Source organism: Mytilus californianus, unplaced genomic scaffold (assembly GCF_021869535.1).
Source record: "Mytilus californianus isolate M0D057914Y unplaced genomic scaffold, xbMytCali1.0.p SCAF_1, whole genome shotgun sequence".
NCBI classification, from domain to species: Eukaryota; Metazoa; Mollusca; class Bivalvia; order Mytilida; family Mytilidae; genus Mytilus; species Mytilus californianus.
Window position 1 is genome coordinate 29,541,089 of NW_026262581.1, and position 72,089 is coordinate 29,613,177.

At 33.3% G+C, this 72,089-nt stretch overlaps 1 long non-coding RNA gene across 1 annotated transcript; it reads right to left on the bottom strand.

Annotated features, from left to right (window-relative positions):
* Nucleotides 1-22,707: 22,707 nt before the first annotated feature.
* Nucleotides 22,708-33,068, bottom strand: LOC127701467 (uncharacterized). Its single transcript, XR_007982049.1, has 3 exons — nt 32,962-33,068; nt 27,109-27,225; nt 22,708-22,729 (listed from the first exon to the last, which is right to left on the bottom strand). It is a non-coding gene; the product is annotated as an uncharacterized LOC127701467 (long non-coding RNA).
* Between the last annotated feature and the right edge of the window lie 39,021 nt (nt 33,069-72,089).

Genomic DNA, 72,089 nt, shown 5'->3' on the forward strand with positions numbered 1-72,089 from the left:
TAAACACCAAAGACACAAAGAACCGATCTATGAGTACTCGCATTTAATGGAAGTTCCAAGCCAATAACAACTAATAATAAAATGCTCCGCTGGGGCGCAGCTTGATACGACCGCAGAGGTCGAACCCTGAACAGTTGGGGCAAGTATGGACACAACATTCAAGCTTGATACAGCACTGAATTTGGATTGTAATTAAATATTTGACACAGCATAGGTTTCTGACACAGAATGAAAGTAGTCTAAGAACTTAAAATTTTTTAATTTACCTATTCAAACCATATCATTATTATTTGCTTTTATATATAAATCAGAAATAACCAATTTAAAATGGAAAATTTTAAAGAAAAAAAAGGAAAAAAAAATCCCCCCCCCAAATTTTTTGAAACCCCCTTATGATTCATCACCCCCAAACTCAATCCCAGCCTTCCCTTTGTGGTATGGTACCTTGCAGTACAATTTCAGAGAGATCCATACACTTGAACACAAATTATTGTCTGGAAACTAGAAAAATGCTTGGGTTTTTTGCACCTTTTTGGCCCCAAATTCCTAAAAGTTTAGGGCATATGTAACAGTAAATTTGGTCCGGTAGTAAAATTTGTCCGCCAGACTTTTTTTTCTAGTTAATCAAGTCCATGACCATTATTTTACTAGGAATTTAAGTCCCAGGACAAATTTTCCTAGGAAAATAAGTCCATACCTAGTAAAATATGTCTGGCACTTATTTTCCTAGGAAAAATTGTCCTAAGACTTGTTTTTCTAGTAATTTTTATTACATTTTAAAAATTATTGAAAATAAAAAAAACATTTTCTTAGGTAAGATTGGAAAGTTTCATTAATTTGTTCCTATTAAAATAAAAGGACATGGCCGGACGTTATAACCTAGGCATGTTAATTGGACATAATGTCCTAGGAAAATTAGTCTGGGGACATAAATTTTATTAAAATATTAATACACAACTCTAAAACAATATTAAAACATAACATTTAAATTTAATTTCAAAATAAAGGGAATGGACGTTTTTACCTAGGAATATTAATGACATGGACATGATTTCCTAGGAAAATTAGTCTGGGGACATAAATTTTATTAAAGTATTAATGCACAACTCTTAAACAATATTAAAACATAAAAATTGAATTTCCATTGTTAACATGTAAATAATTTGTTTCATTAAAATTTTCCTTTTAAAATAAATGGCATGGACGTATTTACCTAGGAATATTAATGACATGGACATGATTTCCTAGGAAAATTAGTCTGGGGACAGACATTATATTAAAAAAAAATTGATACACAACTCTTAAACAATATTAAAACATAACATTTATATTTACCTTTTAAAACAAAGGGCATGTGGACGTTTTTACCTAGAAATATTAATGACATGGACATGATTTCCTAGGAAAATTAGTCTGGGGACATGAATTTTATTAAAAATATAAATACACAACTCTTAAATAATATTAAAACGTAATATTTAAATTTCCAATATAGTTTAAATGTAAATGATTTGATTCATTAATATTTTTCCTATAAAAAAAAGGACATGGACGTTTTTACCTAGGAAATTTAATGACATGGACTTGAATTCCTAGGAAAATTAGTCTGGGGACATAAATTACTAACATCGGACTAAATATACTAGTAAATTATGTAACCATGGACTTTTTATACTAGTTATATGTGTCCGCCCGGACATATTTTACCAGGACAAATTTATCTCTTACACAATTACCCCCAAACTCAAACCAAGCTTTCCCTTTGTGATATGGAACCTTGTAGTACAATTTCATAAAGATCCATACACTTACACACAAGTTATTGTCATGAAACTAGAAAAATGCTTATTTTTTTGCCCCTTTATGGCCCCTAATTCCTAACATTTTGAGACAATTACCCCCAAAAACAATCCCAGCCTTCCCTTTGTGGTATGGTACCTTGCAGTACAATTTCAGAGAGATCCATACACTTGAACACAAGTTATTGTCTGGAAACTAGAAAAATGCTTATTTTTGGCCCCTTATTCCTAAACGTTTTGGGCAAGTACCCCCAAACTCAATTCCAGCTTTCCCTTTGTGATATGGAACCTTGTAGTACAATTTCATAAATATCCATACACTTACACACAAGTTATTGTCATGAAACTAGAAAAATGCTTGTTTTTTGCCCCCTAATTCCTAAAATTTGGAGGCAATTACCCCCAAAATCAATCCCAGCATTCAAACCCTCAATCAGCATCATTTAACAGTAATATCTAAAAATGGAAATTACATAATAAAGGTATTAAAATAGAAAATGACATCATAGTCATGGCTAAAAATAAACAAAATCCTTAATCAGCAACATTTTACAGTAATATCTAAAAATAAAATTCCTTTGTAAACATAAAAGCCCATTTAAATACATCATGACTGATATTAAAATAGAAAATGACATCATAGTCATGGCTAAACATAGCAAAAACCTTAATCAGCATCATTTAACAGTAATATCTAAAAATAAAAATTTCTTTGCAACCATAAAAGTAAAATAGAAAATGACATCATAATCATAGCTAAAAATAAACAAAAATTTTTTTTATTACCAAATTTTAAATGGAGTTTATTAAACTAAAACAATAAATTTGCAACCATAAAACCCCATTTAAACACATCATAAAAGTATTAAATAATTCAACTACATCATAAGGCTATAAAAATAGAAAATGACTTCATAGTCAAGGCTAAAGGTAAACAAAAAACCTTCATCAGCAAAATTTTATATTGGCAAATTTCCAATGAAGTTTATTATACTAAAATTGTTGGCAAATTTCCAATGCATTTATTAACAATAAAGTTATTGGCAAATTTCCAATTTACATAATTTAAAAGCAGTGTAAGTGAGATATTTAAATGAGTTTGAAATACCAACCTTACACTGCTTTTAAATAATGTTTTGTACTTATTTGTCTATTAACCTGGAAACCCTTGTTTTTTCACCTTTTTTTCCCTTATTATTTCAAGGTTTGAGCCATAACCCTACCCCAAAGCCAATTCTTAAATTCCAATGTAACCTAAATTTACAATATACATAACTTCAATTTAAGTTTTTGATAAAATCAAACCACATCATTAGTATTTGCTTTTATATCTAAATCAGAAATAATTAACCAACTTTAAGTGGAAAATTTTCACACATCACGCCCCCCCCCCCAAACTCAATCCCAGCCTTCAGTTTGTGGTATGGTACCTTGCAGTACAATTTCACAGAGATCCAATTACTTAAACACAATTAATTGTTGGAAACTAAAAAAAAATGCTTATTTTTAACCCCTTTTTTAGCCCCTTATTCCTAAACATTTGAGCAATTATCCCCCAAACTCAATTCCAACTTTCTCTTTGTGATCAGAATTAACCAACTTAAAATGGAAAATTTTAAAGAAAAAAAAAAGGAAAAAAAATCCCCCCCCCCCCCAAATTTTTTGACCCACTTCCCTTTGTGGTATGGTACCTTTAAGTACAATTTCAGAGAAATCCATACACTTGAACACAAGTTAATGTCTGGAAACTAAAAAAATGCTTATTTTTGCCCCCTTTTTTGGCCACTTATTAATAAATGTTTTGGGCAAACATTTTACAATAATATTTAAAACTGAAATTAATTTGTAACCTTAAAATTAAATAGAAAATGACATCATAGTCATAGCTAAAAATAAACAAACTATTGGTAAATTTCCAATGGAGTTTATTATATTAAAACAATAAATTTGCAACCATAAAAGCGCATTAAAATACATCATAAAAGTATTAAAAAAAATTTAACTACATCATAAGGCTATTAAAATAGAAAATGATATCATAGTCAGACTAAAGGTAAACAAAAAACCTTCATCAGCAAAATTTTATATTGGCAAATTTCCAATGAAGTTTATTATACTAAAATAATTGGCAAATTTCCAATTTACATAATTCAAACATAGTGCAGGTGAGATATTTAAATGAGTTTGAATTACCAACCTTACACTGCTTTTAAATAATGTTCTTTACTCAATTATTTGTCTATTAAAATGGAAACCCTAGTTTTTTAACCTTTTTTCCCCTTATTCCTTAAACGAAAAAAAATAATTACCCCTTTTTTGACCCCCCCCCTATGATTCATCACCCCCCCTTCCCCCCCAAACCAAGCTCAATAACAGCCTTGCCTTTGTGGTATGGTACCTTGTAATACAATTTTAGAGAGATCCATACACTTGAACACAAGTTCTTGTCTAGAAACTAAAAAATGCTTATTTTTCACCCCTTTTTAGGCCCCTTATTACTAAACGTTTTGGGCAATTACCACAAAACTCAATTCCAGCTTTCCCTTTGCGAAATGGAACCTTGTAGTAAAATTTCAGAAAGATCCATACACTTACACACAAGTTATTGTCATGAAACTAGAAAAATGCTTGTTTTTTGCCCCCTTTTGGCCCCTTATTCCTAAAATTTCGAGGAAATTAACCCCAAAATCAATCCCATCATCGACCCTTTGTGATATGGAATCTTGTAGTACAATGTCAAAGAGATCCATACAATAACACACAAGTTATGTCTGGAAGTTACAAAAATGCTTATTTTCGGCCCCTTTTTGGCCCCTAATTATTTAACTGTTGGTACCATAACCCCCAAAATCAATCCCCACCTTCCTATTGTGGTATTGAACCTTATGGTAAAATTTCATAGAGATCCATTCACTTAAACTAAAGTTAGAGTGCGAAAACCATTGTGTATTCGGACGACGACGCCGGACGACGACGACGCCGACGACGACGACGACGCCAACGTCATACCAATATACGACCACAAAATTTTTTTGCGGTCGTATAAAAAATCATGAACCCAAGACAAAACGTTCTTTTTTTGAATTTCAGAGTGGCATTCTGCTGCCAATATTCATCTTCATCCATTTTATTCTTTGCTATTAAGAAAGATGATTTCTTGTTTAGTCGGGTCAAAAAAAGGTCGTACACAGATTAAGTATTAGATACATCTTGAGGGCGTTAGTCCGAATGGGTGTATCTAATTCAAACCAAGATATTATTATCAATGCAGAATGATGGTTTTCAATAATTTAGGAAGAGGGTTGGGTCTCTGCGATTTGGTCATATGTTATTGAAAAGCATGATAAATGCAGGGTACCCGATTTCATTTAACGACATCTTGGTGAAAATGTACTTGTACCAAACAAAATAACAAGTGTATCTTGGAATTTAAATAATTTTTTCAATCACATTAAAGGATAATGTGACTTTTTGTTGTTTCAATGCTAAACATGTGGAAATTTTATAGAAAAAAATCCAAAGGCTTTCTCCTTTTACTTCTGTATTTGTCAATTCGGTGTTTAAAAGATAGAGGATTATTGCATGCAGTGCTATCAATGATTTCCTTAAAATAAGTATTTAAATAAATGTATTGGTTCAAACAAGTATAAAAATGGACTTAGTTCGCTCAACTTTTTTTTGGATTGTAAAGGTTGTTTAGGACTTTTTGTAGACAATAAAACCTAGCACATCATGGACAATCAAGTGAGTAATGTTTACAATTTTATGACGAAAATCTCTGTAAAGAAGTCTGTGGATTTTGTTGCAAAAATCTTGGCTTTATTTGCCACCAAATCCACATTTTCTATAAAATGCAATGAAATATTTAACAGCATTGCTTTGAACAACGTTTTCCTTTGGTATGTGTACAAAATGGCCCGTCACTTTTTTGTTCTGTTTTTTTACTGTTTTGATATTGAAGCATTTTGAAAATTTCGTAATACACAGGCCTACAGAAGGGGTCTTAATAATGTACAATTTCTCGTACTAAATACTAGACCGAGAGAGCTTTTTCTGATATAGAAACTTTATCGCATAAAAGAAAAAAAAAAATATTAAACGGGTTAAGTGGAGATTCACTTGTTGTCGAGTATCGAGTTGCGAGTTACAAAAGTCGAGTTGCGAGTTACAAAAGTCGAGTTGCGAGTTACAAAAGTCGAGTTGCGAGTTACGAAAGCCCAGTTGCGAGTTACGAAAGTCCAGTTGCGAGTTACAAAAGTCGAGTTGCGAGTTACGAAAGTCGAGTTGCGAGTTACGAACGTCGAGTTGCGAGTTACGAACGTCGAGTTGCGAGTTACGAAAGTCGAGTTGCGAGTTACAAAATTAGATTTGCGTGAAAATGGGGGAAAACTATTTAAATTTTTTGGTGTACGTCTTTAACATTTTTGAATGATGATTGCTCATAGAATTGTAAACAGTATTGTTGATTTTTTTTGTTGTTTGGACTTCATCTTATCTGAGTCTCGTGTTTGCTTACATAAACACTACGCAAAGAATGGTTATTTTCTGAAGAAACAGATAGCATTTTAAAATACAGCGGATGACTTGTAGTTTAATTATTATTAAATTTCATAGCTAGCACCGTCATATTAAACGTAAAGTGAGATAGCAACTAAACTATAGTACATATATGTAAAAGACCCTTTCTGCAGATTTCGTTAAGAGTGGGCTCTTTCGGGCAGCTGCAGAGGCAATATTTGTTAGTGATCCCAAAATTTATTCTTTGGCAGTGACACTCAAAATTGTGGACGTTTAGGTTATATATGTCTACATTGGCTAGAGGTGAAGGGGGAAGGTTGAGCGCTCATATAACCTGTTTAATCCCGCCGCATTTTTGCGTCTGTCCTAAGTCAGGAACCTCTAGCCTTTGTTGGTCTTGTATATTTTTTAATTTTGGTTCATCTATATGTTTCGGAGCATAGAATGGTGTCCATTTTCTTGATCTAGTGTACATTGTGTTTCGGGGACTGAGACAATCGTTCTGGGAAGTAACATAACTAAACCATGACTAACTTAAACCAAACTATGACAAGATCACTGTACTAAACGCTCCTCGATATTATACAGAATTTAGAGTTTGTGTTACATTTGTATTTTAACATATACTGATATAAACTAGTACTAGTCATCAATAAAATAATTTGCTTCGAATGAATTTACTATTATGTTAATAAAATAATGTCTAATATCATAAGAGTTATCGTGTACCAAACTGTGACAATTCTTTAGTGCATTGAACATATATTTGACACTCTCTTTACCCTATTTACAAAACCACTAAAATTGAAGGAGCCTCTGTTTTTAAATTATCTCAATACACAACCGTCTTGTATGTATTATTTTGTTATTTTGTTGCTGTTCTTGTGAAAGAATATCTTAAACATGTGTTTATTCGTTACGTACTCGGACTTTTCCTTAAAAATCAATGGAAGATTAAATCTATGTTATATCAATTTTCATTGGTCAAAAAATATGTATTCCGCAATTGCAAAAATAAATATGCGGTTGCATAAATGTAAAGATATTTATGAGATTGCATAAATGGGATTAATGTAATCGCATAAATAATAATGCCATTCCATAATTATTTATGCCATCGCATAAATGAATTATGCGATTGCATAAATGAATTATGCGATTGCATAAATTGAATTATGTGATGGCGTAAATGAATTATGCGATGGCATTAAAACGCCATTGTGACACTATTCCCGCGCCATAGGAAGATACCAAGAACTTGTTGATAAATATTTCGTATCATCTTCACAAATAATACATGATGGCCTTGAAATATAGATTATAGGTACTGACTTTGTTTATCATCTTAATTACGTGTTATAGTGTTCTTTTATCTGTCTTTGTAAATTATTAACCCTAAATGTTTAGTCCATTTTTGGTAATTTCCTTTTGGCGCGTCTGGGAACTTGTGCATTCCACCAATATGATGATGTTTGTGTACTTTTTTTGTATACTAAGTCTTGTCTTTCATTTTTGCGGATGTGCTTTGTCTATATGCCATTTTGTTTTTCTTCGTGATTAAGAATATAACACAATTTTGACTGCTGTACCTGTATTTTTGACATTTTAACTTCTAGTCTTATGTCTTTTTTGTTTTGTTCACACATTGCTGTAAAGATAAGTTAATTTAATGCGACTGTCATACAAGTGAGAGGTTTTAGATAGCTATAAAATCCACCATTTTCTACAGAAGGAAATGTCTGTACAGAGTATGACAGTTGATTTCCATTCGTTTGATGTGTTTGAGCTTTCTTCGTTAGTTTTGACAGTTTATTCTAATTAATTATGTAATAGAAAAATCAGTTTCACAGAAGACATTATTTGCATTTCTTCTCTTAAAATAAGTGCACACATATTTTTGTAATACAAGACTTTATATTTATCTATAAAAGTATAAAACGTAATTTTCGCAAGAGCACGCGGTTCTCTATAATGATGATTTATTATTTGAAAACTTCAGGTCAATCTAAAAATAAATGGGGAATGTGTCCATGGGACACAGATGATGCCCCAGCTTGCATGTAACATTATAATGGAACATATAACTTGAGTTAGAAAACGGAAAAATTATTCCGTTTTTCCATTTGTAAAGGAACATAACTCTAGAAAGGTTAAAGTGACGCTAACTCAATTTAAACATGAACTGTGTTTTGTTGTAGTAAGCATCGTGTATAAGTTTCATAACATTTGGTTCGGGCAAACTTGAGTTAGAGAACGGAAACGAAAAATTCAGCCGTTTTTCCCTCTGTAAATTTTAGGGACTTAACTCAAGATGTAAATGTGATGCTAATCAAATCGGAGTGGCTATTAGTCCGGCTAGCCGGACGAATAATGCTAGGGCTATTTGTCCGGTCATTTCAATGCGCATATCATTTTTGTGCGTACGGAAGTGCGTGTAATATCATCTTGAGCAGCACATGGGGGTTGCGTGTAATCCGATCACTGATTTTCGATTTTGAGATCATGGCTGAAAACGGGGATATCAATATTTGTGATAAATTTAAAGAAAAATCTCCCACCTCTCACTCAAATATGGACAACTTTATGTTAAAGCTAGGGGTCCATAACTCTGTCAAGTTAACATCTTCAGACGTTATAATTTTGTACCTTTTTCAACTAGACCAAATCCTTATTTTAAATTAAAATGCACGAGTCAATTTGCAATCACAACCCACGTTTGTTTTACAAGTAATGTCTTCACTCTTCTTACAATTTGATGCCATAAACAACTGATAAATAAAGAAATAAATATGGAACATGTATGACTTCCCTACTTGACATCAAGAAATGGCATCGGGGAAAAAAATAGTAAGTTTAACCTGACGGATAATTTTTTGCAATGGTAGTATAGATAACATTTTATATTTAATTTATAAGGTACGATTAAGCAATTGCATTAGAAAAAGAATCATATGATGCATTTCAATTTTTGCAAAGGTAAAAAATATAGGTATTTTACACTCGCAAATATTTTGGACGCTTCGCTAAAAACTAAATTTGCGACATAAAAATCAGGAATTACCACCGGAAGGTTAATTAATATGACACGGCCATCCTTAAAACATTTACTCGTAGTAGCAACTTTTAGCAGGCGGTTGTAAATAACCTGCTAAATAAAAGGTAAAATAAAGGGGTGTAAAGGTAAAGGTAAAAAAAGTATTTTCCAACGTAGATATATATATAGGAATATACCGGAAAAACTTTGTGAATGGTGAAAAAGATATGATCAAAGGGTAGACGCCAATAGGAAAACACAGATACTTTTAAAGGTTCATGATATAATGTCGCACACTTTTAGTCAAAACATCGTATCTTAACAAATAAACATTCAGTGTAAGCGGGATAACTCTAGCTCTTATTTCAGCAGTTGCTTAACGTCCATTGGCAACTATTTCATCCATATTCACATATTCAGGACGAGAACACATGCAAATACAATAATAATTATTCCGTAATGCAGGTCGACCAGGCTGAGGATTGCAACCGGATAAATGGACCCCTTTCAGAACTGATGCAAAGTTTCTATGATGTGCAGATCTTGGCACTCATCCTGCACTGGAGATAAGAACTAAGGGGTATACCCTATACTACGACTAAAATAGATTTTACTCGTTTAATTTTTATAAAGTTTTGACAGAATTTACTTTGACCTGTGTACAAAAATATGAAAATTTCTAGAAATTTGAACCACACAATTTACAGATATAATTTGGTTGGATATATAGCAGTTTGACAAACACTACTTTTGATCGTTGAAAAGCTTGATTTCTCTTTAATAATAGTATGTGATTAAAACGCTTAGCTGAATTTTAGGAGTAAACTCCCTTAGGTGTTCTGTACTCCCTTAACCTTTCCGATAAGAAACAGAACTGTGTATTTATACAACCTATACAACATTATTGCCAACACCTTTTACCAACAGTTTTACTTCCGGCTGAGAGAAGTCAAATTATGACTATATCCCCAGTTAAACTTTTCGGTATAAGAAATTCAAGGGTAAATACTAATTGGTTATTTTGATGAAGTTGAATGAGAAATGCAAGATGTAGTAAACACTGTCGAATTAAGGAAACATATTTCGGCCATGCAAATGTTTACCGTCAGTGTCAACCAGTTTCCAAATGTGCTAATAAGTATATAAGTAAATACGAATATATATTTATAAACAAAAAGATTATTAAAAGTCTGTTTATTTGATATCAGTGAACATCACGAATTCTTTTATGAATGATATGAGTTACAAGTATGACTATATTGAGCATGATGTGATTGTCTTTATGTCATTTGCAGGAGCACCCAGATTCACATTTGCAGTTTGTCGGACCAGTGCAATCACATCCACATGCACATGTACCTAAAACATAAGAAAAACTAGTTTAAATAGACATTCCTATCACATTAAAATACCGTTGTTTTATTGAATGAATATAAAATTTTATGAATTAAGTGTATTCGAAGCGCCCTTTTGGGTTGGCCTCTAGCAGACATGCTGAATCCCAAAATGTTTAAATCTAGTGATGTATTAAAACGTAGAAGCGTTGAAAGCTATATGGCCAAAAGGGAGTTAGAAGATACTAGAAGCTTAATTCAGCTATGGTCAACAATGCAGAAGGAACTTAAGTATAATAAGTTTCCTAATCGAAACAAGGATTTTTAGTATTTTACAAGAGACTCAGTATTATTTATAAAGACAATAAAAGTATCCTTATTTTTACAAACTGTGCAGTCATCACCAAATGTTTCAAAAAAAATTTCAAAGGAATAATTTTAATTGTGCAATATGCACATTAAACTCTTAGGAAAAAATTTAGTTTGTCACCTTACAATACACCTAAGTGAAAAATCACATTTTAGCCAAACTTAATCATACCTCAGTGAATCATGCTAGGTAGGCCAACACATGCTATATTTTTAAGACGGGACATGTATGCACAAACAATAGCCAACAAAAGGAACACGCAAACTTCAACGGGGTTGGTACTTTATTCTAAGGGAGCTACCATTTGATTTTTATGGGGGGACTAGGATGAAACATTTTGTCCTGCATTTTTTTAGTTGTAATCTGTGTCCTGCCTTTTTATTTTTCACTCTATTCGGTCCTGCTTTTTTTATTAGTTTATCCTGACTTTTTTTACATAAATTGTCATCCTGCCTTTTTTTTTGGCAAAGTGTCTCATCCTGCCTTTTTATTACTCAAAACTCCTGTCCTGACTTTTTTTTCAAATTTCACGCTAGCCACTCCCCCCCCCCCCCCCCCCATAAAAATCAAATGGTAGCTCCCTAAAATATATGACCTTGACGTGGCCAACAATCCGTTGGATGTTTACTTATTGATACTTAAATCTAAGACAGTTGGAAAGCAGATCACAGTTTGACCGCAAGTCTATCAGCAACAATATAGGTCACGTGACCGTGAAAATTCAGTAAAACTACGGATGAGACAAACCTCAGTTTTACTCACTAAAATACCTATGAGAGAACAAGTCACATGACATCTACTTGTATGTAATTAAAATTATCAAAATAAAATTAATTTTAAAAAAAATACTGTCAATATGAACAAACCTGAACATCTGCAAACAACTTTACATCCGGAACATCTACAGCCACTTGCACATATGCAGGCGTCTCCACATTGACAACATTTCCCGCTGCATCCTGTACCACAGACACACACGTTTGCTACACATAAAGTAAAAACAGACATATTAGTGATGATCAGTGATATCAACTGACACATCCAATCTTTTAACTTTTACTTGAAATATGGCAAATATTTGATTAATTTTACCATGCAGTTTACATTAATATTCAAGATTATGATTATTGCATGCGAACCATCAACAACATCCAGGTAAGGCGAAGATCATTTGATTTTTGGAAGGGGACAGGAGCATCGTTATGAAAATGAAACGTCTGCCTTGGTAAGACCATGGCGAAAAATGTTAGCGTGAGTAGCAATAGATGAAAATGGATTTTCAATCCGCAAAAACTCTTTCTTGTCCAAAAAATAAATAAATAGTCGTTCCTTATACGTAGCAGTAATAAATAAGCGAGGCCAGGGGTGGAAGGCGGGGGATAAAGGGGAAGAAACAGAAGACAAAATAAAAAGAATAGTGTACATTTGTACTTTCATCTCATTTGCCAATTTATTTATCATAATTTATATTGATCGATTTTCTTATTTCTTGAGTTTATCAAAACAAATATTAATATTTTGCTAGGAGTTTTTACCACATCATTAATATGCCCTTTACCAGACCTTAATTTTACATTAATTTTGACAAGACTCTTTGATTTTTAATAATAACCTAAATGCATGCATCAACATTTTTTAGACATGTGCCGTCACAATATATTTAAAATTTGTTTTTCAGTAATCAAGACATATTGTATTCCACGTTAAATTTTATCATAGTTTCATTTTTTTTAGATATAAATGTAAGCTACTTACTTTCAATGCAGTTACAAGGTCCAGGCATTTTATTCGTTGAAGTTTGTCTGCTTAGTAATATGCTATAAAATAGAATGGGTGTTGTCTGGTAGTATGCCGATTTTTATATAACCAATTGAGAAAATTTCGTGTGCAAAAACTATGTTTTCTGAGGTCTGACATAGTGTATACTACATTTTGTATGCCATATGTCATTATCAATATTTTTTGTCTGGCTTTACTTAACAAAGACTTGGTTTAAATTAGTGAGAAAAATGTAAACGACTTCCATCATTCTACATTTTATTTGTACTTTATTCTTAAGGTATCCTTACATTTTATAACCAAAATGTATGTTGAACAACATACTGACCCTTCTTGAGAGCCTCATGTCAAAATCGATATTTTACTGCGTCATATAACATAGCAATTAGATTGAACTGGATTTTTGCACACGCTTTATGTCAGGTGATGTTTTGCACACAGATAGAGATTTTAACACGTTACCAAACACACTAATATATAACTAATGTATTGCTTGACCCTTATGGGTGTAATTTTGCAATAAAGATAACCAATAAATTAGATATGTAAAACTATGTCACAATGACATCTAGTACTAGGAATGATTAAAATATCCATCCTACACTGACAAAGCAAACATGCTGTTAATTTAAGTACGGGTCAATAAATCTTTTCAGAACTGATATTGACCATCCGACTTATACTATTATAGTTTAAAGTTAAATGTTAAAATACGGAGTTTATTTTAATATCTAATATAAAAATATAAGGGAGTGTTACTGACTATAGTAATTAATTTTTAGATACGACTATACAGGCGATATGGACATCCACTCCTTTAACTTTTTTAATGTTTTAGAAAGTACGGTATCGTCTTTTTTCTAAAAAAAAAGAAGTTCATCGGAAGATACCAAGACCTTGTTGATAAATATTTCGTATCATCTTCACAAATAATACATGATGGCCTTGACATATAGATTATAGGTACTGTATAAAGTTTGGCTTCGAGTGATATACACACAGTACGTTGAACTACATATTTAATAACAATACAAAGCATTATGGGTACATTCCATTCTAACAGTTTGTAAATAAACAATAGCTAAATTAAGTTTGCAGACCCGGACGCGTCTTATAAATTGGAGTATTATTACATCCTTTCTTCAATAATAATATCAATTATTACTGAAAAGTTACTGTTCAATATTTTAAAGTCTGCAAAAGTTTTAATACTGTTTCGGCTAAAGTTCGTAATACTGTGCATGTAAATATTGCGCACAAATTTAAAAATAGCATTTAAGAAAACTAAACTAATTTTACACACCAGACAGAATCTAAATGATTCTCTGAGAGAAACACACGGGGATTATTCTGCCCCAACCGCACAGTGTGTTTTCAACTACTACTATGTAAAATGTACAACGGAACCATTAGAAGAACACCAGGGGATTATTATGCCCCACGGAAACACAAGTGATCTATCGACTAACTCACAAAATCATTGACTGATTGTGATGGTCTTTTGATTAGTATTCCTGATCTTGTCCTTGTAGTTGTGTTATTGTCCAATGTGTTTTGTTGCGGAATAGTGTTATTGTTGCAATTCTCTTGTTGTTCCACATGATCAAATTGTTCATCGTCCTCGAATTCATTTGATTCTGAATTGAATTGTTTCTTTTCACATGTTTTGTTGTTTTCGCTCGCGAAATGACGGACTCTTTATATTTCTTCTAAAATTGCCATTGTATCTTCTTTGGACAATCTGACACCATGTATCAAGTTTGGCTTCGAGTGATATAAACACAGTACGTTGAACTACATATTTAATAACAATACAAAGCATTATGGGTACATTCCATTCTATCAGTTTGTAAATAAACCATAGCTAAATTAAGTATGCAGACCCGGACGCGTCTTATAAATTGGAGTATTGTTACAGGTACTGACATTGTTTATCATCTTAATTACGTGTTATAGTGTTCTTTTATCTGTCTTTGTAAATTATTAACCTTAAATGCAACATAATTATGTTTAGTCCATTTTTGGTAATTTACTAAAATGTCAAAAAAAGGGGTACAGCAGTCATCAGTGTGTTATCATCTTAATCACTATAAAAACAAACAAATGTAACGAAGAAGCACAAAAAGGCATACATCAAATTTAACATTTTGCTTTTTTATATTACGATTTTATTTATCTATGTAAAATTCACCCATAAAGGATGGAAGGTTTTAAGTACTGGCGAAAAATCGCGCGTTTGAAATTCGCACAGGTAGACATAAAATAATTTTGTCGTTCAAAGTATGACGGGATACATAAGTACAGAGTCACGTAAAATGGATATCACAAAAAACAGACTTAACAGTAAAAGTAATATAAATAAATAAAATAATTTTGGTGTTCAAAGTATGACGGGATACATAAGTACAGAGTCACGTCAAATGTATATCACAAAAAACAGACTTAACAGTAAAAGTAATATTAATAAATAAAATAATTTTGTCGTTCAAAGTATGACGGGATACATAAGTACAGAGTCACGTTAAATGGATATCTCTAAAAACAGACTTAACAGTAAAAGTAATATTAATAATAATAAAGACAAATAAAAGAATACTATAACACGTTATTAAGATGATAAATAACGTCAGTACGCAGAACCTATACTTCAAGACCATCGTGTATTATTTGTGAAGTTGATACGGAATATTTATCAACAAGGTCTTGGTACCTTCCGATGAACTTTTTTAGAAAAAGGACGAGACGTTCTTTGACCCCTTGTGCATCAACTTTCTGCTCAGACACTGGTGACGCTTAAAAGTATGAGTAGAAGCTGCAAGCTCTTGAATACCGTATAAGTTGGGAAATGTATATCCCATATGCAGGTGAAGTTGGTATATTGCTACTAAGGTGGGGGAAATTGATAATTTCAAAATTAAAATCGTCTCGTTTGTCATAGATTCTGGTACTGAGATGACTGTGTATGTCAAATTCGAGGTATAAGTCTAAAAATGAGGCGGAGGAAGCCGTGTCTGTTGTTTCTTTTTAAAATTACTAGTACTGGTGGATATATTTATGGAACCCAATCAGAAAAGTTCGGATTGTTAATGGAAAGTACATCATAACTCAAACTTGAGTTAGAGAACGGAAACGAAAATTCAGCCGTTTTTCCATTTGTAAATTTTAGGGACTTAACACAAGATAAGTAAACGTGACGCTAATCAAATCGGAGTGGCTATTTGTCCGGACAGCCGGACGAATAATGCTAGGGCTATTTGTCCGGCCATTTCAATGCGCATGTCATTTTTGTGAGTACGGAAGTGCGTGTAATATCATCTTGAACAGCACCAGGGGGTTGCACATAATCCGATCACTGATTTTCAAATTTGAGATCATGGCTGAAAACGGGGATATCAATATTTGTTATACATTTATAGAAAAATCCCCCACCTCTCACTCAAATATGGACAACTGTATGTTAAAGCTAGGAGTCCATAACTCTGTCAAGTTAACATCTTCAGACGTAATAATTTTGTACTTTTTTCAACTAGACCAAATCCTCATTTTAACTTAAAATGCACGAGTCAAATTGTAATCACAACCCATGTTTGTTTTACAAGTAATGTCTTCACTCATCTTACAATTTGATGCCATAAAAACTGATAAATAAAGAAATAAATATGGAACATATATTTCTAAGTGTACGTTGTCCACATTGGACTATGATATATAAATGAAAGAACAATTTCAATTACCAGTAACAAGATTGATGCCCAACAATTTAAGATTCAAAACATTGCTTTTTATAAGTCCATGTATATAATTTGCAACCCCCTAGTCCTGCGGAAGATAATATTTCACGCACACATCGTTTTGACCGGACAAATAGACCTGGTACTATTCGTCTGGCTAGCCGGACAAATAGCAACTGCCTAATCAAATCCAAGCTTGAACTGTGTTTAGTGGAAATAAGCATCGTGTGTAAGTATCATATTTTTTGGTTGAGGCACTCTTCAGTTAGAGAACGGAAACGAAAATTTCAACTTTTTCCGTTTAAAAGGGCATAACTCTAGAAAGGTAAAAGTGACGCCACTGAAATTTAAACTTGATCTGTGTTTTGTAGTAATAAGCATTGTGTTTAAGTTTTCTAACATTTTGTTGGGGCAAACAAATGTAAGAGAACGGAAACCAATTTTGGGACATACAGACAGACAATGGTGAAACTTTATGCCCCCTCCGCTATGGCGCGGCAATAAAAAAGAACAACTTCATCCCTCGCGTAAACAACTCGCCCATATATACCAAAAGATCCAAACTCCAAGGTGATTTAGAGAACGGGTATTTATTAGTTCTTAATTTTATTTTCGGCTGATGATTTTGAATAAGGCTTTATCAATAAGTTTATCTAGAAAATAGACACGCTTTTCTCTTTCGTCTTCCATTTTTGTTCACTTATGATTTTAATGTTCTTTATGGTATCTATCGCCTCCTTTTAAGTGTTTGAATGAAAAACTGACTATTAATACTATACCATGTAAATTTATACTTTCTCGCAAATGTCCCGACATATTTATGAATAAGATATATAATAAAATGCTTCGCTGGGCGCAGCTTGATACGACCGCAGAGGTCGAACCCTGAACAGTTGGGGCAAGTATGGACACAACATTCAAGCTTGATACAGCTCTGAATTTGGATTGTGATTAAATATTTGACACAGCATAGGTTTCTGACACAGAAAGAATGTGGTCTAAGAACTTCAATTTTTTTAATTTACCTATTATGGTCCAATGTCCAAAATCAAAATACATGGTTAGATTCAGCATATCAAAGAACCCCATATATTCAATGTTTGTTGAAATCAAACAAAGTTTAATTTTGGACCCCAACTTGGACAAACTTGAAAACTGGTCCCATAATCAAAAATCTAAACACATGTTTAGATTCAGCATATCAAAGTACCCGAAGAATTCAATTTTTGTTAAAATCAAACTAAGTTTAATTTTGGACCCTTTGGACCTTAATGTAGACAAATTTAAAAAACGGGACCCTAAATTAAAAATCTAAAAACACAGTTAGATTTGGCATATCAAAGAACCCCAATAATTCAATTTTTGATGAAATCAAACAAAGTTTAATTTTGGACCCTTTTGACCTCAATATGAACCAATTTGATAGCGGGCCCACAAATTAAAAATCTAAATACATGGTAAGATTCAGCATATCAAAGAACCCCATATATTCAATTTTTGTTGAAATCAAACAAAGTTTAATTTTGGACCCCAATTTGGACCATCTTGAAAACTGGGCCAAAAATCTAAAATCTAAATACATGGTTAGATTCAGCATATCAAAGAACCCCATATATTCAATTTTTGTTGAAATCAAACAAAGTTTAATTTTGGACCCCAACTTGGACCAACTTGAAAACTGGTCCCATAATCAAAAATCTAAACACATGTATAGATTCAGCATATCAAAGAACCCCAAAAATTCAATTTTTGTTAAAATCAAACTAAGTTTAATTTTGGACCCTTTGGACCTTAATGTAGACCAATTTAAAAAACAGGACCCAAAATTAAAAATCTAAATACACGGTTAGATTTGGCATATCAAAGAACCCCAATAATTCAATTTTTGATGAAATCAAACAAAGTTTAATTTTGGACCCTTTTGACCTCAATATGAACCAATTTGATAGCGGGCCCACAAATAAAAAATCTAAATACATGGTAAGATTCAGCATATCAAAGAACCCCATATATTCAATTTTTGTTGAAATCAAACAAAGTTTAATTTTGGACCCCAATTTGGACCAACTTGAAAACTGGGCCAAAAATCTAAAATCTAAATACATGTTTAGATTCAGCATATCAAAGAACCCCATATATTCAATTTTTGTTGAAATCAAACAAAGTTTAATTTTGGACCCCAACTTGGACCAACTTGAAAACTGGGCCCATAATCAAAAATCTAAACACATGTTTAGATTCAGCATATCAAAGAACCCTAAGAATTCAATTTTTGTTAAAATCAAACTAAGTTTAATTTTGGACCCTTTGGACCTTAATGTAGACAAATTTAAAAAACGGGACCCAAAATTAAAAATCTAAATACATGGTAAGATTCGGCATATCAAAGAACCCCAATAATTCAATTTTTGATGAAATCAAACAAAGTTTAATTTTGGACCCTTTGGACCTCAATGTGGACCAATTTAAAAACGGGGCCCAAAATCCAAAAACTTAATACACGGTTAGATTCAGCATATTAAAGAACCCCAAGAATTCAAGAATAAAACCCCATTGAAATTGATCAAGAAATAAGCAATTTATACGAAGTATCTTCTTTTGCACAATACTATGCAATTGAATATTTCTTGCTATTGCGCAATACTGTACAATTGACAATTTCTTGCTATTGCGCAATATTGTGCTATTGGATATTTCTTGCTATTGCGCAATACTGTTAAATTGAAGATTTCTTGCTATTGCGCAATACTGTGCAATTGAAGATTTCTTGCTATTGTGCAATACTGTGCAATTGAAAATTTCTTGCTATTGCGCAATACTTATTATATAATAATTTACACATCCTGTTTGGTGTGTATCTCCTACCATATCATTATTATTTGCTTTTGAATATAAATCAGAAATAACCAACTTAAAATGGAAAATTTTAAAAGAAAAAAAAAAGGAAAAAAAGAAAAAAAAAAAAAAAAAAAATCCCCCCCCCAATTTTTTGAACCCCCTTATGATTCATCACCCCCAAACTCAATCCCAGCCTTCCCTTTGTGGTATGGTACCTTGCAGTACAATTTCAGAGAGATCCATACACTTGAACACAAGTTATTGTCTGGAAACTAGAAAAATGCTTATTTTTGGCCCCTTTTTGGCCCCCAATTCCTAAACGTTTCGGGCAATTACCCCCAAACTCAATTCCAGCTTTCCCTTTGTGATATGGAACCTTGTAGTACAATTTCAGAAATATCCAAACACTTACACACAAGTTATTGTCATGAAACTAGAAAAATGCTTGTTTTTTGCCCCTTTTTTGGCCCCTAATTCCTAAAATTTTGAGGCAATTACCCCCAAAATCAATTACAGCCTTCCCTTTGTGATATGGAACCTTGTGGTACAATGTCAGAGAGATCCATACACTTACACACAAGTTATTGTCTGAAAGTTACAAAAATGCTTATTTTTGGCCCCTTTTTGGCCCCTAATTCCTTAACTGTTGGTACCATAACCCCCAAAATCAATCCCAACCTTCCTTTTGTGGTATTGAACCTTATGGTGAAATTTCATGGAGATCAATTCACTTAAACTAAAGTTAGAGTGCGAAAACCAATGTGTCTTCGGACGACGCCGGACGACGCCGGACGACGACGACGACGACGACGACGACGACGACAACGACGACGACGACGACGACGACGCCAACGTCATACCAATATACGACCAAAAAATTTTTAATTTTTGCGGTCGTATAAAAATTTGTCACAATGATATTTCATAGTAAGACAGATCAATATCCATCTTATACTGACATAACATACATACTATAACATATCAAGTACGAGTCGTTATCTCTTTTGGGTATTAATATTGGCCCTGTGACTCATTGTTTAAATTTAAATGTTTAAATTAGTCGATAATTTCAATATTTGACATAAAGTTATAAAGGAATATTCCTAATTTCAATATCAAAAACTTTAATATGACTACACATGCGCTATGGAAAAGTCCCCCATATATCTATATATTTCTATATATTCGGATTATTTGATGCTTTTTTTTTTGTTTTAGTAAATATTTTTTTATTATATTAACTCAATTTCAATCATTTAACGTGTTCTTGCTCTTATCAATATGATTTTTTAATAACAGTAGTTTATATATGCCGTTTTCTGCTGATTGGGCATACATTCTTTATTACAGCTGATTATTAGTGCGTTACGCCCCAACAGAACAAACAGGCTATATAGAACCGATGAACATCGAGGAACAATTTTAAAATGTAACAATCAGCATACAGTCGAGAATTGAAAAAAAAAATGTTCTTTGTAATTGCACATTCATCTATACAATTTTTAACGCTCCACAAGCGTAATTCTATATGTTTTACTGTCTGGATATCCATTATATTACGTCATTACCCCTGAGACGAAGACTCACACCCCTTTCAAGCGCACTGGTCTCCTCTTAGGGTAGAGCTCTTGGTAGCTTCTTGATCTTTTTAAACCACCTCGGACGTAAAACCACTCTTAGTCAGCACTACTATACAGTTTGATTGTGGTACAAGTAAGTGATAATGTAAACTAAATATCTCACACAGGACAACTAACAATAGCTAGACATGAAATTATTCAGTAGCAAAACGATCGAATCATTCATTGAAACCAAAGAAGTTCACTGAGGCAACTATGTTTTTCCTCGGTGAGAAATTTGCATAAGCAAAAACTAACAACAAAAAAAATAATTATACTTTAAAATAGAGGCAATTTTCTTTGTGGGGAGACATTTCAGACTGATCTTGTCTTGAATGCAAGAAGACTTACTTATATACACACACATTGTAACTACTGAATCCAGTGGTTTATAAAGTTTCTTCGACTGCGGAATATAAATCCCTCCCTTTTAGTTGTGTCCTTGTGATTGGTTGATTGATATCTGCTAAACGTCAAACGGCTAATACTGCATAGTGTTCAGCTAGAGCATTGACATGTTAATCAAATATGAATTTTTAAACAGCATGCATTAGACCGACCCACTGGGATTTTCAACGTGCTATGTTTCAAGTAAATACAGGTCAATACGAACAAATATCCTACTAAGACACATAATGCTTTCTTCTAAATGATGCGTGCCTTGTGAGACAAAAATTAACAATTCCAAGTATTTGGTTTGAACCAGAAAACAGAGCAATGCTTGACCTAGCGGGGGATTGAAACAACGACCTGAGTCCTCGTGCATTCACGGAGAGCACTCTACTAGAAACAATCTAGGCATATGCATGTTGATTATTTGAGAACAATCTGATTCAAGTACAGAACATGTATCCATGGTTTGCTAATCTAAGCGTAGAAATAAATGCTGTACTTCAATCAGATTGGTTTGATAGAGCGGGGGATTTAAACAACGACCTGAGTCCTCATGCATTCACGGAGAGCACTCTACTAGAAACAATCTAGGCATAGGCATGTTGATTATTTGAGAACAATCTGATTCAAGTACAGAACATGTATCCATGGTTTGCTAATCTAAGCGTATAAATAAATGCTGTTCTTCAATCAGCATCGGCGGATCCAGAACTTTTCATAAGGGGGGCCCGCTGACTGACCTAAGAGGGGGCCCGCTCCAGTCATGCTTCAGTGATTCCCTATATAATCAACCAAATTTTTCCCACGAAAGGGGGAGCCCGGGCCATCCAGCCCCCATTCCCCCCCCCCCCCCCCCCCCGATCCGCCTATGATCAGATTGGTTTGATGAACGAGTTGAAATGTAATGTTAAGGTTTAATGTTTATAGCAAGTAGATGAAATTGGTTCTTTTTTACTGTTTATATATTCCTGCTTTTTTTTAACAAGTTTGTGAATACCAGATCATCCTGTATTCAGAAACGAAAGCTTTAAAACGAAAATCATTTATTACAATTGAATTGACATTTATGGACGTAAAACAGTTTTAATACAAAATAAATATTTTTCAACATCCAAATATATTAAATATTATATTAGTGTTTTTGATATCAGTAAACATCAACAACTATATATATAATTATGAATGATATGAGTTACAAGTATGAATAGATTATGCACGTTAAGTTGTGGCTGTCTTTGTTTCATTTGCAGGAGCACCCAGATTGACATTTGCAGTTTGTCGGACTATTACAATCACATCCACACACACAAGTACCTGAAAAATAATAAATACCCACTAAATGTAATTACTTTTTTGTGTACCACATTGAATCATGTTGTTTATTGTTTTGTACATAAATCAGGCCGTTAGTTTTCTCGTTTGAATTGTTTTTTATTTGTCATTTACACATGTATACACGAACACAGCAAGTTTTTGTTGTTTAACTTCTCTTCTGAAACGAAGTTTCAAGTCCAGGATATTCAGAATCAAACATTTGTTTTAATAATGACTCCCCTCCCCCTACTTTCCTTAATCAGGGCCTAAGCAAAAGAAATGAAACATATTTTATATCAGGACGATTTCGAAACAGTATCATAGGTATAAATAAAATGCTCCGCAGGGCGCAGCTTGATACGACCGCAGAGGTCGAACCCTGAACAGTTGGGGCAAGTATGGACACAACATTCAAGCTTGATACAGCTTTGCATTTGGATTGTGATTAAATATTTGACACAGCATAGGTTTCTGACACAGAATGAATGTGGTCTAAGAACTTAAAAATTTTAAATTGGACATTCGCCTATTATGGTCCAATATCCAAAATCTAAATACATGGTTAGATTCAGCATATCAAAGAACCCCAAGAATTCAATTTTTGATGAAATCAAACAAAGTTTAATTTTGGACCCTTTTGACCCCAATGTGGACAAAGTTGATAACGGGGCCCAAAAATCAAAAATCTAAATACATCCAGAAATCAACACCACTTTGATTATTTGAATATTATACTAAAGAAATCGGATACGGGTCACGGAAATTATATTGAAATGATAGGGAATTTAGAAAAAATGTCTGTTTTAACTTTGATTTAAGTGATAGACAGGTTGCCGGGGCAGAAAATAAATATACATAACAATATAAACCATTTAAACGAAATATAATGACTGGCGTTGCAAAAATCAAGGTTCCTGAGCTATTTTAAAAATCGAAGCGAGAGGCTTTTAACATTGCAGTATAAAATACAGGCTAAAATGGCTGAAACGTCAAATTTGCAAACTTCGTGTTGAAAATTGGCTAACAAGGTCATTAGAAATACAGGTTGCCGGGGTGAAACTTGAAACTTGAATGTCCAAAGAATAAGCAAGTCCAAACCTTGTATGTGTAGTCGTTGAACTCTAGGTTCCCACGTAAAGTTAAAATGCCCCTATTTCAAGAAGAATAAACTCACGAAAACACGAAAAATTCACTAAATTCGCGTTCATTGTTTTGATTTTGACCGCCTGACAACTTAACGGAAATATCAGAGTGATTATAAACAAGGACTCTGTGACGGGCAACTTATCGAATATCCGTGTTTTAAAGATTTTAATGCTACCAAGCCAGTCCAGTTCAAACTATTATCACGTGGTACAATTCTCATTTACATATTATGAATATTAATTAGCAAAAGTACTACTAATTTCTGGCTATGTTAGATTCAGCATATCGAAGAACCCCATATATTCAATTTTTGTTGAAATCAAACAAAGTTTAATTTTGGACCCCGATTTGGACCAACTTGAAAACTGGGCCCATAATCAAAAATCTAAATACATGTTTAGATTCAGCATATCAAAGAACCCTAAGAATTCAATTTTTGTTAAAATCAAACTAAGTTTAATTTTGGACCCTTTGGACCTTAATGTAGACCAATTTGAAAACAGAACCAAAAATTAAGAATCTAAATACACGGTTAGATTCGGCATATCAAAGAACCCCAATAATTCAATTTTTGATGAAATCAAACAAAGTTTAATTTTGGACCCTTTGGACCTCAATGTGGACCAATTTAAAAACGGGGCCCAAAATCCAATAAAATGCTCCGCAGGGCGCAGCTTGATACGACCGCAGAGGTCGAACCCTGAACAGTTGGGGCAAGTATGGACACAACATTCAAGCTTGATACAGCTTTGCATTTGGATTGTGATTAAATATTTGACACAGCATAGGTTTCTGACACAGAATGAATGTGGTCTAAGAACTTAAAAATTTTAAATTGGACATTCATCTATTATGGTCCAATATCCAAAATCTAAATACATGGTTAGATTCAGCATATCAAAGAACCCCAAGAATTCAATTTTTGATGAAATCAAACAAAGTTTAATTTTGGACCCTTTTGACCCCAATGTGGACAAAGTTGATAACGGGGCCCAAAAATCAAAATTCTAAATACATGGTTAGATTCAGCATATCAAAGAACCCCATATATTCAATTTTTGTTGAAATCAAACAAAGTTTAATTTTGGACCCCGATTTGGACCAACTTGAAAACTGGGCCCATAATCAAAATTCTAAATACATGTTTAGATTTAGCATATCAAAGAACCCTAAGAATTCAATTTTTGTTAAAATCAAACTAAGTTTAATTTTGGACCCTTTGGACCTTAATGTAGACCAATTTGAAAACGGAACCAAAAATTAAGAATCTAAATACACGGTTAGATTCGGCATTTCAAAGAACCCCAATAATTCAATTTTTGATGAAATCAAACAAAGTTTAATTTTGGACCCTTTGGACCTCAATGTGGACCAATTTAAAAACGGGGCCCAAAATCCAAAAACTAAATACATGGTTAAAGATTCAGCATATTAAAGAACCCCAAGAATTCAAGAATAAAACCCCATTGAAATTGGTCAAGAAATAAGCAATTTATACGAAGTATCTTCTTTTGCACAATACTGTGCAATTAAATATTTCTTGCTATTGCGCAATACTGTACAATTGACAATTTCTTGCTATTGCGCAATATTGTGCTATTGGATATTTCTTGCTATTGCGCAATACTGTTTAATTGAAGATTTCTTGGTATTGCACAATACTGTGCAATTGAAGATTTCTTGCTATTGTGCAATACTGTGCAATTGAAAATTTCTTGCTATTGCAAAAAAGGAAAAAAAGAAAAAAAGGAAAAAAAAAAAATCCCCCCCCCCAAATTTTTTAAACCCCCTTATGATTCATCACCCCCAAACTCAATCCCAGCCTTCCCTTTGTGGTATGGTACCTTGCAGTACAATTTCAGAGAGATCCATACACTTGAATACAAGTTATTGTCTGGAAACTAGAAAAATGTGTTTTTTGGCCCCAAATTCCTAAACGATTAAGGCAATTACTCCCAAAATCAAACCCAGCTTTCCCTTTGTGATATGGAACCTTGTAGTACAATTTCAGAAAGATCCATACACTTACACACAAGTTATTGTCATGAAACTAGAAAAATGCTTGTTTTTTGCCCCTTTTTTGCCCCTAATTCCTAAAATATTGACGCAATTACCCCCATCATCAATCCCAGCCTTCCCTTTGTGGTATGGTACCTTGCAGTACAATTTCAGAGAGATCCATACACTTGAACACAAGTTATTGTCTGGAAACTAGAAAAATGCTTATTTTTGGCCCCTTTTTGGCCCCCAATTCCTAAACGTTTCGGCAATTACCCCCAAACTCAATTCCAGCTTTCCCTTTGTGATATGGAACCTTGTAGTACAATTTCAAAAAGATTCATACACTTGCACACAAGTTATTGTCATGAAACTAGAAAAATGCTTGTTTTTTGCCCCTTTTTTGGCCCCTTATTCCTAAAATTTTGAGGCAATTAGCCCCAAAATCAATCCTAGCATTCCTTTTGTGATATGGAACCTTGTGGTACAATGTCAGAGAGATCCATACACTAACACACAAGTTATGTCTGGAAGTTACGAAAATGCTTATTTTTGGCCCCTTTTTGGCCCCTAATTCCTTTACTGTTGGTACCATAACCCCCAAAAATCAATCCCAACCTTCCTTTTGTGGTATTGAACCTTGTGGTAAAATTTCATAGAGATCCATTCACTTAAACTAAAGTTAGAGTGCGAAAACCAATGTGTCTTCGGACGACGCCAGACGACGCCGGACGACGACGACGACGACGACGACGACGCCAACGTCATACCAATATACGACCACAAAAAATTTTTTGCGGTCGTATAAAAAAACAAGCAAACAAATAAAATTATAATACGGTCAAATATTTCATCCAATAATACATTTATTTTTTACCTCCTAATTATGCAATTTAGAGCAGTTATTGAAAAGGGGGAAAACTGAAACTACTTGGTTTTTTTTTGGTTTTTTTTTGTAAAATTGCAACATGATTAATTATAAGTTGCTATATATGTACAATTATAAGTACATAATCCTACATCATATCGATACTCTTTGCTTATATGATGGCATTGGACAAGGTAATGCCTTCAATGATTGTTTATGACGTCTTAACACTAAATCAGTTTGATGTGTACTTATTGATATTGTAGTCTAGGAGAACAAGTCATACCACATCTTATTATATTTGTGTTAAAATTCAAATTATGAAATAAAATGGATATCTAAAAAAAGGCTGTAAATATGAACAAACCTGAACAATTGCAAACAACTTTACACCCGGAACATCCACAGCCACTTGCACATTTGCAGGCGTCTCCACATTGACAACATTTCCCGCTGCATCCTGTACCACAGATACACACGTTTGCTACACATAAAGTAAAAGCCGAAATATTAGTGATTTCAGGTGACTCACAATCATTCTTTAAACTTTCACTTGTATTACATGAATGGCAAACTTTTGATAATCTTTAGCAGGCGGTTTACCTTAATACTCAAGATTATGATTATTGCATGCAAATAATCAACACAATCCAGGTAAGTTGAACGAGCATTTGATTTTCGGAAAGGGCCAGGAGCATTTTGAAAATAAATATTCTACCCTGGTAAGGCCTTGGGAAACACTAAGTGTGGATAGCAACAGATGAAAATGGATATTCAGTCCATGAAAACCCTTCTGACCTCCCCATGAATAATGAATATTTGTCCTTTATGCGTAGCAGTAATTAATTAGTGAAGCAGGTAAAAGGAGAGGAAACGGAGGACAAAATAAATAGAAGAGTGTACAATTGTATTTTCATCTCTATTTTCCAACTTCTTACGTATAATACTTATCTCACATTTCATATTGATAACAAAATTTTCTTAATTCTGGATTATAAAATAACAAATATCAATATCTCCTCTTCCCGGCAGTAATTATAGAACACATTTTGAATAAAATCTTTGATTTGTCAATAATAACCTAAATTAACTGGTTAACATTTTGTTAGACACAATATACATAATATTTTTTTTTCAATAATCACCACATATTATATGTTTTATATATGTAAGCTACTTACTTTCAATGCAGTTACAAGTCATTTTATTCGTTTCAGTTTGTCTGCTTAATATGATATAAAATAGATTGGTTGTTTTCTGGTAGTATGCCGATTTTTATATAATTATCTGAGAAAATTTCGTGTGCAAAAACTATGTTATTTGAGGTTCGACATAGTGTATACTATGTCATATGTCATAATCAACATTTTTGTCTAGCTTAACTTAACAAAGACTTGGTTTAAATCAGTGAAAAACATATAATCGACTTACATCATTCTACATTTTATTTGTACTTAATTCTTAATGTATATTTACATTTTATAAACACAATGTATGTCGAACAACATATAAACCCTTCTTGAGAGCCTCATGTCGAAACCCATATTTTACTGCGTCATAACATAGTAATTAGATTGAATCGGAATTTTGCACACGGTTTATGTCAGGTGATGTTTTGCACACAGCAAAATATTTCTATTTTTATACTTTCTGGCATGTTGCCATACATATTTATGAATCAGCTATGTTAAATTATGTCAAAGTCACATTTAATACGAGGAACGATTAAAATATTCATCCTACACTGACATATGTACGAGCCGTTATCAGTAATAATCAGTGGCGGATCCAGAGGGGGAGTAGATGGCGTACGCCCCCCCCCCCTTTTTGCTTGCACTTTTTTTTTTTTTTTTTTTTTGTAAAATGATTAATCAGACTAGACTTCGTGAACTTTGCCATTTCCCGTGTATTTAATTTTTATGCGACAATTCTTTACTTGTAAAGATATTTTTCGCTCGTATTTACTGTAATATATTATTGATTATGTCAAAGTCATGTGATTCTCTACTTTGGAGTTGACCAGTTCGTCGGAAAAAAACGTCACTCAGTCATTTTGAAATTCAAATTACAGTAACACATTGCTTAGGCTGAGGATGAAAAGCATGACGCCTTCAAAGCGACAAAGTATTGAGCAAGAACGTATTGACTTCTATTTCACAATTCCACCCAACAGAGAGTAATACTCTATAACACTCTCATGAAAAAAAAGTTCCACAGCAATATTATTTACCTACGAAAACATGTTTAACCCCACACTCCCCAGCCCATTAATAACACTGCTGAATAGTGATCCCCAATCAGTAAGCTCTAGATATAGATTTAAAGTCTAAGGTACGGACCATTTGATCTGAGGGGGGAATCTGAGATATTTTAGAGAAAAAATTCTTACCCTGATTTTTGCCATAAACAAAAATTCTGGCCTGGATTGTCCACGTTTTTGCTATTAGAAAAAAATATTTTCAACAGAATTATTTAGCATTAAATGAACATGATGAATAAAAAACGGGCGTAATTTTTTTTTTTTTTGGGGGGGGGGGGGGGGGGGTTGCATGTGAATCCCATATCTGACCGGAATGTCTGTTTCGCCGAACTGATATACTGAATACTTTTTTCAAGGCCCGACTGCAACCTGCCTGCTGGGTGTGGCCTATATGTCTCCCTGTGTCGACCGTCATTCACAACTTCATTGTCATTTCCGACTAATTCGTAGCCTTTGGTTGATTTGGAACCCCTCACTTCCCTTGTTCGGTAAAACATTTCAACCAAACATTTGGATGAAAACTGCTTGTTTGTCTTTCTTCGTGTCAGTCGTATTGTAAATTTCATTGAATAGCCGTATATCTTGTTTACAACAAGAAATCTGTGAGGTTATGCTAACTAACCATACAACAAACGAGAATTTTCCATGTACATTTTTACTGACAAATCCCACATCAAATATATTAATTAGTACATAGCTTTGGATCCATCCAATCATTTCATAATAGACAATTGATGGAGATAATACGGCACCAGAAATGTCCAACCTCTACACTTTAACTATAAAATGCATTTAACACTTATTTTATGTTTTTTAGCCAAAAAAAGGTCCAAAATTTTTTTTCGCCTAGCTCCGCTCGACAAACTTCCCCCCATTCCAAAATCCTCGATCCGCCCCTGATAATATGGGCCATGAGAATTATAGTTGAATATAAAATGGTTGAATCAGTTGAACATTTTAATATCTAACATAAATCTATACGGGAGTATTTCAAAGTTAAGTATCAAAAACCTAAATACGACTACAGGCGCTATGGACATCTTTGTGTTTTAAATAAAGGCAACAGTAGTATACCGCTGTTCGAAAGTCATAAATCGATTGAGAGAAAATATATACGGGTAACAAACTAAAACTGAGGTACAGCCCTTGGATAGTGTTTAATTCCCCCCAAAAAACGTGTACGGTGTAATGGTGTATGGCATATGGTGCAATGGTATAATGTGTATGGTGCTATGGTGTATGGTGTAAGGGGAATGGTGTGATTGTTTAACGTGTATATAAAGTGTGGTTATCAATGTTTAAAACTATGCAAAATATTAATAAGAACTGATTTTTAATTTTATACATTAATTTACAATATCGTGATCAAAATTCGTTTTTAAAATAAATCAATAATTTTGTAGTCGCACGCTTTCTTTGAAATTAAATTGCATTATGGGTAATTTCAGATGGTGTAGATAGAATGTGTAAGGTGTATGGTGCAAAGGTGTAACGTGTATGGTGTAATGGCACAGGGTGTATGGTGAAATGGTGTATGGTGAATTGTGTATGGTACGTGTTAGTGGGAAGTTTACACCATCCAAATACTGTAAACACATCAACTATAAAAGGAAAACAACGAAACAACATAAACACTGAAGTGCAACAAAAAACCAAAACGACAATGCAAAACACACAGAAACAAACTACAAGATAACAACTGCCATTTTCCTGACTTGGTACAGGACATTATAAGAAAGCCAAACCTCGCGCTTTGATGGCAATGTTAAATATAACACCAAAATGACAACATTACATGACAGGACTACAGTACAAATAAATGCAAGAACATTCAGGACAGAGAAATACACAAATAACCATTACAATAGGACATTTCGACATGCTAATAGTTATCAAATATACCAGGCTAATAATTTAATACACCATACAAGCGTTTCGTCTACGTAAGTCTCACCAGTGACGCTCAGATCAAAATAGTAAAGAAAATTAAAGCCAAACAAGTAGAAAGTTGAAGAGCATTGATGACCCAAATTCCTAAAAAGTTGTGCCAAATACGGCTAAGGTTATCTATGCCTTGGATAAGAAAATCCTTAGTATTTAGTAATTAATTTTTTTTTAGTATATATTTTTTTAATATTCTTACTCAATTTCACTCATTTTAGCTCTTATCAATACCATGTTGCAATGTCAGTAGTTTATATATGCCGTTTTGTGCTGGTGTGGCATAAAACCCTTACTACAGCTGAATGATTAGTCGTGTGTTAAGACCAACTGCACAAGACATCTATGTCAAACCAATGTACAGTTTTCTTTAATTTTGACAGTTTTTATTCTTTACATTATACAAGTGTGAACACAGATCAGTGTGGATAGTATGTTTGGATGTTTGACAGTGTTTTCTGACAAAAGGAGTTCTCTGGTTTTTCCCATAGGGTTCTATATTATTAACTGTGTTGCACAATGACAGCAAACCTGAGCATAAGGAGTACTTTTTTTTTAATATTTAGTTTTTTATGTTCAAGACGGTCATGGAAGAGACACTAATTGCATTGACTACCAAATTATTATGATAGAATATGTTCCACATCTTTGATTTTGGATACATTTTGTAGCTAGGAGAGGAACACATATTAGGTTCAATTGTTCATGATGAGATTTTTTTATATGGGAGATGGTATCTGAGAACATGTATTTGAGTTCTATTAGTATGGTTCTATTTATGTTACTTTGTGTTGGATCTTCCCAGTATCACAAGTAAAAAAGTTCCTTTATATGTCAAAATTGTTTCTCAGATTAGAAGACATTTACCGGTTATGGTTTTAAGTTATGACAATGTCTGACATGATGCTTGGGGCTAGATGAGCTAGAAAGTAAACTTCTGTTTAATTTTTTATTAATTCTTCGAAAATTTCTTCTCCAAAGCCTGGTGAAATCAAAAAAAAGTTTTGACCAGTATGGTAAATGATATCAACAAAAGAACCTTTGTGAGCATGCTTCAAAGACTCATAACTGCTACATAAGTCATCTGACAAAATTTCTGGTGGATATGAACATCTACTTAATATGTCTAAATATCTAAAAAGTTATGGTATTCAAAATGAAAAAGGTATTGCAAAAATATTCTTGTTTTTAATTTTTTTATATATATATATGGATACAAATATAAGTGATACAAGTACAGTAAGGTCGTTTCGTTGTGGTATGAAAGTGCAGTAAAACATTTACTGTTAACTCACGCAAATTAAGAAATAAACAAATGAATGATAAATGTTGAACAATGAAATATTATTTTAGAAATCAATTACCGGTAGGCCAGATAGGCCTTATGAATTTTGTTCTTTTTTTTTATTAACATACTGAATGACCATTTACACTCAGAACTGCATCCTCAGTAGGCAGTACAGATGTATAAAAAAAAGTGTAACAAAACCACCTATCATCATAATGATATTGCTAGTAGCATGAGTAGCATTGTTTGGTAAATTTGTGTTTTTTTTCAATTTGGCTTCTAGACAAAAAATGTTTGAATCAAATCTAAATAATTATAGAATAACTAATCGAAGAATTCAAATAGAGAAAAATATTCAACAAGTGACCGAACAACACATTAATTCACGAATGCGCGTAGCGCATGAGTTAATTATCAGTGTTGTTCGGTCACAAGTTGAATATTTTTCGATATTTGAATTCTTTGATTAGTTATTCTTTTTATTACATTGGCATATGGTCTTTTTTCTGAAATTAAACTAGAATATGTAAGGAACTATATCTTTTTCTAAGCATTCACAATTTGTTTTGATCCGACGTCATGACAACGCATATTGTTGTATGACGTCAGAGGAGTGAAATAACCACGTTTATTTCACATGTGAAATTATCGGTTTTTATTTCACTGGGAAATCAATGTAATTCATTGCAACCAATGTAATAAAATGCTTTAATCTCCCCATTACTACTTACATTGTACAGAGAATAGATACTACTTTGACAACTCCTTAGGCAGATGAGAGTTGTCTGTCAAATCTTTATTTCACAAAGAATGAAATGCATAACAATAAACTGAGCTCAGAGCAAAGCACTATAATAATACACTTAGACAAAGAGCTCAATCCAGTGAAATACTTTGTACTACAGGTCCTTCATGAACATCAATCCACCATAACCACATCTCACAAACATGCCATACCACATGGATGGATCAGAAGTCCTGAAAAGGAATTTTTTTATCATATTTTCAGTATATACACCGGTTAAAACTTCACAAATTTGTGGTATTATCATTCTGTATCTAGCAAGTAACAATCGCTTCATGCACAAATTGATATAGGTTGAGTGCCCCTCTGTCGGAAATAAGAACATACCTCCACCTATAATCTTAGTTAACAGTTGAAGAATCATTCAAAACTATAAAATGTTATGAGACTTCGTCAGTGTCTATTTACCATCACCACTGAATCAATAATATATGTATACATAGTGTAATGATCTACAAATTAACCCCCCCCCCCCCCCCCCCCCTGTCACGAAATAGAAGTTCCTTCATAATGTAAGTTCCAAGTGGCAGAAATATTCTGTAATATTACTTCCATTTGAACAAATATTACAGAATTTGTTCCTTACCGAATAAAGGTTATAGAATATTTGTTCCAACAGGAACATATATTTTGAGATTGTTTATAACAAAGTTTCCACTGGAACTTCTGTTAGGTGGGACAAATATTTGTTGACACCCCCCTCCCCCTTTTTTTATATTACAAGGGTTTGTGCGAGTTAATTTACACATTACTTATACCAACGTAACATATGTTACAGTTAATGGTATTGTTCATTTACATATAAATATTTGGTATATGAGATTGGTAAATTTAAGCACAAGTGGACGAGTCAACATACACATTTTGCATACGAGAAGTGGGAAGTCTCATGGTTTGAGTGTATTTCTTTTGTTTAAGCACATGACAGTTGCTTCAGAGGTTTTACGTCGGTTGGATGGTACCCGGTCGTTCCGTCCCCAAACCGATCCGGCCCCAAGTCGATCCGGCCCAAAGTCGATCCGTCCCAAGTCGATCCGGCCCACGTCGATCCGTCCCTACGTCGATCCGGCCCCATAATAAAATATGAATAAACTAAATTGACTTTGGAGGATTTTATGACAAATTTTAACAGTATAAATGGAATTTGTAAAAAGTATCGATGATGAATGACAACAGGTAAGTGAAGTATTGGAGTACCAGTCAAAGAATTATTTTGAATCGATACGAAAATGAGTGTGATTGTGTCTGTTTGTATAGCAGCTTCAACATATTAATATGAAGTTATTTTCCATGATAACTTTGAATGTCATGGCGATTTTTATTTTATTTAATTCACACACAGAATAGCTAAATAAATATTTACAGTCCAATGGAACCTATAAAATTGACAATGACTTGTCACGTTTAATCAAATCATTAGTCTATAATTGGTTTGTTTTTTTCAAAAAGAGGGACGAAAGATACCAGAGGGACAGTCAAACAAACTAACAACGCCATGGCCAAAAATAAAAAGACAAACAGACAAATAATAGTACAGATGACACAACATAGAAAACTAAAGACTAAGCAACAGGAACCCCACCAAAAACTGGGGGTGATCTCAGGTGCTCCGGAAGGGTAAGCAGATCCTGCTCCACATGTGGCACCCGTCGTGTTGCTTATGTTATTACAAATCCGGTAAATAGTCTAATTCGGTAAGTCACATTCGTGAAAAGGGAAGGGTATTGTAGTTGCGACATAAGGAACATATCCGATATCATCTGTGAAACGGTTATTCCATAACGGTCAACCAACTCGTGATGGCGTCCGTAAAATTTACGAAGGGATGATTTCAACTTTATCATTTGGAACTCTTGGCTTAATAGCTTCCTTGTGAGCAGCAATCCTCTATCAAGGAAATCATGATAGGAAACACAAGCCCGGGAATATCGTATCAATTGGGAGATATATACTCCGTATGCAGGCGCTGCTGGAATGTTGCTACACAATTGTGTGATGATTGTGAACTAAGGTAATGCCACTCGTAATCACTTAATTCAATCAAATCCTGATTGATTAAAGTTACGTAATCAACAAGGTCTTTATAGTTTGATCTTTTGTTTGGTGTTATGTGTTATAATAATTAATTGTATTTTTTTTTTCAGGTAACATCAGAGGCTTCTATAACACATGTTTTTTTTTTTATAATATCGAATATAGCCAATATATTTTTTTAAAGTTGCCACTTTGAACATTGCTCACACTGAAGTGCATGCTGCCGGGGTCTAACATGTTGGTCACATACCACGCAAGGAAAAGCCATCGTGATATTAGAAGCAAAAGCATTCTGTCTCCTCTTTTATAGGAAGGATTCGGCAAATCAAACAACATTTCTCAATTTGAGAAGTTTTAAGAACTTAAAACAAAAACAAAGTTTGTATGTATCAGCTTGGGGATCGGCTTGTACCGTTGTGTATGTAACTATTTGTTATTACACAGGATGAAAGACTTGTTAAGATTACAGTCAATTGAAAGAAATGCTAATTACTACTGATTAATGTTGAGGTTTGTTGATTGTACTAAATTCTGTTATATACGTTTTTATTATAATTATACCCAATAATCTTGAAAGCGTGTAATGAAAACATAATCAACATAGTTGTTTTATACTCATCTAAAGAAAATATTTGTCAAAGGCCATTTGTTTTTACCGTACAACTTTTACATTATAATAAAATTCATAAACAATTAATATATATCTTTAATTTTATTCCTTATAAATATATTTTTTTATTGGGCCGGATCGACTTTAATTATGGGCCGGATCGACGTTGGGCCGGATCGACGTGGGACGGATCGACTTGGGCCGGATCGACGTGGGGCCGGATCGACATGAAAGCGGTTGGATTTGTTCTGGTCTTACCTTTTTAGCATGTCAAGATTTCATTTTATTTCAAATTGTTGTCTTATCGGTCAATGTTTACAAACTCCTGATGTACAAAATACCATTGAGGATGTGTATTCGAAAGTTGACTTTGCGCATGTGCGTACATGGTTAAAATAGAATAAAAATCTGCGAGGCTCGAAATGGGGGAATTTATCCTGATTCTGTATTTGGTGATAGTTTTCAATGAAATAAAGTTTATTTAAGATTTATTTAACGGAAGTTAAATAATTTTCATAGAATAAAGAAGTAACATGTCTTTGAGATGAAAATACGAGATTCTGATTGTTACCCAAGAGATGGTGGGTTTCGCGCCACTCTTAGCTGTAGCTATGGGGACACTATGGGGATAGCTAAATTTTAGCAACTGCTATAGCTACATAGCTGAGGTATAAAAGCAAGAGCGGGAGACTTTTGCGAGGTTCTGGGATCTGACAGGCAAAGAGGAAAGAACGTACGACAAAAACTTCCAGATATTTGCAAAAAGAAAAGGTACAGAGAAAATTTATTTTATTTTATATAAAAGTTAGATATATATAGAGCTTACTTAAGTTTTGCAATTGCTTTATAGTACTGAGGTGATTCTCACAATTGATTGCATTTTTTAAGGAAAAACAAGCTGTTCAGGACAGGACATTTTTATTTAATATTCAAAAAAGTTCTAGTCGGACATGATTCCGATAAGAGAACATTCACGTATGTACATATACGGGGTTAATCCTGGTATAAAGATTTATTCCAAGACTTGCATACCGGGTTGAAACTCGACGATTCAAGGCAGAGTAACCCGTTCTGAGAAGACGGATTCATGGTTAAAGTAAAGAAAAGACAACTAAAGAACGAATTAACTTTATTGTAACGCTTAAAAATCCTGTCATAAAAAAAGTAACATTAGTAGTTCACTAAATTTAATCATCTATTATATACATGTATTACATTATTCCTCGGTTAAGTAACGTATGTTTTTCCCATCCCATGAACAAACTTCATTTTTATTAGTATAGATATATGTGTCACGTACACGCTACCCAAACCCGTGAAAATATATAAGACTAAAATTGACTACGGCCTTTACTCAACCTTCATTCCTCAAGTCGATGTTCAATTCTTACTTCATAATAAAATAATGATTCCAAATCTACGACCAATGAAATACCCCTCTAATAGACTAGCCGCAATGAAATCACAGTTTTCTTAAATGGTAGGTGGAACCCAAAACTCTAAAAATTTTAAACAAAATATTTTTAATCTTGCAAATACATGTAATAATAATTCTTCTCAATAATTCGCTATATTTTTTTTTTTATTTTGTCTATTGTTCGAGACTGTATATTGATCTCTAGATGTCTTTCAATTGGTGTTGGGTTGATGTCTTATTGTTGCACATGCAATATATCGACGTGGGATTTGTTTATATAAATAACAACTATTCTCTTAAATTCAAATAAAATGGATGTAAGAAATTATAGGCAACCATATCACCTTCAAAATGGGGAAAACACCATACTGTATATTCGGCTGTAAAAGAGCCCATCATGTTTCTATTGCGATACAGTTTTAAACTTTATATTGATAAGATTCAAGATTTATTACAAAACCTTTCAAGACATCATAATTATTTTGATTTGTTCTGTCGATTGATAGTGGTATAAGGACTGGAATGAGATCAAATATATATAGATCTGCTCAACAGTTTCAAGTTAAATCAGTTGTAGTAGGTTGTTTGAAGTTTGGAGCATATTCAAATTTGAACATCTTTTTCAGGTCTGCAATCAATATAAAAAATCAGAATATGTGGTATGATTGCCAATGAGACAACTATCCACAGAGGTTCAAATATCAAAGCAATTATAGGCAACCATACAGCCTTCAAAAATGAGGAAAACAGTCCTGACATGTAAAGTATTCAACAATTCAATTGAGAAAAGTAATCGCCTGATTTACAACTAACCCCCCCTCCTCCCCCCCCCCCCCCCCCCCCCCCCCGAAATAAAAAAGTTGTTAAAAAGGAAAAAAGAAGATGTAGCCTTTTTAACTTATAGAGGGGGAGGGGATTCATTACATTCGGAACAACTTTTCAAAAAGGATGGATTCATATAATCAAAGCACCAAGGGCGCTATATATAGGCAGTTAATTAAATAAACTGTTATCACAGAGATATGTCTCGCCTTTTTGTAATTTTGATAATGCAAATGTTGAAATTAAAATAGCAATACTTTAACATGTAAGTTATGCAAATATTCAAAGTCGATGAACCATGACTGAAGGTACATGGCTAAACAATCTCCATGGAATGAGATGTGCCAATGCTAATTCAACTGCATACTAGTATCAAATACCATTGACTTATTCTAAGTCGTTCCCTTTAAACAAACCTAAACACAAACATTAACTTGTAAACTATGTAAAAGTTTCAAAGTCGATGAACCATGATCAGTGGTGGGACTATATAATCTCCATGGAAACGATGATTGCAAATGCCAATAAATTTGCATACAAAATATCATTGACTTAACATTAGCAGTTCATCTTAAACTGATCTAATCACAAACTAATACATGTAAACTAAGCAAAAGTTTCAAAGTAAATAGACCATGACTGAGGGGGCGGGGCCAGATATTCCTCATGGAAATGAGATGTGCTAATGCTTATACAACTGAACACCAATTAACATTGGCCTACCACTAATGGTTCCCCTTGAACTGACCTAATCACAAACTAATACATGTTAACTTAGCAAAATTTTCAAAGCCTATAGACCATGACTAAGGGGGCGGAGCCAAATTATCTCCATGGAAATGAGATATGCCAATGCTTATACAACTGCATACCAAATATCATTGACCTACCACTAGTGGTTCCCCATAAATTGACCTAATCACAAACTAATACATGTAAACTATGAAAAGTTTCAAAGTCAATAGACCTTGACTGAGGGGGCGGGGCCAAATAATCTCCATGGAAATGAGATATGCCAATGCTTATACAACTGCATACCAAATATCATTGACCTACCACTAGTGGTTCACCATGAACTAGACCTAATCACAAACTAATACATTGTTGACGCCGCTGCCGTCGCCGACGCCGGAAACAGCATACCTATGTCTCGCTGTTTGACTCCGTCAAGGCGAGACAAAAACCAAAGGCAAACTTGACAGAAGCAAAGATGAATATTGTGGAAGAATTGGTGAAAATATTTATCTCAGTTATTTCTCAAGTATCAAATAATGTTTGTACCGTAATGTTTCCGCTATCCAATCCTACCACTTTCAAAAGATATTTCCAATTTATTTTTTAAAGATTCAATGTTTGAGATTATGCACATACACTGTCCCATGTTAGGGGGGAGTTTTGTGCCAGCTAACATGTTTAACCGCCACAATCTGTATGTACATGTCCATAGTGAGGACCCAGTAATTTGGTGATTGTTGATTGTTGAGGTATATGATATTTATTTTTCATAATGTTTTTGTACATAAATCAGCTGGCTGCTTTAGTTTCATTGTTTTACATTTGTCATTTCGTGGTCGTTTATAGCTTACTATGCAGTATAGGTTTTGCTGTGGTTTTAATTGTTGCGGACTGCATGGAGGAATATTCTAAATTTCTTATCAGAATAATAATTTCAATAATGGTGTACAACAGTGGTGTATGGTTTAATTCCACTATCATGTACTAGAGTTTGAATATGCCATATTAACGGTTTTAGTTGGATCAGCTGGTGCCACTATGCACAATTATCAAATCATACCTGAAACTATCTGAAGTGGTGTAATTTTCTTGCAATATTACAATAAATGCTGATGTCGTTAAAATGGCCTAGCAATGACGCAACATATATTTTTGAAGGCTGTACGGTTGCCTATAATTGCTTACATCCACTTCATTTGAATTTTGATGAATAGTTGTCTCATTGGCAATCATACCACATCTTCTTATTTTTATAATAATTGTACATGTCTAATCTATAATAAGCTGTTAACACAGAGACATGTTTTGCCTATTTGTTATTTTGATAATTCAAAGTCAATAGATCATGCATATGACTGCATGCGGGGTAAGGACCAAATATCCTCTATGGAAATGAGACGCACTACATTTGTAATGCTTCTACACCTGGATGCCAATTATCATTGATCTACCACTATTGGTTTCCCTAATACTAACCTAATCAAAAGCTAATAAATGAAATTTCAAAGTAACATAAGTTTCCAAGTAAAAAGAGCATGATTGAGGGGGCGTTCATACATAATTCAAATTCGATTTGCATAAACTGATTTGAATTAGTTTAATACGCATTCGAAACATTTAACATGTTTAATGTCCAAAAGTAAATTCTACTTCGAATTGAAATACGCGTCAAAATCGCTTTTCTGTCTAAATGACGTTAACTTTTAATTCAAATTATCAATTGATTTATTATAGTTTAATTTGAATTACAATTTAGAAAGTGTCCACACCAAAGTTTAATCAAATTAATCAAATTAAATTATTTGTATTAACAAAAAACGTATTCCTAATGAAAATTGGATAATGCAAATTAGCCAATTTGAATTAGATTCGAATTAAAAAAAGAAGAGTGTGTGAAAAGCGATTAGTGAATTCGATTCGCATTAGATTTGAATTCAATTCGAAATTAAAATCAAAGCGCGAAAGCGCTGTAAAGGCAGTTAATTACAGGTTGTGTGTATTTTTAGTCCAGTTATATCATTTATCTTGCATATTACAGTGTACTTATCAGAGGTGGCTTTCAGTATTTAAGATTTAGAGTTCTCTAATGATATTGAACAAGTTTTATGAATGTCATATTCTGAGCACTATATGAAGGCGATTGTTCTTAGTTGTTATGAACTAGTGCATTATGTCCAGTTTGTACCTTTTTCATCTATGTTTATAGTCAAATTCTGTTTAAAATAGTTAGGCATTTTCTTTTTAGTAATAAGTAAATGTTATCAACTGTATTTTATTCAACTTTGCAAATGTGGTTTGTTACTGGTAAGTATGGATGATAGTTGTTTCATTGGCAATCATAACACATCTCCTTATTTATATAATGATCTATATTCAACGGCCTCAGGTACAAAAAAATGTATGTAACTAAACTATGATGGGAAACCTTTGACTTCTTTCTTTTATATAAACTTTTGATTTGGTACCATAGAACTATGTAGAATAAATGTACATTGCAACATGTCAACTCTTTCAATGACAATACTTTTTTTAGAAACTATAACTCCAAGCAAAATTATATTTCCAAGTATAAAGTAATTTATGAATGAAAAAAGGAGTTCTTAATTAAGAAATAAACTGATTCGCTGAGCGCAGCTGGATACACCCGCAGAGGATCAACCCTGAACAGTTGGGGCAAAAATGGACACAATATTCAAGCTTGATACAGGTCTGAATTTGGATTGTAATTAAATATTTGACATATTATAGTTTCTGAATAAATGTAGTCAAAGAACTTGAAATCGGTTATATGAATTGAATTTATATTCAATTAAAGATTTCTTGCTGTTGTGCAATACACTGTGCTGTAGCGCAATACTTAATAAATATGTTGCCAGACTATAAACAAATAAAGTTCAATTTCTTCTCAATGTCATATTTGAAATTTATGAAAATCAATAGGGCGATTACATCAATAGCTATAAATAATTCACCAAAGTTTCATGCGAACTGCTTAAAGCATTTTTGAGTTGTTGTCCAAAAACTGGAAAATCCCCCCTTTTTTAATGAATAAAACCCCATAACTCAGAAATGTAAAATCTAAAATTTATATAATTCTAAAGGGAGCTTACGGATTGATAATTTATTCTGAGATGCAAGATTTTTTTATCAGTTGTTAGTGGCTTTGAACTAGCTGTCAGTAACTGCGAGTACCCTCAGATCTGTACTTAGTGTCTTTTTGCTGTTTGGATGTACAACTACCCGGCCACGTCCACTTGTATTTGTATTTATCCATCTGATGAGTTAAGCCTCTTTCAACTGATTTTTATAGTTCGTTCTTATATTGTACTGTTACACCACTGTCCCAGGTTAGGGGAGGATTGGGATCCCGCAAACATGTTTAACCCCGCCACATTCTGTATGTACATGTATGTGCCTGTCCCAAGTCAGGAGCCTGTAATTCAGTGGTTGTCGTTTGTTTATGTGTTACATATTTGTTATTCGTTCATTTTTTTGTACATAAATTAGGCCGTTAGTTTTCTTATTTGAATTGTTTTACATTGTCATTTCGGGGCCTTTTATAGCTGACTGTGCGGTATGGGCTTTGCTCATTGTTGAAGGCCGTACTGCGACCTATAGCTGTTAATTTCTGTGTCATTTGGTCTCTTGTGGAGAGTTTTCTCATTGGCAATCATACCACATCTTCTTTTTTATATTTACATCAATAGATATAAACAATTCACCAAAGTCAAGGTAAGACAACAAAACTTAGTTGTAAGATCTCTGAAATTTTTTACACGGTACGAGTTTTTCTCATTGTTGAAAATTGTACGGTGACAGTAACACCTGTAACTGCTTAAATCCATTTCTTATGCACTTTGGTTCGATAAACTCACTGAATATCATACCACATCTCCTTATTTTTATATGCATAATTTACAATTTACATGTGCATGTAATTGTAAATATATATATATATCAGAACAAAATTCATTGCGTCACTTTTATTTATGCATCCTTTGGCACAAGACAAGTTCTAAAATTACATAACATAAAACAACTAAATGTTATTTCAGATGCAAGTATTGTTTCAGTTCCATTCATAGGATTTATTAGAATTTTGTATGTTTTGCCAAGTCCAATAATTCGCTCTATGTGCACGTGTTAATTGGAGACTTTTCTATCCCGTATAAGAGTTTTGGAACTAATTCTGTTTCTTTTTTTGAAAAAAGTTAGAAAACAAATCTTGCACATTTAAACCTTTGTCTGCCATCACACTGTCACCTGGATCACATAATTGAACTATTCTACATCTTTCAACTATTTCACAGTCACTGGTACAACCAACATATGCATTAGAGACATAGTTGACTAAACCACCAGGTGTCGAACATACAAGTATTTTCAGTGTTTCTGTTTTTATATGATGAAAAGGTTGCCTGAGCTCTAGGAGCTTTAGGTTTTATCAAGGGATATTCTGTGCTGTCAATAATAATACAAGTTGTAGGAAACTCTAATTTGAAGTTGGATGGCGAAAAATACCTGACTAAACCACTAGATGGCCAAGTGTTAGCCTCACACCACTGTTTAGACATAAAAACAGTCCATGCATACACAATATTCTTAACACTAGATTCAATCTAGAATCTAGACAGTTCAAAGTTGGTTGTATAATGCCTCAATTTCATCAAAGTCATAAAAAAAACTGATTTTCAACTGACACCCTATCAATTTGAAAATATATGTATCTCAAACAATGTGCTGCTGGACCAAGTGTGGTCAAAACAAATAAAAATTTAGTATACAACTCTAAACCTGTATAAAAATGCATGGCTGTGTCACGTGTCTTCATTTCAAAATTCTCTGCTGAAAACATAGGCCTTGATGGTGTTTGCGTAATTCCATCTGTGAAGCTCAACATTAGCTCAGCAGTTGGTGGTGGATAGTCATAAATCCTTTCTGCAGTATGAATGACTTCTTCATGAAAACCAACTTTACAATCAAAACTTTCCTCTAGATTTCTACTAAAATATTCATCAAGTTTAGTTCTTTTGTTTTCACAGGAAACTGCCCTGATTTTTCTTTTTGAGGACGATTCAGTCTCTTGCTTGGTCCAGGAAAATAGGCTGGGAATGGCAGTAGACTTAAGTCTCTTTATGATGGGTTTGCGCCCTGAAAAAGGTTATAAAACATTAGTTTTTTTTATAATTAAATGAACTTCCATTAGCAATGTATACTTTGTACTACCTGGCAAAATATTAACTAGATTTATTCATTACAATCTGGATAAAACTATGTTTGCCTGATTCAATGTATGTTATGTAAATCCAAAGGACAAACAATGAGAGACTTATGCAACACACGTACATTGTTTGTACCTAAATAACTATAATATAGATGAGAGCATGTCATTGTTTTGTTCCTGTTAACATTGTCATTGATATTTTTCAAGAAAGTCTATGAGGCATAGCTTATGCATTCCTGTCATTACTACATTAGCATAATTACTGCTAAAATAATTCTCAGTATGATATACCTCTTGTAAGAAATTATTATAATTGTAGCAATCACCAAAAAATCTCAAACAGATCACATTGAATCGTAATCCAAAAAATTAGGGAGCGTCCTTTTACCACAGAACATCACAGAATACCACAGAACACCACATAATACCACAGAACACCACAACATACTACAGAACACCAAAAATATACCACAGAACTTCGAAATATAAATACTTCAGACATTATATTATTGTTATTGTTAATTCTTTTTATAATTTGACATTTATTATTCAAATAAAAATTTAATTTTTCTATTTAGGGTCGACTCACTATCGCTACGCCCCCAACTAAATTGGCCTATTATTGGGTCTATACCAAAAACACCTACCGGTATTAAACCCATAATATACAAAAATATTTAAAGTCACAACAATTGTAATTCTGGGGTATATTTGTGACATTTTACTTTTTTTTAAATACATTTTAATTTTTTCTTGTATTTTTTTTCTTCCATTTTTTGGAATGTTTACTGAGATGCATAACGTAATTATATCTTAAATCTATTTTGTATATACCAGAATTTATCGTTGTAGTTGTCATTTTTGTTTAATTTTATGTTAAGAGTTGTTGCAATATGAATAAGTACATGTATATTATTAAATATTGAATAATATATAAAGCAGTTCTTTAAGGGCTACCAAATACTTTCAAAAAGATATTTGTAGTTGTTGTTGTACAGTTATTTGAGTTGACTAATAAAATATTATAAGTGTGTCTTTATAATAGTCAAAAATTTTAAATTTGATGATTTGGGACTTTTCTTTTGATGTGTGTGTATCTTCTCCAATTTATGTATAGAATTTACGCAGAGCCTTAAATTGTGTTGAGGCATTTTGGTAGTTGTCTCCAGCATTGTCCATGGAAAACGTTCTCTGACAACACCAGCGGCAACTCAGATGGACATCACAAACTAGTACATTAGCTTTGCTTTTGAAACACTGAATAGATTCTTGATACACTTGATGCAGTTCAAAACCAAACACTGTCGTCAAGTCAGATGAAACATTGTATACACATACTTTACTTGAGATGAAATAAAAGTCATTGGATTTTTACGAAATTTTGCATGCATTTAGAAATAGTTGAACTGCATCTAAATTATTAAAAACTGGCATATGTAGCATTACTATATAGATTCTATATTTTGAGTCCAAAATGATGATCTGAGCGAGTTCACCGGCACATTAAAAGTACCAAAATTTAATGAGAGTATCTAATTTTGACACTCGTCGTAATCACCAATTCATCAAGCCAATTAACATGTCATTTAAGTTTTCACACCCGAGACATCAAATACCTTCTGTGGTGTTCTGTGGTAAAAAGACGCTCCGAAAAAATTATGACGTCTTGAATTAACCACCCCCTTTTATTCTAAAACGATAATTGCGGTTGTAAACAGACTTTGGTTTATTCGCATGGCGATTGCATATATAACTATATATTTCAAAAAGAAAATAGAGTTTTACCATGAATAGTTTCCTGCACGTAGTCTTTTTCAGTAAAATGTGCCTTGCAAACAACAGCTGATTGAGATGGACGCCATGATTTCATCGTGTTCTTGTCCAATCTGCGTATGGGCCATGGCGTTGATCCAACTTGTCCTTCCTTCTTTTTAAGTCATTTGGAAATGCATGTCCTCCTCTTAAATGACATCCAGGGCCCGTATGCATAAAACATCTTAACTTAAGTGTTCCTTAAATTTAGATTTCACTAAGAATTCACTTAGTTAAGTAAAATTCTAAAGTCGTATGCATAAACTTACTTAAGTCTTCACTTAACTAAGGAATACTTAAATCGGAACCTTTCTCTAATTACCGTATGATATATATTAGCTCATCACATGTACTCATCCGTGTAAAAGTTTGTTGTGATTTACATTGATTGATCAATACATACTTTTATTTTAAAGAGTTGGGGTTAAATTGATATTGGTATGTAAAACAATTCAATAGTACGTAACATAGTACAATGTTGAAACAGATGAAAAATTGGCGCATAAGAGAAAAGGTTGACGTTTTAATGGATGAGAATGGGAACCAAAAAACAATATTTGTAATCCAAAACTTTCCCCTACTTAATCTTTTATTCATAGTTCAAGGATGTAATATTTTCTGGAGACAACAATATGTTTTAAACTCTAACAAAACATGATAAAGGTTTCAATGGCGTAGCACCACTGTAGCATTGTAAAATATAATAATTTTATAATTTTTTTTTTCAATAAGAATTTTACTATAATCGTTCAGCTTCTTATGGGCTGCCGTCTCCCCTTCCAGACCCCCTGCTTACATTTTCTTTTGGGGTTTTAAAAATCTATTTCGATTTGAAATAAACATTTTTATCACTTACCTTTTACAACAACAAAAAAGGGGGGTAGGATCAATTTTCTACGAATCCATATAAAAACTAGGGCATTTTTCAAAAGTCCTACAATCTTTACTAAACACATTATTAGATTCATATGTTTACGGTAAGGTATTATCAACATCTTAGCGTACTTAGCAATATTTTCGTTAACAGCAATATATCACTGAATATATAAGGAAATATAATTTAATACGGTTTAGGTCTCATAAATACGTTATATAAACTTCAAATTCCATGGGGTAGCAGTGGCGGATCCAGAAATTTTCATAAGGGATGGGACCACTGACTGCCATAAGAGGGGGGCCGCTCCAGGGATTCCCTAAACAATCAACCAAATTGTTTCAACAAAATGGAGGTCCATGCCCCCCTGAAATCCGCCTCTTGGTAGGTCTTAAAACTTTTCGATTTTGTCCCTGTAAGTGAAACAAATTTAGAACAAAACTAAATAATTGAAAATTCAAATGATGCCCCCCCCCCCACACACACACACACACAGAAAACAGGGTATTGCATGCCCGAAGTTCCTCATCTCTTCCTTCCTTCATACTGTTTACTAACGGTTACAATTGATACCACGCGGTGTATTATAACAATTCAACGTTCAAATTTATTTGTGTACACATGCACGTAAAGAGTAAACAAAAGAAAATAGTAGCATGAATTCCATGCGTGTAAAAACTGAGTACTTTTCGGTATACACAACAACGAGTTAGAGAAATAAGGGTAGAATGAAGTGTATAAACTATCCTCTGTTATCTCTTGATTTGTTGATTATACGTGATTGGAAGAAAATTACGATGATCGTTAATATTTAGCAATAAACAAACGAATTATTAGTAGTTTATTACTGATATAATTATTAATCAATTAAATTGTAGCTAATATATTAATGTTCTGTAAAAAACGCATACTTTCGACTGATTTTTATCTATTTTTGAAAATTTAAGGTAGCTCTATAGGTACCTTAGGTTTAAGTGTAATCTTAGGCATTTTCTTAGTTTAAGGGGTTTTATGCATACCACTTAAGTTTTGTGGGCGTGACCTAAAACAACTAAGATTTTACTAAGGAAATACTTAGTCTAAGATTTTTTATGCATACCACTTAGATAAAAAGGGCGTTAAGTGTTTACTAAGGAAAATATTAACTTAAGTAGCTTTATACATACGGGCCCTGGTACACAACAACAAGTACTTGGCATCGTTAATGAAAAATGCAACTGTAATAGTTGCACAGTGCAGAAACCGGAAGTTGAGGAACAGGATCGGCTACCACGACGCCACCTATTCAGGAACGATAATTTGCTACTTTATATAACTGCGAAACAACAATAACGTTAGACGGGTTCACGTGCATAAACAGAAATGCGCTTTGAATTGTATAATATAATTCATGTTCAGTCGACCTTTAATTATTATATCAACGACTCAACTGATTTATAAACATCTAGATTGCAGATAACACTCGAAATTAATCCGATCTCTTTCCACACGGAATTCAAATAATTCTAGTTTGTCAATCGGTTGACTGCTTATAATGCAAAATACAACAAGAAATGATTGTAACAGGATGCTGTTACGAAGTCTCCCAAACGAAGCTCTCATAATTCGTAATTCCCAGGGTCGCCTGACATTGGGCAACGTCCAGTGAAAATTGGTTTGGTCCAGTAAAGTTATATGCATTAGTGATGCCTGGGGACTAACCTTGTATATCATTCAAATCATCTTGGCATGACAAACCAGAATATATATGGTTTAGGGGTGGGGATCTCGACAATTTACAAGATACTAGAACATTGGGGATGGGGAGGAACCCCTGGGGACTGACCCTATACGTCATTCAAATGTTCATTACATGACGAACAGGAATATATATGGTTTAGGGGTGGGGATCTCAACCATTTACAAGATATTAGAACATTGGGGGTGGGGGGAACCCCTGGGGACTGACCGTATACGTCATTCGAATGTTCGAGACATGACGAACAGGAATATATATGGTTTAGGGGTGGGGATCTCAACCATTTACAAGATATTAGAACTTTCTCAAATGGCAGGGGGTCGGGATGACCCCTGGGGATTAACCCTGTTAATCATTCAAACCATCTTCACATGACAAACCAGAATATATATGGTTTAGTGGTGGGGATCTTGACCACTTACAAGATATTAGAACTTTCTTAAATGGCAGGGGGTGGGGGTGACCCCTGGGGACTAACCCTGTATATCATTCAAACCATCTTAGCATGACAAACCAGAATATATATGGTTTAGGGGTGGGGATCTTGACCACTTACAAGATACTAGAACTTTCTTTAATGGCAGGGGGTGGGGTGACCCTTGGGGACTAACTCTGCATTTCATTTGATGTGCTTTATCATGACAAACCAGAATATATATGGTTTAGGGGTGGGGATCTCGACCATTTACAAGATATTAGAACTTTCTCAAATGGCAGGGGGTCGGGATGACCCCTGGGGACTAACCCTGTATATCGTTCAAACCATCTTAGCATGACAAACCAGAATATATATGGTTTAGGGGTGGGGATCTCGACCATTTACAAGATATTAGAACTTTCTCAAATGGCAGGGGGTCAGGATGACCCCTGGGGACTAACCCTGTATATCATTCAAACCATCTTAGCATAACAAACCAAAATATATATGGTTTAGGGGTGGGGATCATGACCACTTACAAGGTATTAGAACTTTCTTAAATGGCAGGGGGTGGGGATGACCCCTGGGGACTAACCCTGTATTTCATTTGACGTGCTTTATCATGACAAACCAGATTATATATGGTTTAGGGGTGGGGATCTCGACCATTTACAAGATATTTGAACTTTCTCAAATGGCAGGGGGTCGGGATGACCCCTGGGGACCAACCCTGTATATCATTCAAACCATCTTAGCATAACAAACCAAAGTATGTATGGTTTAGGGGTGGGGATCATGACCACTTACAAGGTATTAGAACTTTCTTAAATGGCAGGGGGTGGGTGGCCCCTGGGGACTAACCTTGTATTTCATTTAATGGGCTTTATCATTTAGAACATTTTCAATTAAAAAGATTGTGTCTATCACAAACGGTTTTCAATTTATAATCATTTGAAAAATTTAATAAAATAAAATCCCATAGGGTTCTATAGTAAAACCCTCTTTCTTTTTGCCCCTCAAAGTACCCCTTTATAAACCCCCTTGCACAAACAAAACCCTGATTGCACCACTAGACATGTTAGTCTAACATATTGTGAAACCCTAAGTTAATCTGACAAGCGGTTTTGGAGAACGGGTGCGGACAAGTTCAAATTTAAAAGCGGCGGAAGAAGAAGATGAAGAAGAAGAAGAATAATAAGAACTGAGCAAAAACAATAAGTCTTCCCAAACTTCGTTTGGGAGACTTAAATATATCAAAAGTTTTTAAAACTAACAAAACACAATGATCGTTTCTCTATTTCCCAATGTAAATGAAATGAAACAAAAAACATTTTATATCACAACAAGAGGCTCTCAAGAGCCTGAATCGCTCACCTGTATTTCAGAGAAGATTTTTATTTCAGAGAAGATTTTTAAATGTTAGCAAACTTGATGAACAAATTGTGTAAAATTGTCTTTAAAGGGCAATAACTCCTTAAGGGGTCAATTGACAATTTTGGTCATATTAACTTTTTTGTAGATCTTACTTTGCTGAACATTATTGCTGCTTACAGTTTATATATATCTATAATAATATTCAAAATAATAACAAAAAACTGCAAAATTTTGTTAAAACTACCAATTCGGTGGCAGCAACCCAACAATGGGTTGTTCGATTCGTCTGATAATTTCAAGGCCGATAGATCTTGACCAATTAAACAATTTTACCCCATGTCACATTTGCTCTAAAAGATTTAGTTTTTGAGATACAAGCCAAAAACTGCATTTTACCCTTATGTTCTATTTTTAGCCATGGCGGCCATGTTTGTCGATGGATACAAACTTCGGATACAATTTATAAACAAGATACCCTAAGGAACATTTAGTTAAAGTTTGAAGGTAATTGGCCCAGTAGTTTCAGAGAAGAAGATTTTTAAATGTTAGCAAACTTGATGAACAAATTGTGTAAAATTGTCTTTAAAGGGCAATAACTCCTTAAGGGGTCAATTGACAATTTTGGTCATATTAACTTTTTTGTAGATCTTACTTTGCTGAACATTATTGCTGGCAACCAGAAAGGCATTAAAGCACTGCCTTTAAAAAGAAGATTGTGTGAACTCGGTTTGCATTCAATTCAAATTAAACGTACGTGTGAACAATTAAGGCATTAAACAAGTGACAAATATGCATTCAGTAAATAATAAAATTGAAAAGAATCCACAATAAAAATACTGCTGCGTAATTATGGTAATAAGTTATTCTCCTTGGTACAATTTAACCTTACTCTTGGATTGTTAAGAATACAAACTAAAATATTTCATGTTTCTGCACAATGCATCAATATCATGACTTCCAACTTTCTTTAAATATAACTTAATGCAAAAAGTTTCTGATAACTAGGCATACTTCTTAGTGCACAATAATATATCTCCTTTTGTAGTAACAGTTACACAGATTCTGACATATGATCACATATCATTATCATAGTTCTGAAAGTATCGTTAAACAGTCTCTAAAAATTGCTAGACCGATAGGCACACTTAATAACAAATAATATTCATGTGTTGTAACTGCTGGCAAGTTAATAATAATTCCTGTCAGAAATTGATCATATATGTAGATATGCATGTAAATATCTTCATAACATCATAGTAGTCTAGAGTTTCATTGCTGTTATGGAATTATTGTGATGAATAGACAATCCAGTTGCTACAGAGAATCATGTATTGTACATGTACATGTATGCCTTGCCTCTTCTAGTATTAGGGGACGACCATTTGATATTCTGGGGGGGGGGGGGGGGGGGGGGCAGGAGGATTTTGAAAATAAATAACTCAGCCTTGATAATCACAAAAATAAATGGTTTGTTCTGTGGTAGTTTGAAAATAAATTACCTGACTTGCAATGTATTGAAAATAAATAACTCAGCAGGTCTAATCGAAAGTATGAGATGGCACCAGATTCTTCATAAATTCATCTTTTTTCCAAAAAAAAAATCGGGAAACACTTCCCATATCTTTTAATAATAAAAGTATAAATATTATCTAAATATACTTGAAATGTCAGAAAATTGGTTTCATTTAACTTGAGGTTAATTGTCTCAGGAACACTTACCTCACTTTTATTAAATCAGGGCCGTAACTACATTGAGACAAATGCCTCATGTAGGAAATTTCAAATTGTGTTCACCGTGAGTGCCTTGCAAGAAGCAAGTTCTGTTCTCCCTCAGACGTAGCCCCTGATTTTTCTGGATCAATATTTCTTATTTATTTGTCTTTTGTTCATTGATTGCCCTTCTGTATTCTGTTAGTGTTGCATTCATTTTGTAATTTAGTAATTTTATTATTAACTTGATCATGAGTTTAAATAAACACAGCAGCCACAGACTTAACTATGTGAATTACATTTTTGCTTTATCATGCATATTTGTCTTTTGATGTTGTTCCTAGAAACTTAGTCTTACACTGAATCTATAACGTGATTTTGCTTTGAGATCAAAATATTGTCATAAAATTATTAAAACAGAACTTGCATTTTCAGTTTAAGAAAGGGTCTGGGGAACACCCAGAAGGCATGATTTGCATCATTTGTTCTATAGCTTCTTGGGCTTCAGCGGTTCAAAAAAAAATTTTGCCTCGCTCCGCTCGGTGAAACATGTTTGCCAATACTTTTAAAAGAGCCTTAGTTACAACCAAACTTTAATACTGTGTATGTATGCAATACGTGTATATGCATTGGGGGATATAGAAGATTCATTTCTGCAGAGCATAATAATTAATTCTGATTAAATGGTACATAATGACTTGACTATACATGAATTATTTATAATAAACAAATAATTTAAAAATTGTATGTTTTCGAATATTATAAATATAGTTGTGAAAATAAATAATCAGTCCCTTGCTTTAATGAAAATGAAAAATCTTGCTTCAATAGTGCAGAAAATAGATAATCTGTCCTCTTAGTTTACAAAAATAAATAACCGATCCAAAACAAACCCCCCCACAAGAGACCGAAAAACAACAGGTTTTAAGAATAAAAATTTCCAAGCATATATACTTGTCTGTTAATTTTCAAAGCTTTTCTGAATGACAACTGCTAAGGTGTTATGTCCTTGCCTTGCCAGGCTTTTGTTCAGAATAACACGTCTACCTGTGTATGCAAATTGTAAAGAAATATAATAAGAAGATGTGGTACGAGTGCCAATGAGATAACTCTCCTTCCAAGTCACAATTTGTCAAAATTAAACCATAATAGGACAATAAGAGCTACGGTTGTGCAGCTAGGTCTGAATGAATTAAAGGTTTCAGCATAATTTCCAACAAAATTATGATAAAGACATAATCTTTCAATCCGTTAAATTAAGGTCTGGAGTTGGCATGTCAGTTAACTACTAGTAGTCCTTTGTTGATTTATGTATCATTGTCATTTTGTTGAGTTTCTTTTGTTACCTATTCTGTCATCGGACTCGGACTTCTTTTGAACTGAGTTTTACTCTGCGTATTGTATGTGTTTGTTTGTTTGTTTTTTCTATATTGGTTAGAGGTATAGGGGAGGGTTGAGATCTCAAAAAACATGTTTAACCCTGCCGCATTTTTGCGCCTGTCCCAAGTCAGGAGCATCTGGCCTTTGCTAGTCTTCTGATTTTTAATTTTAGTTTCTTGTGTATAAAATTATTTCTGAGTTTAGTATGACGTCCTTTATCACTGAACTAGTATACATTTTTGTTTAGGGGCCAGCTGAAGCACCCCTCCGGGTGTGGGAGTTTCTCGCTGCATTGAATTTGAAGATCAATTGGTGGCCTTCGGCTGTTGTCTGCTCTTTTGTCGGGTTGTTGTCTCTTTGACACATTCCCCATTTTCATTCTCAATTTTAATTGAAATATAAGTGAGTTAAAATTTCACTGTCTTCTATAGTCCGAGATTACTCTGACTTCCAAAGGCTGTTTTGCCAGGCACGGCACAAGCTTTTCTGGCAAAACAGCTGTTTGACGTCAGAGTAATCTCGGACTATGTCTTCCATTGCTAATATCATAATAAAAAAATATATTTGTGCTTTAAAAAATTGTTATAGGAATTAAGAAAAAAAACTGTATCTTGTTGAAAACGTAAAGACTATAAAGTACAACGTTACCTCTTTTCGTTTTTTTTTTTTTTTTTTGCAGAGTTGTCATGGAAAAGTCGTTTACCAGCATCAAGTTGCTGAAGGAAACGCATAGAAATGATTCTAGAACACTTCACGAGTGTTTAAACATGAAAAAATCACAAAATGAAACATCGAAAGAGTTGTTTATTGGCCACAGACCACAATTAAATTCTCTATTAGTTCTTTATAACGCTTTGTTTCATTAAAAAAAAATGCACCGGTTCTTTTTGTCAAATCTTTTGTGTGTGTAAAGTACAGTACTAGTCCAAACATATATCAAACATTCAGAAATATCGCTCCCCAGCATCTTACAAATTTAGCTAATACACATCCATACCCCTATGGACAAGTCAAGAGATGTTCCGAAAACTGTAAATATCACCTTTTTGCACCTGGCCTAATCACTCTTTCCATATCAAAATCAGTTAAAATACAACATCCAAAAGTTTATTTCACCTCTCTTCTTTCATTTCCATCCAAAAAAATCTAAGAAATGAGTGAGGAAGGGAAAGAAAAAAAATTAAGAAAAAAATACACTCTAATTAAAAGGAACTATATACGTGGACAACGAAAAGCGGGATCATTAATTGTGGTCTTTGGCCTATTACATTACCGGAAATTGAAAAGTCCTTGTAAATCAAAAACAATTACGGTGTGAGACGCGTCACAAATTTGTACTTAATATTTTACAAAAATATGCGATGGAAGTTAAATAATGCCGTCCTTTAGCAAATTATTGATAAATTATTAATCTAAATATTGTTTGAAACACCTTTAGCTAAATGAAAGCACATGTAGCAGTCTGTAACACCAAAGGCAAAGCGCTAGCCTGAACTAAAAACACAAAGGAAACAAATCCAGAAATCAACGCCACTTTGCTTATTTGAATATTATACTAAAGAAATCGGATACGGGTCACGGAAATTATATTGAAATGATAGGGAATTTTGAAAAAAAATGTCTGTTTTAACTTTAATTTAAGTGATAGACAGGTTGCCGGGACAGAAAATAAATAAACACAACAATATACACCATTTAAACGAAACATAATGACTGTCGCTGCGAAAATCAAGGTTCCTGAGCTATTTTAAAAATCGAAGCAAGAGGCTTGCAGTATAAAATACAGGCTAAAATGGCTGAAACGTCAAATTTGCAAACTTCGTGTTGAAAATTGGCTAACAAGGTCATTACAAAAAACAGGTTGCCGTGGTGAAACTTGAAACTTGAATGTCCAAAGAATAAGCAAGTCCAAACCTTGTATGTGTAGTCGTTGAACTCTAGGTTCCCACGTAAAGTTAAAATGCCCCTATTTCAAGAAGAATAAACTCACGAAAACACGAAAAATTCACTAAATTCGCGTTCGTTGTTTTGATTTTGACCGCCTGACAACTTTACGGAAATATCAGAGTGATCATAAACAAGGACTCTGTGACGGTCAACTTATAATATCCGTGTTTTAAAAATTTAAATGATATCAAGCCAGTCCAGTTAAAACTATTTTCACGTGGTACAATTCTCATTTACATATTATGAATATTAATTAGCAAAAGTACCACTTATTTCTGGCTATGACCATCTTGAAATGAACTTGACATCGACCAATCAGATCTCTAGTTTTATTTGCAAAATGACAAAAACTTGGCTTGATTTGACAAGCATGAATTGATCAAAGGTCGGTTACGAGATAAACGGAATAATATTAACAAGAATACAAATGAGCATACATTTAATTAAGATGATTTAAATAATAACAATCATCTGAAACAAAACAAATGAAATGATTAATAATAATTACCTTTGAATTATCAGAATCCACCAAATTTAAAACGTCCTTGATTTACGTTTTGTCGACGAAGTTACCGCCAACTGAGACTTCAACCCCGTGTCATATTAGTCACAGCCGTTATACGATATTACTGCGTTTTTTGCCATTTGGCAAATGTAAACGACTTGTAATTAGAGATTTTCGGCGATGAAATAATTGATACAATTGTTCTTTGACATCTTAGCCAAAAGCACAGGGAATAAAAACTACATAAGGATATCTATTGAGCACTACTTCCTATGTGCAAGGCCAAAATAAAAATATGGTTTGTTTCCCCTCGCCTGACCGACTCACACAAAGTCCCGCCGACCCAAAAGTTTTTATTCCGTACTTTGCGAATTTTTTTTAATTCCGGAAATTTTTCGGGGTTGTTTCCGGTACCGACTGTCATTTTTCAGTGACCGGAAGTTTCTCATTTTTCATCGGATCCTATCAAAAGTCAAGAAACTATACGATTAGAGGTGGTCTGCTAGGGAGACTATCGTCTAAACGCGGAAAAAGAGCGGCGAAACATTTACGCTGTGTTTATCAGTGGTTGCAAAAGGTGACAGTGACATCAATAACTTGTGTGCAAAAATCACCTGTACGAGTATGACGATCATGAGACATGACACATTGTGACAAAACTGACACTTTTTATACATGTGTGTCTGATATGAAAGAACCCATCAAAATCGTAAAGGAATTTGACAGAATATTAAAACATGCAACTTTTCCTATACATTTGTTCTAATTACAAACAGAGACAACGATGTTGGTTTGACCAACCCAGTGTGTATTCCGATATTATTATTACACTGACGTCCGACGGCTGTTTTGCCAGACAAAGCTTGTCTGGCAAAACAGCTGTCGGACATCAGAGTAATGTAATTCTAAAAAAAAGGATACAAGTTACAACAGCAGAAAATTTCACAGGTAGGTTAATTGAAACAAAATCATTTCTCAAAGAGAGGATTGATTCCTTTAGGATAAGGGGAACTTTCTCCCATCTTCTCTTTGCTTTTTTTTTTGTTGCATCAGATAGTCCTGCGTTTAGAGGTTGGTGGGGAAAAGCCAATAAAATGTGGGGAACCCCTGCTCAATTTTTTTTTGAAATTTATTGCAAACCTTTTTTTATGTACTTCCTTAATGAATACCATAAAGATAAAACCATATATCAAATCATTATTTGGCAACTCTGACACAGGAATGCAAACCATTCGTAAGATACCGGACTTGTCACTTAAGGGTTGTGGTTTCGACTCCTGTCACCGGAAATAAACCTTGAGCATGATACTTCCCTTGCTTCTTCCAGTCTATTCAGCTGTTTAAAAATGATTATGTGGTTCAGGGCAGTGATGGACATGTTGAATATTTTATGTTGTTTGCTTCATAAAGGAGTTGTCTATGATTATGGGTTGAAAGTCCCAATGACCACGGATAATAATTTGTGAATTGCTTGGAGACAAATGTACAAAAAAATAATGCTATCCGGGGTATTTCTATGTTTGAAAAGATATAAAATTATATTGCATGTTTAATACATGCATTTAAAAATCCTCTTTATTTGAATTGTACTGTCAAACCCCAAATTTTTTACTTTAAATAGAAGAACAAACCTTGTTGTATATACAACGCTTTGTGCAATGTATGTGTTTATGGAAATTTACAATACACATTGAATACTACTGGAGAAAAAAAAACTTTTGACCTACCTACCTACCCTCCTGTGAAATCCAGGGTCGGGAGAGGGGAAACAAACATATTTTTAAATATAGCCCAACTTCAAAACTTTTGGGTGGGTTCAACGATCATTTAAGGTTTTTCTGGTCATTTTTTTTTGTATTCCAGATTTAAAAGTATGAAAAAAGTGTTCAATTAGTTTTAAATAACATAAAAGCAAGCTAGATAATAACAATGGCACCAATTTCAGCATTTATTGGGTAGAACACAAATCTAGGGTGCTCGCATAAGGCAGCTTAACTGCCTAAAAATAGATATGTGGTATGATTGCTAATGAGACAACTTGAACTATCCACAGAGGTTCAAATGACAAAGCAATTGACGGTAACCATAGAGCCTTCAAAAATGAGGAAAACAGTCCCGACATGAAAAGTACTGAGAAAATGGCCAGATTTACAATTCAACTAATTAACAGGTTGGGACCCCCCCCCCCCCCCCCCAAAAAAAAAAAACAAAAAACAAAAAACAAAAAAACAATTGAAGTACGCACTGAGGGTAAAGATTGCCTCAATTTATCAGTGGGAAGTAAAATTAAATATTGCATTGGGTTGTAGTTGATTTAACAGCAATTCTAGACAAAGGAAGATAGCTCCAATTTTTAAAGATGAATTTAACAATGACATCATTTATATTTTTACAACAGATATAAGATTCCTGCACCTTGCAAAAGTTATGTAATTTTCTTGACAAGTGTAACATCATTTTGTGCCTTGAATATCTGAGCACATATTACATCAATACATTTCTGGAAATGTTCATGGATAGGAGGTAAAGAATGTTATGATCAATGCACTATATTTTGTGTATCAAAAAAGGTAGTGATAAGCCTTGGAAGATTTAGATATCAAGTCAGTCCCGATAAGGTTTTGATTGTATTTCATGCAGGGGGGGGGGGGGGGGGGGGGATTACCATAAGAACAACTTTTCTAAAAGATGGATCCGTTTATTTTCAACAAATAATATAAATTGAAGTCCATCTAAGGCATCTGGAAACAGACTCAACAGTATATCTATATTATATATATTCCAATTTGTGGACAAACCCTACATCAAATGTTGATAATATTCTACTTGAATGACGTTGGTGGAAGGAGATCAAATTAAGACATTTATTGTTGCAGTGTGGTTATATATTCCAATGGCAGTCTTTCCCGCGTAAATGTCATGTGTAGAACGCGATATACCATTTTAGGGCTATATACTGTCCTTTATATTTAGGTCATTTTGACACAGCAAAATATAAAGAAAACGTGAACTAAATGTAATGTTTCTGTATTAAGGGAGTTTATCAGGAAATTGAGTTCTTTTTTCGCAAAATAAACCCACTAAGTAACATACATTTATAGTTCGACTTTGAAATTGCAAACGACCCCTAAATGGCTAAAAGATATTGGTATGTAGAATAGTCCATGACGGTTTTTGTTAAGAGTTCACGAAATGTACACCGATTCTGTTAATTTTGCCAATTGAACGGACTAGAATAAGATTAGATATAAATACATAAAGGTCTTTTCAACAGGTGTCGTGTAAATCAGTTGTAATTTTTGGTTGACATATATATATATATATATATATATGGATAAGAAAATTAACAACTTTGGCACCAAATGGGATAAATGAAAAGATGTAGTTCGACTCCATGCAGTGCTTCATATTTGGGTTATATTACTTATTATTACAGTCTCTGTTTCTATTTCTTTACTTTACTCATCTCTAAAATCTGTTGAATATACCAATTTAAATTGCTTAATTTTTTGAGGGATGTAAAAGTGCCAAGCCACGTTCAACTAGTTAACCTTAGTCAAAATTTATTATCATATTTTAACGGCCGTTTGTTTGCGATGTTTAAATACGCAGACGCTGCTGTAACTACTCTACCGTTGTCAAATTTGAAATATTTACAAATTTAGATCGTTCAGTGCTGTTTATTTGGAAGTCTTATTGACGCAATCGTTCTTGTAACATCATAACTGTCGTCACCGTTAAAGTTTAGAATTGTGCTAGTTCATATCGCACATTATTATTTTTATTTAAAGCATATATTTGAACTCTCTGCTGTAATTAGTCATATAACCTATGTCGTGTTTAACACATATTTAGAATTGTGCAAGCGTCTTACCTGATGTTCGGTTTGACTTTTTTATTGTATAAATTTCAAGATTGTTATAGTTTAATTTAAGTAGACTGATATATGTATGATTCATTCAACATCACAATAATATTTACTGATGAAGGATATCTGTTATCCGAAATATTTATAAATAATTACATTTATAGTTCCTTTTTTTGTTATTGAGGTTGTTGTGTACACTTTTTAGGCGTTTATATAATTTATTTATTGTGTACATGTATCGTTACTCGTAACGATCCAGCGCCCTCGTGGGAAAAATCGTTGACTATTATTCAGACGTTTTATATATATATATATATATATATAGATTATCGGCTTTTCTACACATTGATATTGTAAAATATCAGCCAGCGAGCCACAATGAACCTTTTTGGCGAGTGAGCGCAGCAAACGAGCTAAAATGAATCACATTGTGACAAGCGGCTGATATTTTACGATATCTATACGAAAAAGACCTGATTATCTGTTTATCGTTCTATTGCTGGTCTTTTTCACCTGCCTAAGACAGTTTTTACGCTAGACGAAAGCAAGCTTGATAACTTCTTCTCACACATTGTAATATTGCTAAGAACTCCTACCAGACATTATGACATTGCTGATATTGCCTGTTCTCATCTCAAAGCCATGATACGAGAATTGCGGAGAGACTGGGCAGGGTGCACGTGAAGTAGGGAAGGACGATAAGATGGGATATGCAGTACATAAATTTGAGAATGAGTACATCTATACTTCAGTTTGACTAGACTAGAGACTTCATGTGTACAAACCTGACGTCAAACTATGTACTATAGAAGAAGAGACAAATAATATCACATTAAATCCTATCACATTACATCTAAAATTAACAATAATCCAAAGTCAACTATATTACGATGTCAATGGAAGAAATTCTCGCGCAAATGTCATGACTGTGTTAAATGGGATAGACAAAAAAGAATTTTAGGTCTATGTTGTCATTCTCATTCTGATCAATTTATATATGTTAACTATATTTATATTGGTTTAGAATTTAGTTACCCTATCATAATAAACAGCAGTGCCATGAGCGCATTATACGACCGTCACATTTTCAAAGAATAAAGTTCAATTACTTCTCAATGTCATATTAGAAATTTATGAAATTTGAAAGGGAGCTTACATCAATAGATATAAACAATTCACCAAAGTTGCATGAGAATTGCTGAAAGCATTTTTGAGTTATTGTCCGAAAACTGGAAAATCCCCCTTAATTATGAATAAAACCCTGTAACTCGGAATCGTAAAATCTAAAATTTATAAAAATCAAAAGGGAGCTAATATGTCAATAGATATAAACAATTCATCAAAATTTCTCGCAAGTTGGTGAAAGCATTCTCAAGCTATTGTCCGAAGGAAACGTAAAATCTAAAATTTATAAAGAACGAAAGGGAGCTCACGTCAATAGATATAAACATATCCCCAAAGTTTTATGCAAATTGGTTGAAGCGTTTTTGAGTTAATGTCCGACATGTTGACGATGGATGGACGGACGGACAACGGTATATCATAATACCTCCCGTAAACGGGCGTATAAAAATTATTTATTTCTCGCAGACAACGCTTAATAATACTCATCAACTCGACACTGAAGCCAAATAACCCTAAAACATCATGGTATATGGAATCGTCCAAACTGATTTCCTGATAAAGGTGAAATATGTAGTATCAGAATTGTGTACACAGAAATAAGATCAGAAATAAAGCCCTATATGTAAGGTGAAAACAAAACAAAAACTGTATAAGATCATTGTTTATTAAATTTGCTTGCATATAAAATGTAAGAACCTTGAAGTTAAAACTAATAACGATTACGTGTATCCTGTCAACCCCTGAAAAAATAATACTGTCTTCTTGACTACCTCCGCCCACCACTGACTGAATTTTTGCGTGAACCCCTGAGGGTTCACGCATATTTATTAGTTAGAAATATAGTCTATGGAGGAATATTCGGAACCTTAATTATTGTTCATTCGGAACATTTACTCTTCTTATCTGTATTAGCTCTCTGCAATTAAGAGCACCTCCATACGGAGCATTTAAAATATTTAAAACTTGGCAATAAAGAACTTTACACAGATCGCTAACTCACTTATATGCTATATAGTAATAAAAGATATAGTTGATAATCTATGTAGAGAAAAAAAGAAATAGATTCCCATACGTATAATTCTTAAAGAATAATAATGATTCAAAACATGGACACATGTACCTCAGTCTTTCAAAAATTCATTAAATTAATCTAGAAATAATTAATGAGGCATTGCGAAATGGTCAACTAGTAGGAGACATTAATTAATGTTCCTTACGACTGATCATCAATAAGTGTAACTCTCCCACGAGACGCATTGGGAGATTAAATGATCTAATATAAAACCATTTATATAATACCTTACATATATTTCAAACAATTCTATTGGGTAAAACGTTATCACGTGACATGGAATAATTCAGTTAATTTTCATTCAATTGCAAGGAAGAACGAATAACCCTAAAAATATACACCAGCGTTGAATAACCCTATTATTCACCGGCGAATAACCTTTTTAGTCTGTTGATTTGAACTCATGAAAATGACGTCACAGACGTAAATATCCAAAATGGCAACGTTCAAGTTACAGGAAGCCCATTGATCGAGAGAAGAGGAAATAAGGCTTTTGACGTGCATCTTGTGCCGATGATATCTCTAATAACGGTCCTTTTCAGAGCCATCAATATTTTACAAAAAGAATCTACCTTTGTTGTACATACAAGAATTCTAAGACACAAATTACATGTATTTTTGAACGTCAACTTGTGTTTGTTACTGACTCAAGGAAGGGTAAGTGCTTTTACAATGATTCAAAATGCCCTTCCACTGTTAGTTCGGTATAATAAAAAAAATTGTGGCCCCTTAGAAGCGATGAATATCCAAAATTGTCAACCCTTAAAAGTTATTTCACTTCGGGCTGCGCCCTCAGTGAAATAACCTTCTCGTGTTGACAATTTTGGATATTCATCGCTTCTAAGGGGCTACAATTGTTTTATCATACCGAACTAACAGTGGAAGGGCATTTTGAATCATTGTAAAAGCACTTACCCTTACTTGAGTCAGTAACAAACACACTGAGTTGACGTTCAAAAATACATGTAATTTGTGTCTTAGAATTCTCGTATGTACAACAAAAGTAGATTCTTTTTGTAAAATATTGATGGCCCTGAAAAGGACCGTTATTAGAGATATCATCGGCACAAGATGCATGTCAAAAGCCTTATTTCCTCTTCTCTCGATCAATGGGCTTCTTGTAACTTGAACGTTGCCATTTTGTTTATTTACGTCTGTGACGTCATTTTCATGAGTACAAATCAACAAACTAAAAAGGTTATTCGCCGGTGAATAATAGGGTTATTCAACGCTGGTGTAAATTTTTAGGGTTATTCGTTCTTCCTTGCAATTGAATGAAAATTAACTGAATTATTCCATGTCACGTGATAACGTTTTACCCAATAGAATTGTTTGAAATATATGTAAGGTATAATAATAATTAATGTTCCTTACGACTGATCATCAATAAGTGTAACTCTCCCACGAGACGCATTGGGAGATTAAATGATCTAATATAAAACCATTTTTGAAGAGGTATAACTTTTAAGTTCAAGATGCAAAAGATTTCATTAATAAAACACACGAGGTAAAAAGGAATGCATTCTTAATGCCTATGATGAAACGTAAATGTACACAAATATCTTCATTGATAATTTAAAAGAAACAGTTATCAATGCAGAAGAATTAATTGAAACAAAAGAATATCCTTTAAAGATTCTCAACGAAAAAGATTAAACTGCATTTGTTTAATTAATTATAAAAAACAATAATTTGAGTTTAATGGAAAGTTATACAAAAAAGTTATAGGAGCGCCCCCTACATAGGTGGTATATTTTCACCATCATGCACATATCTGCATCTGTCTGTCCTATAAATAAATATCTTAGATAAGTTTAAATGGAAAGAAAACATCAAATTACACTGTCAATATAGAGATGACGGTGTTATGGTCTTCACAGGCAAAATAGAGCAAGTTGAAGATTTCTTTAACATAGCGAACAAAATTTCCCCTATATTTAAGTTCACATATGAGATAGTTGTTGGAAGACTTTTGAAAAGGGACCCATGCTTAAAAAGTTAATTTTAAGCAAAAAATCCCAAAACACTGTTCAATTTCTGAATTATAGGCAACAAACATAAGTTAGTAAAAAACAGTGTAAAGTTTTGAGATTTATTTACGTATGTTGATTGAAGGAACCGCATTTCATAATAATCGAATTATCCTGCGACTGATATGATTATAAAATATTTGGTAAACTATGCTTGCAAATGAGAGAACTTTTCAATAAACATGGCGTTGAATGTTGAGTCTTAGCAAAGCGAGCTAAATGACATCAAATTGACCAGTGTTGTACAAGATATAAATCAATGGCAATATTTTTATACAAAAAAAAACACGAAAAACAGACACGATAATAAGACAAAAAAAAAACAGGCTCTGGATTTGGACAGGTATATTAAGTATACATGTATAAGCAGCAAATTGAATGTATTAGCTGGATCCAAACACATTTCTAAGGTGGAACAGGATATTACGGCACAAAAAAAATGGTAAGCAAGTAGAATTTGTCTTATTTGATAGGAATAAAACTTCCACATTTTATGAAACAAAATATCGTACTTGCTCTGAAATGTGTATTTTAAAAAGAAAAATATATAAAATTACTGAGGGATTCTAGGTGAAATATTACCTCTACCAATAAACACCCTAGAAGTGTCATCCATTGGTAGTAGTTTGACCTTTCACACTGGTAAAAATGAAAGCTAATACCATTCAGAAATGAACTATTGAAATAAAAACATTCCTTATCTCCCTACTTTATATTTAACACCACTCTCAACATGCCATAATTGTCCTGATTTACAATAAAAAGAAAATATTATCCTCCACACACATGGTAATGAAAATACTGAGATATAATCTACAATTCAGTTGAAATAATAATTAGCATAAAAAAAAAGTTCTAAGGTTCACGTATTGACTTTTTTTTTTTAAAAAGCAACTTGTTAAATTGTTATAGAGTATGGTAATAAGATGACTCATATACTATATAATATATCTTATATAATCTGTTTTTTTATAAGATACCTTATATAATATATAAATATTTATTATATAAGATATCTTATTATATATACTTTATAAAATATCTCGTATAGTTTATGGATGGAGCTCAAGTCAATAGATATAATCAATTCACCAGTTTCATGCAAATTGGTGGAAGTGTTAGTGAACATGATGCTGGAAACAGACAGATCAGGGCAGGCAGACAAAGGCATACCATAATATTTCTCATGAACAGGTATATGAAAACTGCCAAAAGGGGGGGGGGGGGGGGGGGGGGGGGGGTCGTAGGATGAAAACTCTTTTTCGTTCTGCATTTTTATCCTATTAGGTTATCAAGACTTGTTTTTACATAAATTGTCATCCTGCCTTTTTTTTTTTCTTTTTCAAAGTGTCTTATCCTGCCTTTTTTTACTTCAAACTCATGTCCTGCCTTTTTTCAAATTTCATCCTAGACCCCTCCCCCCCCCCCCCCTATTAAAAATCAAATGGTAGCTTTTAAGTTAGCAAACAAATTATTTTTCATTGACAAACCTGTATATGTAAATGCTCTTTTGTTCCGACGTTGGAAAGTTCCGGGCGGAAAGAACTAACTAGCCGAAAAGTTCCGGCGGAACTTATTAACTAGTTAAATTGTTCTTCCTCGGTTTAAAAGTTCCACCAGAACAAAGTGCATGGCTAGTTGAAAAGTTCCAACGGAACATATCAACAAGTTAGAAAGTTCCTTTTTGCCAAATTAGTCAAAACCGGAAATTAACAAACTAGCCCAAAAGTTCCAACGGAACTTGTCAACCAGGCAGAAAGTTCCATTTGGAGAATTGATGCAAAGTTAAAGCGCAACAAATTATATTTGAACCTTTCAAAGGGAAACCAAGATACTGATTACAAAAGTCAAAAGGAACGTTAACTTATCAACTAGCCACAAAGTTCCTCTTTGGCAAATAAGTCAAAACCGGAACTAACAAACTAGCCCAAAAGTTCCAACGGGACTTATCAACCAGTCACAAAGTTTCATTTGGAGAATTGATGCAAAGAACCACATGAGGAGGGGGGTATTCTTCCCTCTCTTGAGGGTACTATGAATACTAAATTTGCATGATAATGCAACTTATTCCGTTTTATGAGAGCTATGAAATACAACTTAAATTTTGCATATTTGTCCTCAAAGAAACCCCTTTCAGTGCGTTGGGTATTCTTGTAAATTAATGATTTGCTCTTATATATACTGATACTCATTCTTCCCCCTCTTTCTACAAAAAGGACGAAATATGGTATATTCGGAACGATGTAACTAGTTGTTCTGTTCCGCCAGAACTATTCAACTAGCTACATTGTTCCGGGACTTTTCAACTAGCTACTTTTTTCCGGAACTTTTCGACTGAACTCGGAATAAAACAACTAGTTGGAAAGTTCCATCGGAACGAAATAACTAGTTGAAAAGTTCCGCCGGAACAAAGTAACTGACGGAACATAGTGGCTGTTACATACTTTAGTATACACTTGAAGCAGTATCAAGTCCATGTACTATTCTGCATATATATTACACCTACATTGAACTTAACAATACATGTATGTGGTCATTGTCAAAGTTATAATTTACAGTTTACTTTTCCATTACGTTCAATTTAAGATTAGAGCAGTTAATTTGTCATTGGAATTGAGTTCTGTAGTCAGAGATAACTCTGACTTCCAACAACTGTTTTGCTAGACCAGAGTGCACATCGGGATCACAGCTCGTCCCATACTAGTATATCAAAAAGAGGATATTTGCCCGTCCAAAGTGGATGCGCTGCTTCGTTGCTTTTGGAAGCAACATTGATATAAATCGAGCCTCAATTTGTTCATTTTTCATATTTCTCTTCATTTAAGCAAGTTTTAACGACCTACCACATACTTTTATTTTGTCATATTTGGACAGTATTCACATTGACCCATCAATTCTGACATTTTAACATTCACGTTAAAAGATTGTCACATGACCAACGGAAAAAGTAATTTACAATGCATTATGGGAGCTGAATTACGCAAATAACCCTTATTCAATATATACATAGGAAAACATAATCTAACACCTCCTTCATTTATGATGCAAATAAGCTTGATGACCAGATGTGTTCAATTTGGAAATAATAGTTTAAATGTCGGAATCACAAAACAGCCGTTGGACTATTGAGTACGAGTTTTGGGCAATTTTGGAGGGAAAAAGGGGGGAGGGGGAAAGAGTGTTCAAGGAAAGCAAATGGCATTTTCAAATGCTCTTTAAACTATGCTTGTTTCAAAAATTGAGGAAAAATAACAGGGCGAGTTGTCATTTTTTTAAACTTACCTTCTAATTCTATCATATATAAATGAAATGCTCCGCTGGGCGCAGCTTGATACGACCGCAGAAGTCGAACCCTGAACAGTTGGGGCAAGTATGTACACAACATTCAAGCTTGATACAGCACTGAATTTGGATTGTGATTAAATATTTTCTGACACAGAATGAATGTGGTCTAAGAACTTAAAAAAATTTAATTTACCTATTCAAACCATATCATTTAATGATTATTATTTGCTTTTATATATAAATCAGAAACAACCAATTTAAAATGGAAAATTTTAAAGAAAAAAAGAGGAAAAAAAAGGGAAAAAAATCCCCCCCTTTTTTTGAACCCCCTTATGATTCATCACCCCCAAACTCAATCCCAGCCTTCCCTTTGTGGTATGGTACCATGCAGTACAATTTTAGAGATCCATACACTTGAAAACAAGTTATTGTCTGGAAACTAGAAAAATGCTTGTTTTTTTGGCCCCTTTTTGGCCCCAAATTCCTAAACGTTTAGGGCAATTACACCCAAACTCAAACTCAGCTTTCCCTTTGTGACATTGAACCTTGTAGTACAATTTCATAAAGATCCATACACTTACACACAAGTTATTGTCCTGAAACTAGAAAAATGCTTGTTTTTGCCCCTTTTTGGCCCCTAATTCCTAAAATTTTGAGGCAATTACCCCAAAACTCAATCCCAGCATTCCCTTTGTGGTATGGTACCTTGCAGTACAATTTCAGAGACATCCATACACTAACACACGAGTTATTGTCTGGAAACTAGAAAATGCTTATTTTTGGCCCCTTATTCCTAAATGTTTTGGGCAATTACCCCCAAACTCAATTCCAGCTTTTCCTTTGTGATATGGAACCTTGTAGTACAATTTCAGAAAGATCCATACACATACACACAAGTTATTGTCATGAAACTAGAAAAATGCTTGTTTTTTTGCCCCTTTTATGGCCCCTAATTCCTAAAATTTTTAGGCAATTACCCCCAAAATCAATCCCAGCATTCCCTTTGTGATATGGAACCTTGTGGTACAATGTCAGAGAGATCCACACACTAACACACAAGTTATGTCTGGAAGTTACAAAAATGCTTATTTTGGGCCCCTTTTTTGGCCCCTAATTCCTTAACTGTTGGTACCATAACCCCCAAAAATCAATCCCAACCTTTCTGTTGTGGTATTGAACCTTATGATAAAATTTCATAGAGATCCATTCACTTAAACTAAAGTTAGAGTGCGAAAACCAATGTGTCTTCGGACGACGACGATGACGCTGGACGACGACGACGCCGCCGGACGACGACGACGACGCCAACGTCATACCAATATACGACCGCAATTGCGGTCGTATAAAAAAATCACAACCGACTACTGAACAGGAAAAATAACACTGTAGTATGGAATTTGATGCTACTGTCATACAAGTGAGAGTTTTAGCGCTATAAAACCAGGTTCAATCCACCATTTTCTACATAAGAAAATGTTTGTACCAAGTCAGGAATATGACAGTTGTTGTCCATTCGTTTGATGTGTTTGTGCTTTTGATTTTGCCATTTGATTAGGGACTTTCCGTTTTGAATTTTCCTCGGAGTTCAGTATTTTTGTGATTTAACTTTTTATGGTACTATGTCTATGACTACTGATCTGCAAACCTACAAACAGACACAGATATATCATAAACTTGAATAGTGAAATATAAGATTGACTGCACCTTGTTAATGTATGGATAATTCCAACACGTGTTACATGGGGAGCCCGTTTGTTTACAAATAATAGTGTCACGTGATCACGCACTGACGTCACACATTTATATCAAATCAAATCAAATCAAACTTTTATTGCCATATAAACCAACTTATACGATTTGTGACAAAAACAACATTAACTTAATGACAAGAAAAAAGCATGTATAATCATATTAAACAAACTAATGAAAATAGTTCAAAATTCAATTATGAGTCCCCTATCCTTAGTGCCAATGACTTTTTAATAAAGGAACCTATGCTTTCTACCTGTTTTTGTGTTGATGGGTAAAGAATATTTATCATTTTTTCATTTTCATTGAGGCTATCAAAATTTTCTATACTTTTAGCCTTTGTTAATTTTTCAATAAAAACTGGTCTAATGGAAGCGTTTTTCCTGCAATACAAAAGAAAATGTTTTTCATCTTCAATTGTATTGCAGGACTGACACAACCTGTTTTCCCTAGAGATTTTTTGGTGTCTCCCTTTTTCTATTAATAAATTGTGATCACTTAATCTTAATTAAGTGATATTACGTCTATTTTCAAATATATTAGAGTTCAGATATGTTTCTATTTTATTACTTTGTTTTAATGTTTTATATAATAGAAGTTTACTGCTATTATCTATTTTCTCAAATTTATGTTTATATAATTTTTCATAATGATTAAGGAGTTTAACTTTTAATTCAGTTTTAAGTGTTTTTATTTGGTTTAGATTCTTACACTCCTCAATATGTTTAAATCTACATTTGCTTCCTTTGCAATGTTTTTTATATACGTAAACCATGTGTAACATCCTGCTGAGTCTAGATTCTTTGATAGAGTGAAAGCCTCATATAATAAGGGATTTATACAATTATTTAGAAGTCTTGTTAAATATAGTAAACTTTGGACCTTTAATTTTAATTCTAATGGATAGCGACTTAATTCTTTTCTAACTGCTAAATTTGATGCATTTTTTCTTGTTCCCAAAATATATTTACAAAATGATAAATGAAGTTTTTCAAAACAAGTTTAATTTATCAGTAAAATCAAGAAAGTCAATTTCTTTATGGGATACATTTGCCCTCTGGACAGCTCTATATAATGTTATATATGTATCCATAAAAGTAACCTATGAGTTATATGTAGCAATTGGTTCCACCATAGTATTGAACAAACTACATGCTACTTTAATAGGGATATTATTTAAAGAACTAGTATAGGATTTAATAGCAAACATTACCTTTTTCGCCTTTTTTACTAGTTCTTCAGAGCTATGATTAAAATTGCCATTCCATTTAATAAGAATACCGAAAAATTTATATTCTGAAACATTTATCAAATTTATATCTTTATATTTAAGAAAAGATTGTTCTAATTTAATGTTTTTGTTTTGCAAAATCACAGTTTTAGTTTTGTTAACATTTAGTGTAAGTTGCCAGGTGTCACAATATTCTTCTAAATTATTTAAGCTATTTTGCAAACCTTGTTTATTTTCTGAAAGTATAAGTAGATCATCTGCAAACATAAGACAATTTACCTCAGAAGAAACTAATTTTAAAAGATAATTGTCATGTTTTGAGAGTTCACTTTCAATATCATTTATAAAAAAATTAAACAAAGAGGGGCTTAAAGAATCTCCTTGTTTCACCCCTCTTGATATTTCAAAAAAGTCTGAGTGCTGATTCTGCACTTTGATAGCCGATTTAGTGTTAATATATTGTTGTTTAATAATATTATAAATTTTTTTACCAACTCCTAGGTTATAAAGTTAATAAAGGAGTGCTTTTCTCCATACGGAGTCAAAGGCCTTCCTTAGATCTACAAAGCATGCATATATTTTCTTTTTATTTTTATGTAAATATTCATTTATTAATGATTTTAATACAAAGACACTGTCAGTAGTCCTATGATTTTTACGAAAACCAAATTGACTTTTACTGACAGCAGCTTCCATTTTTTTTATAAGTCTTTCATTTAAGATAGCATTAAATAATTTTGGTAGACAATCTATTAAGGAGACACCTCTATAATTATTAGGGTCGCTTTTATCTCCTGCTTTGTGTAACAAAACTACAAATGAGTTTTGCCATGAAGAAGGATAAATACTTGTATTTAATATCAAATTAAAGAGTTTGACAATACTTTTCAGTGTTACATTTTTACTATATTTTATAACTTCATTTATTATATTATCTGGCCATGATGATTTACCCTTTTTTAATCTATGTATTAAATTTTTAACCTCTTTACATGTGATAGGGGCATCAGTTTCTTCTTTAAATTCTATGTTATTCTCAAACTCCTTTAATTTATGTTCTATTTCCTGGCTAAAATTTTCATTACATGATTTTGGATTGCCTTGTTGTTGAATGTGTTTTTTAATTTTATCTTCATCTTGTAAAATTGGTGGAATTTCCTGGTCAACTTCTTTTTTCTTTTTAAAATTTTTAATTATATCACAGTAGTCTTTTGGTTTTTTATTAAATGTATCTGTAAGATTATCAAAAATTTTCTTCTTATATTCTGCTTTCTTTATTTTAGTAATTTTTCTTAGTTTTTTTTTATCATTTCAAAGTATTTGTTTTTCAAATGATTACTAGGACATTTTTTAATTTTATTTCCAATACTGTTTATTTCTTTTTTGGTTTCATAGTTTGAATTATCTGACCAAACATGTTTAAACTTTTTCTTTTTTTCTTTTTATCCCTGTTTTTTTTTATTTTACATGAAATTTCAGAGATTTTTTCAAATATTTGTGTTAACTTTTCTTCTGCTCCGGTCCATCAACACCTTTTTGACATTCAGAAAAATTTTCTAGTTCAAAATTGATTATATTATTTTTTATTTGTTCTGAAATTAAGGCCCCATATAAAAGATTTTCAGAATCCTCTTTCCAAATGTATCTTTTTACATTTTTCCATCTTTTTTTATCCAACTGTATATTAGGATATATTTTTATATCACACTTTAAGGTGACCTGTATCTGTGCATGATCAGACATATATGAAAAACAATCTGTTTTAAAATATTTTACCAAGGATAGGAGACTCTCACTAACAATCATTATACCGTAGTCAACTGTACTTGACCCGTTTACAGACATAAATGTGAAATAACCTAAACTGTCTCCCATATATCTGCCATTTAATATGCGCAACCTCGAAGATATACACAAGTCTATCTTCGATTTACCTTGTGAATTATAAATTTTATCTTGATTGTGTCTTACTATTTCATCATCAATTATATAATTCTATATATCGTCCGCCACATTTCACACATACATAACCCATTATCTTGCAAACTTGCAAATGGTATGTGCACGGTTATCAAAAACTACAAAAATATTGCA